Genomic DNA, 72,089 nt, shown 5'->3' with positions numbered 1-72,089 from the left:
CGATTTTCTGTTTTGCTGGACGAAAAAACCCGCAAGTTGGAGGAAAACCATGCTACCCTCGCCTAAGGCCTACTAATTCAGCCACGTTGCGAAAAAGACCCATAAAAATTTCTCCTGTCATTGACAGGATTGGAGCTCAGGTCTTTTCAAAACCCGGTGTGGGGCAGACGACAATCCTACCAACTATGCTATTCACGACGGTACAACCGCTTATGCCATTCAGAAATCTCGGTATGGTTTTATGTTTCCTCACCATAAACAGTTTTAACATTTCATACGTTTCTGTTGCACGTTTTCCCAGTTTAAAGCAAAATTTGATGTTTCGTTCGTCGCACTATTGCAAAATCGTTATACAGAACGTTAACGCTAACGCAGCTAACGAAACTGGTTGTTGCAACCAGTTTAGTTGCTGAATAATCTCTGTACCGTCATCTGTTGGAGGAAGTTTTTACTACAACGTACCTCTTTATGTTTATTTTTAAACTCATCGAACGCTACAGCGATAGCACGTACAGGCATTATCCCCACATGATATCCTACTATCATTCACACACCGAAACATTTTTAGCTCTTTCTGTATTCATGTTTGTAATGAATTCTCAGGTAAGCGTTGATCACTTCTGTCGGCTGATAATAGGCAAAATTCTTAGTAGCACATAATTTTCTGCAGAGGACTGTCCAATGACGTTTGGTAGGGTAGTGTGTATAATGGTGTCAGAACCTTTTGATATACTCGCGTAGTCATTAAAAATATGTTATGAATACGTTGTTTCAGACTGTAATATATTTTGTGCCATATGTAATAATAATTCAAAGATGACATGCCGGGATAAATACGTTTCTTGTTTTTTCTCCCCTTTGTTCTGTGTATTTTTATAATAAGGAAACTTATAAACTTGTAAGATGTAATCTTACAAATTAAAATAGAAATATCTGTTTTGCTAAAATAAAACCAGGAAGGGCAATGGAAAGTGAGAATTAGCATTAATGCCCGTGTAGTAAGTTAAAGATAGAAAGTATTAAGAATTGATATTTAGTTTTGATGTAAATAAGGTTAAAGTTGGAAGAACACTGGATTTAGTAATGGACAGTTTTAGGCGTGTGAATTAAAATAGCGGCTAAAGGTAAACAAATAATTTAAATAATACAAGAGAGCAAATAGGGACAGAAGGACTAGGTAGAGGGTGCCATTTGAGAACAGGCGTGAAAGGGTTGCTGAGGGCAAGAACAATAGGACGGTGAAATGGGATTACGAAGCTTCTCCTTTGATCTAAGCCACTGTTAGGAAGTAAACAGGAAATGAGTGGACGTCCAGTATTCGCATCAAAAAGAAACGGCATCAGGGTGACTGATATTTGGCAAGTTGGCAATATTTTAGCAGAGAAAAGTGTGAACACGAAAATGAGTGTTTTGGAGGTTACCAGCAAACATGAAAGGGCCATACTGCCGTGTGAAAAAAAAAAGAAATTTCTAGAGAAGGGTTGGTTTGTGCGCTAGGAGTAAGCTGGGGTGAGTTGTTTTAGCAGATAGGAAGGAATGAAAATATTAAACAGTATGGGGATTGGTTGGAGTCCTTGGGAGAGGCGTTTCAAACTTGAGGGAAAGAGTAAAGTTCGGGGGAAGTAATTTGAAATAGTGTCCATTCTGTATCTGACTTCTCTGTGGTCAAGAAGAGAAAGTCTGTTGAAGTAGGAGTAGATTTTTTGTGGTCAGGGTTCACATCTCGTGATAGCAAGATGAAAAAGGAAAAAAAAAAGTGAGAGAAAGAAAGCCTGGTCCGGCATCGGAAGGCAGTGATAGGCAGTGAAGGTAGTGTTAAAGTTTAAGGTTAAGGTAAACTTGCAAGAAAGAAAGCCTGGTCCGGCATCGGAAGGCAGAGATAATGGTCAGTTGTGCAGATAAGTGAGCCAAGAAGAGAAAGAAAGTCTGGTCCGGCATCAGAAGGCAATGTGCCCAAGAAATGGAAGAAAGCCCGTCTGCCACGAAGGAAGCCTGAAAGCAAAATAATTGGAAGTAGCGGCCATTCCGGAAAGTAAGTCTGTTCCTGTTTTTTTCTTGAATCCTGAACTCAAGGACTCATACCCTAGCTCTGTAAGGAATTGAGTGATAGTCCTTTTAAAAAAGGAACATCCCTATTGTATTAAGCAAGTTAGTTACTAAGATTGAGATAATTTGTTATGAATGGTAATGATAATGAAATGATGTAAGGATGGTACAGGGGTAATAAAAAGAAAGTGATAGTATAAAGGAATTAGTAAAGAAACTATATTTATAGGGGTAGTACTGTAAGGATATGTTAACCTATATCATTAAATTAGGCCAGGTGCCAACACAAGATAACATATCAGTGAGGTGTAAAGAGAAAGAAATTTTATTTATAGAGAAACCTCAAGAGTAAAGAGGGATGACTAAGATGATAACTAGAGAGTAACTAAGGTAGAATGAGCGATTTTTAGTAAATATTACTGATGTAAGAGGATACCAGTTGTAATAAATTTCATGGGTTAGAAGCTAAGAGATCTAACAAAGTAATAAGAGTTGAAATGAGTTTACTGATGATAGTGATAAAAATTGGTAATGGCAGAGAATGATTGAGTAATCATCGAGGATTCATATTAAGTAAAATACAACTGATTCAAGCTGATGTTATTAATTTGTAAATTAAGAATAGTTGATGAGAGAGAGAGAGAGAGGTAGTGTATTGTACTGTAGTATGGTTCAAATATATGGAAATTGGTATGTTTGTATGTAATTATTTGTTTTTTTATGTAAATGTTGTATATAATGTTCATTGAAGGTTGTAAATTTTTGTAAATAAATGTGTGTCTTTAATGTTCTGCTAACACCCGCTTTACACACCCTTGAATCTAGAATTTTCTGTGAATTGCGTTTGTGGGGTGGGATTGTGACTTCAGTAGGGTGGAAGTGAATTGCAGTTAATATTTATTTTAATTATTCCTCCCCCACAAACTATAATTTATCTATCATAAAAGTGTAATAGTGTGATAGGCAAAAAGTATGCTTTCCAGAAGGTAGAAACAGAATGTCGTTACTTTACTCACCTTGTTTGTGTTATGATTAATATGAAGTCTTCCACCAGAAATGCATGTATTGATTTTGGTCATTTGGCGCAGGCTGTCCAGTTTCAGAGCCAGTTGACCCACGTGATTTTGGAGCACCGAAGTAAGGAGATTTTTGTCATTACGCCACTTGCTAATCAGCGTTTGTGGAAGATAAATAAGTGCATCATTTGATGGAAGAAAAAGGGTAAAATTACCTGGAAGGAAATAAAGATAAAAATACACAAACATCAGAGGAGTTCATTACCAGTTAGTATTTTAATTGAGTATCAAAAGTGAAATTATTAACGCGTATATTTATAGGTGTCTAGGACACCTATAAAGAGCTTGTGCAAATTGAGATTGTAGGAGTATCTCATTATTTCAAAGCTTGTTCTACATATTCTCTTCAGATTCGTGACTTTCCAGGTGAGTAAACTATTTGGATAACGCTGGTGCTTTTTCACACCGTGCAAAAAACCTTGGGTTGGATTTACTTAGAGAACCGAAGTAGAGATATACTTCTCATTGTGCACACTCGTTTGAGATCCCAGTTTCGGCGAATTATTAAAGACTGTTCGAATTCTTTTAAGATCTCTTTCACAGAGGCTACAGCTAGCTGATCGCTCGAAGAGAAAGAATTTTCACTACGTTATTTTGTTTTTTTGCCTAGCACAACATGAAAATCGGTCCGTGAGCACACACACACACCTACACAAATAAAATCAGCATAGGTTATGTGTGTCAAGCCCCAATGCAACTCAGCAAAGCAAGCTACGTGCATATAAAAAAAGGTGGAAAGGAACAAGTCCATGACCATCACTCACTGTGAACTACACAGAGTGATAAACAAGTTTCAGAGAATCAATTTGTTTGTTTCCTACTGCTTTCTAACTTTTAGCAGAAGTTGGAAACCAGTAGGAGGAAACAATTTGGGACATTGTGCCCACTACGGCTGAAGCTGCCTCATTCTTCTGTTAATTGCGAGCCGTAAACCGGAATAGTGTAGAAAACTGTTTTAAAAGTGCTATGCACATTTTTCGGAGAGGTAAAATCATGAAACTCCTGCTGGGACTGACTAATCCAGTCACGTTGTATAAAAAAGTCCATTAAAATTCTCGTTGTCATTGACGGGATTCATACTGAGGTGTTTACCACCCACACCGGGTGATTTTAACTGCTGTGCTATCCGCGAGGACATAATGCTTCCTAAAGCTCATCTCTAGTATCATATGAGCCTTATAAATGACTGAAGTAGTCGATATGCCAAGGAATACCTTTCCCCAATAAAGAAAAAGAAAAACTAATCTAGCCAGCAACCAGTTCTTCAGGATGGGAGGAACTTTTATGGACCTTTTTTTAATACCATTGCCGGACTAGCCAGTATTGGAGAAAAGTTGCTTGATGATGCTTTTTATGGAAACTGCGGTTTTTCTTCCTTAAACCTTAGACTTCCTTAGACCCTTCTTCCTTAGACCCTGACTGTAGAATTTACTCAATATACAAACAGATCCCACTGGTGCTTTCCTTCTGTTTCCAAACAGCCCAGTACAACCCAGAATTTGTTTTATGTCAAAATCGAAAAGGAACAAAATTTTTCAAATTTTTTATTTTTCAAACTTAGTAGCAGTGAGGCAGGATCTGTCAGTTTGTAAAAGTGTGCCATTCAAAAATTACTTTACTCTATTTAAAATAACAAATAAGGCTTTAATTTTATACCTTCCAAACAAAAGAATTACATTTCTTTAAGCATTATTTATTGAATTTATGAGAGCTCCGACACCGTGTTTTCTATTTTATAAATTCTGGTGTGTAAGTTGATACTGTATTTCGAATTCTCTCACTAAAATGTTTGTCTATTAAATTTGATAGATAGATTATGCAGTGAGCAGAGAATGCAGGATCTTCATTACAAAGAGCAATAAACCCGTTATTATGCCCATTCATAGCTGATGCACCATCAATAGTTATGTAAGTCTGTTATTGCTTATCCTCTCTGGATAAAAGTTTTTTGGCGTTTTGCTAATATGTAAGCGATTCTTATTAACACTTTCGTAGTTACGACTGATTTTTTTGTTAGTTTTCTTCAGTTCCCAAGAACACACTTCATTTCTTGTACATTTTTTTATTTCGTATTCAAGAAAAGGCAGATTCTTCAAGGAAATCAATCGAATACTTTCAATATTACCCTTATTTGGAATTGACATTTTAGTTCCCCAAATTAAGCGTAAAAACTTAACTTGTCTTTCACGGTTGTAGACAGGTATTTATATATACTTTTCCCTTCATTAAAATGGTAGAATCACTGACCTAAAAATTAGAAACCTTTATTTAGTATCTAATAGGGCCACCTTTTGTCGAACTACAGCCCTATACGTCGTGGCATAGATTCCTCTATGTATGAGGGAGTCATTTGGCCATTCTTCCATCAAGATATTTTGTCAGTTGCTGTATTGTGGTTGGTAGAGAACTGCGAAGCCGAACCGCTCGTTCCAACATATCTCAGACGTTCTCAGTTGGATTCAGATTTGGAGAATTAGGCGACCAGGATAGATGCCATAAATTTTGGGGGTGTCCCACCAGCAATTCAGATACAGTTTTTTCATGGTGGTTAGTTAGGTTGTCTTCCTGAAACAATCCATCAAAATCCTGTTCAAAGTGAAGCATGGCAGGGTGAAGTTGGTCCGATATGACAGACGATATTCTTTGGAGTTAACACGACCTTCTAACGACATGAGGGACTTAAGTCATTACAACATAACATACTCCATACGGTAATACTACTTCCAGTCGCTTGAATGGTGGGCACTATGCAGCCTGGATGCACTGCTTCCTGAATTTCATGCTACACTTTCACGCTATTATTGGTGCAAAAAAAGTTTAAATCTAAACTCTTCAGACCACTTTTTTTTTTCTATAGTTGCACAACCCGGCTTTGCTATTGGCACCGCCGCTCCAGTCTAATCCTTCAATTTTTTACAGAAGTGTCTTCTGTAAAATTCTAGGCCAGGGGTCGGCAACCTTTTTTGAGTTAAAAAAACTCCCCCACCTCAGCTCAAGCTGGGGGGGGGGAGTTTTTTTAAGAAATAGATTAGAGTGGGGAGGTGTTTTATTAAAAATATACAGTATATATTTTTGAAATATTATTTATTAATACTGAAAAAATGTAACAAACATACAATTAATTACTCGTAGGTATGAATTAATGTGACTTTTGCTGCTGAACTTCTTGAGCTATTCTCTCAACATCAGGCGAGTATGCCGTATCTCAGCATGTTTAAAGATGAAAATATTTAAACATGCTGAGAGATTCGCATTGTTCAGACTGGTACTTGATTTATTTTTAATATAGTTCATGTTCGAAAATTTTTGCCCCCAGAAATACGTCGAACTAAAAAAAAGCCAAACGCAAATATTTTAAATTTATATAGGTGTGTTCGGTAAGTTACTCCACGTATCGAACACAATTTTGTCTTGCTTCTCAACTCATCTATCGCCGTCCATTTGTGTAGAATTGCAAGGGCAGCCTTTTGCTTTTCCAAATCCTCAATTTCAGTTTTAAGGCATTTCATTCTTGCACTCCACATGTTCTTGATTTTTAAGTCCCCTAACTCCATTTTAAATTGTGCTTCATGTGGGCTAAAAGTTAAAGAGCCGCAAGTTGCCAACCCCTGCTGTAGGCATACGACTACCAAATCCCAGGACAGCATAGTTTTAAATTGGGTCTTCCTTTGTCTAAATTGTTTTTTTTTTTAGTCATTTTCTGAACACTGGACCTATTCTGACAAACAGTTTGCTTTAAATTTCTGCGGTCTCGTTCTTGAAGCACCTTAAAAGGTCCATTACTTGAAAGCAATAGCCTTTCTGACGCATTTCTTCTTTTAGGGCTCCATTCTCCTTTCTTCCTCTTCTTCTTCTTCTTCTTCTTCCACTCTTTGTACACCTTTAAGATGGTTTCTTTTGACACGCTAGTGAATTCCTTTGTTTTCTCAGTTGTGGTTCCTTCTAAACGTTTTACAGAAATAACTCCGTTCCGAATATCGGTAGGATCATCCGACTTCCCCACGACCGGGTCGATTAAAAAGCTCAGCCCCAGGAAAGCATACACTATTTATCTGATACTAAAGAACTTTACCATATGAACTGGAGCATTATGACCACGTAGTCCATGCGCCACTAAACCCCAATACAAACCAAACCAAACTAAGGAACACGTGATCACAGCATGTGACAGCTTTTGTTTGCATACAGTACGTTTAATTATCTGTTGATGCCATTTGCAAATGGTATATCATTTTTTGGCCAGTGACGGTATGTATTCGGCTTCGTCTTCTTTTACAATCCCAGTTTATTTGATTTCGTTCAAAAATGAAAAATTTTATCAGTTTAAATTGCGATAAAATTCCAAATTTATGTTGAATTCTTCTTAAAAAACAAAGACATAAAGTTTAATGCATTACTATGTCGTAAGATGTAAATATAAGATGAAAAAAAAAAATAGAAGAACGATTTCAAGTAAAACGCAGTAAATACGAGTTGTTTAACTGAAACAAAGTTCAAGTATCTTCTTTGGCACTTCCAAAGTCGATCTCATAGTGGATAGTGCTTCTTTTTTTTTTCTTTCTTTGGTTTATCTTGTATAAGCTTGCATCTTTGCATCATTTGCCACTACTAATATTAATACTAATTTGAATGGTGTAAATCTGTATAGGATGTAAACGTGAGGATAGATAGCACAAAAGGCAATGTTTCTCGAAGTGTCTGGAGATCGAACTCACTTCAATATTTCTCTATAAAAAGCGATAGGGATGGGTCTACACTATGAGATCGATTTTGGAAGTGGCAAAGATCGACCTGCCAGTTGCGATCGATTGGTTGGAGATCCCTGAACTAAACGAAATCATGTCATTTTATTAATTTATATTTACACTCAGTGATCACTGAATTATGACCACTACATGTAATGGATTTGGCCGCATAGCTCGTAGTATAAAAAGATGCGCAGCTTTGTACGCTAGAGCAGTGGTAATTTGCATCTGGTCATGCAAATCAAAGTGATAAAGTAAAGTTATGAGACGTAGAGAGCTCGTGTGTCCGGTGCTTCCATATCGGAAACAGCATGTCTTGTCGATTTCTCACGGCCCAGTGTGGTTAAAGTGTACAAAGAATGGTGTTGAACGGATCAGACCACCTCCCGTCGACAGAACTGTAAAGGATTACGTAAGGTGGATGCTTTCGTGATAAGCGAAAGGTGCAGGGCGTTGTACGGTCTCAACGATAAGTCACTTTGCGACAGTGGACATCACAATACAATATTCCAAATGACGATGCGCCGCATACGGAGACGTATGGGGGTCCACAGCACACGACTTAAGCAACGCCCTCTTCTCACTGCTGATCATCGTCGACGGCGAATGTCATGGTGTCAACGACACACTGGTTGGACACTAGAGGACTGGAAGCGAGTGTGCTGGTTGGATGAGTCAAATACTTGGTGCAACACTCTGACGGACGCCTTCGCGTGTGGCTCAAGCGACACGAGTCCATGGACCAATTGTGCATGGTGCCCGCTATGCAGCACTATTCAGGCAAGTAGCGGTGGTTGCTCAATATGGAATATGTTTCGTTGGCAAGAACTAGTACCCCTAGTGCGTATGGACCAACGTTTCACTAATGTGATCTAATGGACATAGTGGATATCTGTCAGTGGTCTCCCAGAAAACCACATCAAAGTGTCACAGGGAAGAAGAAAAATTTGACAAAGCCAGTTTTGAGGGTATGACTAGTGTGGGTATCGTGAATAGAGTGTTGGTGTTCTTGTTGTTCATCTGGGCACTTAGTTATTGAAAAGCCCCTTCACCTGAAAGGGACATTCCAGCATCTGGCCACGGCATGAGGAGCCAGGCCAGGTCGGTGGTAGAGGAGCACCTGTTACTACAAGATATCAGTCTATCTCCAGGGTAATTTCAAGAGGATGCACGCAGGACTCTATTCTGGGACCACTTGTTTGGAACATTGTTCTGGATGAATGCTCTCCAGAGATTTTAAAACACGATACTGATCACATATGCTGATGACTTGTTCTATCTTTATTTACGGAAATTCATGTGTTCAGCTAGAACAAATTTCTCATACTCCTTTGGACGATCTTTTGCGCTGGACATCTTCCAATGCTTGTAAATTAAAAATCCTCACCAATAAATCTAAATCTATGGTTTTTAAAGGAAAACTTTCGGACAGCAGGCCACTTGTTATTAAATATAAAAACCTCTGTATCTACTGTTTCCTCTATCAGCCATCGCGGAGTCATTTTTGACAGTACTTTAATTTTCTATCAGCATCTTATTTACATTTTGAAAAAAGTGAAAAAAATTGTTAGTCAGATTCGGCTATCTGAACAGAACTGTGGTCGTAATTTTAACACCTTGAATTTCCTTTGTAAATCTGTCTTTATTCCCTCACTCTTGTGGGGCCGAGCTCTGATACTTCGTTCCTAAGAAGATCTCAGAAGTTAGACTCTGCTCCTCAGTTCAGAGGAGCTACATGTTTATAACGACTAGAGCTTGCCTTACTATCTCGACTATTGCTCTAGAGATTCCTCACTGGTTCCACATCCCATTAAATCTATATGTCATCTTTAAAAGCTTCTGTTACCACCTTCGTGAAAGCCTGCGTAGAAATTTGGTTTTCATCATCAGTAATGAAGTTCTCTGTAAACATGAAAATAAAAGATGACGGGAGACACTACTAGGTTTATGGAAGATTCGCTTGACTAATTCCACTAAGGAAGAGGTCACAAACTATTTATTCCAAATGCTACCTTCAACACAAGTGGTTCTAGTAACTGTGTTACTAGAACCACTTTCTAGTAACACAGTTACTAGAAAGGGGTTCTCTCCCGGGCTCTACCCTTCTTACTTGATTACCAGACATGGTTACTTAAACGCAAAATTATACTATTTTAATCTCTGCATATTTTAAATGTGCCATAGTGACACATCTCTCTATGAGAGACTGATAGAGAGATGTGCCACTATGGCACCCATGGGGATTGGGTCCACGTTATATTTTATTGCCTTTCTTATAGTGATCTACGTCTTTTACTTACCCAAGGATGCGAACCACGAATTATCCAGAATCAGGAAAATTTCACTACACTCCAAGTCTTGCCAAAGATCATTTTTCTAGGAGAGCTATCCTCAGTTATCATGTTAATTGCTCATTGGCGTTAAATGAAGCTCTGTTTTTCAAGATCAATCATTCTACATTACCTTTTAGCCAATAAATTATTTCAGCTTGCTTGATCATACCAATATAACACAGCATAAGAGAAAACTAAACTACAGTTACACTTTTGGATTCTCACCAGCGATATATACACTGTTCAAAAAATACGAATCTATTCAGTATCGAATCGGGTCGCCTTTATTTCGAATAACAGAAAGTGTGTGTGGCACAGCATGGATTCTATAGGCTATTTTAATGTGTTTTTGTCTAATTGTAACCAGAAAAGTTGAAGGAATAGTACTTCGTTGCCGAATATCTCTCTCCAGCATATCTCACACATTCTAAATAGGACTGAGATCACATGAATGTGGGGGCTAGAGAAGATGGTGAGAATCCCCTTGTCATGTTCTCCGAATCATTGTCGCACGATTTTTGACACGATGCACTGTTGTTGCCTTGTCATCCATAAAGTGGTCGTCACCTTCGGGATAAAAGTGTAACATTGCAGGGTGCAGTAGATCTGATACAAAATTGAGGCCCCTCCCTGAATGGCACTCAACGTTCCACCGGTATCAACGGATCCAGTCTGTGCCAACAAAACATTCCTTATACCATGTTACCATCTTCACATGCTTGGGTTGTCTTAACAAGGCAAGCAGGGTCCATCGCTTCGTGAGATTCTTGTCACACTGTCTCCCTACCATCATGCAAAAGAGTATCGTGATTTATCTGACCGCATGACTTTCTTCCATTGTTCCACTGGAAGCTATTTTTCTGTTTTTCTCTGAAACAAGGAGCTTCCCAATGGGCAGGTGACTGCCAATACCTAATTTCTTCGATTCCCTGCACATGTTACTGGTTGAAATAGGGCAGTTCTGGGCTTGGTTGAATTCAGATGTTATTTGCTGCCCTTTGAATGTCCTATATTTGCGTACAGTCCTCCTTAAAGTACGACTGCTTCGCTCTTATTGTTTTTTCTGACACATTTACGCTTTTAAATTGGGGAAGAACTGTTTATTTTCCCGTCACTAAAACCATTGAGATGGATGCTTTTGAGAAACCAGTCGTGCCTTTCCTTTTTTTGAATCGTGGTTCCTGTTAAATGTTCAACCACGATGAGACCTTTATGAAAGTCTAATAGAGCAAGCCTGTGCAGTCTTCATACTCACCGAGCCAACATTATCACCCCGTCAGTTTTTTTTTGGATCATGCATTTACTCGCATTTATTCCTATTTCTTCTATCTGTCATTGTCTTAATAGAGCGGTTCGTATTTTTTTATTTATTTATTTATTTATTTTTTTTTTGGCCAGTGTGTGTATAATGCAGTCAAATAATGTATGTAGAACCCTGAAATTTAAATTTGCAGCTAGTGATACTTTAACTGTTCTTGGACTCGTTCTCGGCCTTATTAATGTTCTGTGATTCAATACTCTCCAGTCCGCTTTGTTTTATTTTTCTTTATTATTGTTTTTATTTTATTTTCTTAGAGATATTCGCTTTATTGCTTCTAGGTTGAGCTCTGTTGGCAAGCAATTTTTTTAAGGGGGAGGAGATCTCAAAAAAATTAAGGAGCTCTCCTTACCCTTAAAATTAAATTTGAAAAATTAAAGTATGGAGTTATTAACAATATTTCTACCTATTAGTTCCTATCGGCATGCAGAATTTTTATTTTATTTATTTATTTTTATTATTATTAGTGACAAATTGACGTGGCCTGCCTCGTCGTGATAATGTCGGGAATCAGGAAGCAGCACTTTTTCTTTTGTTTTAATTATTTTTTTCTCGTTTTAGTTTCAGTTCAATTAAATTATTATTTTTTTATTTTTCCTTTGTTTGACTATTTCGTTGTCTTAGTTCTCAAAAATGATAAGAAAACGAAGATGAGGAAGACAGTTTTAGCAGTTGTGAAAATTGCTTGCTGCACCCTGATTGCAAAGTGGTCAGTCAAGCTACATTTCTACATAGTACACACTTAATTCACAAACTTCACAAACACACTGACTGTTGTTAGTGCAACTACTTTTTCCAGCATGGAGTTACAAGGCAGAAGGACTGGCGTTCGGGAGCAGATTTTCAGACATGACATGACATAACATACCTGCATTGTTAGCACCTGGCATATAGGTCCATGGACCCATGCTGCTTTTGCCGTCTGGTTATCCATCAGCATGAAACAACAGGAACTAAGATTTATCAAATGACGTAATGTTTTTTCCCATTCTCCGCTGCCTAGTGATAGCCCCAATATTACACAACTTTATTGGTTTTTTTGACTGTCCAGATGCAACCCAGCTTTGTATGGATTGTTTATCTGAAATTTACCACAGATATCCGTACTGTATGAAATGCCTCTTTGGTTATCAACGTTGTATTGACTTGTATTTCACTGACCGTAGCCTTTTTTTCACCCTGCAAAAGTCTTGTCACTCCGTTGTCCTGTGGTATCATCAAGCTATTCCGATCACGGAAATGCCGTTGGCTGGATATTATTTGGTTGTTGGACCAATCTGTAGCACCTGTAGCATATAAACCTTACATGAAAACCCCGCCAGGGTTTTCAGGTTTATGAGATACCCATACTTGCACGTTTGGCCGAGTATCATGCCGTTCAAAGTCACTTAAATCTTTCGTCTTGCCCTTGAATCTCGGGTGCCTCCGTAGCCAGGTGGGCAGGAGCAACAGTGCGTAGCACACGATTCTTGATTAGACCCGGGTTCGAGCCCGTGACCACCAAATACGGATGCGGAAGATCAAGAAATAACCACCGCATATCCCCGGAGCAATATGGCCTTAGTTGCTAATGCTTCTAAAAACCAAACAACAACAACCTTGAATCTCACACGTACAGCATCTCTACGAGACTGTTCACCTGCTGTTTATCGCATGGTGCGAACATGTGTTGCTATTTGCTGAAGCGTGTTCCATTTCATGAAAAGGGTAGGTAACGTGGCCACTCAGTTTATATTTGAGACAAATTAGAACCAATATACTCGAAAACAGTTTCAGCAGTAAAAATATAAAAAAAAGCTAAAGTCAGATTTCTTCCTATAAGTTAATCTTATCTTTTGTTCTTGTTTTAAAAAATCTAAAATAAAGTTAATAGATAAATTTCTAATATGGCTATAATAGATTCCTCCCAGAAGAAGACACCCAACGTGATTAGCTTTGCTGTGGCAGCGGACGAATTCATTACATTAATAGGTAGTTAAGTTTGAAGATGTGTTAGTTTCCTATTGACATCTGTTAAATGTTTTCCTTAATTAAAATGAATTTTTATTCATTTTAAGGAAATTTTTTATCTCTTTTCTCTTGATTTCGTTTACATCGACATTAGTTCTTCACTAGCTATTGTAGGGTTGTTTATCTAAATTTTTTACCCTTGGGAAACTAGCACATTTGCAAAACTTAACTACATGTTAGAGTAATAAACCAGCAGGTGCCACAGCAACAGTAATCACGTCGCGTATCTTCTGCTGAGAGGAAGACTATACAGTATACAGTATACTATGTTGTTTGTAGTCTTCCTCTCAGGAGACGATACGCAACGTTCGGGAGAAGATACTGTTCTTCGGTGTATACAGGGTGTCTCAAAAATACACGGCATAACTTCAGGAATGAGTTCCTCATATGTAGACAAAATTATTTTATATCAACATAGTTCCGGAAATACTTGGTTCCCGAGTTATTAACCGGAATGTCTTATCTCCCGCAGGTGATTTCCTTCATCACAAGGTACTGACAGAATCTGATAGTTTTCCATTCAGACCATGTACTCAAATCAGGAGCAAGCGGATATGCAATTTATGCGGTTTGGCGGACGGCAATGCTCTGGAGGCTCGTCGTTTGTACCACGAAAGGTTCCCAGAACGAAGATGTCCAGACAGGAAAACGTTTGAAGGTATCCATCGCCGCCTTTGTGAACATGGGACCTTTACACCTCGTGCTGCCGACAGAGGACGACCAAGATCTACGACTCCTGAAGTAGAGGAGGAGATGTTGGATGTTGTGCATGCCAATCCTCGAATCAGCACACGCAGAATAGCAATGCAACTGGCTGTTCAACGTTCGACTATTTGGAGAGTGTTGCGAGAACACCAACTGTATCTTTACCATATGCAACGGGTACAGGCCTTGTCACCAGCAGATTACCCTGCACGAGTAATGTTCTGCCAGTGGTTCTTGCAGCAGTGTGGTACAACTCCTCGCTTTTCTGCCTTAGTGATATTCACAGGTGAAACACAGTTCACACGAGACGGAATCCAAAACTTTCACAATCAGCATGTATGGGCTGTGGAAAACCCACATGCAATTCTTCCATCACATCACCAACAGCGGTTCGGCCTCATCGTCTGGGTGGGTGTTTTTGGTGATAATTTATTTGGGCTCCATGTACTTCCAAACAAACTCACAGGGCAGGTGTACGGAAACTTTCTGGAAAACAACATGCCTGATTTCTTGGACGACACGCCACTGATCATTCGTCAACAAGCACACTTCATGCACGATGGCGCTCTCGCATATTTCAGCCACCTAGCCCGCAATTACTTGAATCGAAGGTTTCCTGGTCGGTGGATCAACTGCCTGGCCTCCACGCTCACCTAATTTAAACTCACTAGATTTCTTCTTGTGGGGCCATTTAAAGTCATTGGTGTATTTGACTCTGGTAGTTGATGTGGAAACTCTCCGCAATCGAATTGTGGCAGGTTGTGAGACAATAAGAAACATGACAGGAATTTGACATAGTCTTCGCGAGTCCATGAGACGTCGATGTGAGGCCTATATTCAGGCAGAAGGTGGACATTTTGAACAATTACTAAGGTGATGTGAACAGTTAAGTGTCATAGACAGACCTCCAAAACTCGGGAACCAAGCATTTCCGGAACTATGTTGATATAAAATATTTTTATTGTCTACATATGAGGAACTCATTCCTGAAGTTATGCCGTGTATTTTTGAGACACCCTGTATATATACATTCATTTTGTGTACATGTTGTGGTTGCAGGCAATGTTATAGCAATTTAGATAACAGTAGGCGAGATTAGGTTAGGAATTAGGATAGAAATTGACGTTCCTGCCTTCATATAACCTAATACACCAGTGTGGATAAAATTAGTTGGAGCAAAGTGAATAGTATATGAATGAATAATATAATATAGAATGTAAAGTGTGTTATATATATAAGGTATATAACAATTGCCGAAAAACGTACATTCTCCGATTTTTTCAGGCAAACATATAAATGCTTTTCTTACCCTATCGGAACAAACGCGTATCCAACTTGTAAATGCTAAACGATTAGGCCACATAAACTTAAAAATTTTTATTCAGTAAATAACGTGTTCTTGGGTGTTAACGACAGTTGATTAAACGCTTTCATATTAAAGCTTACCGATTATCTTTCATTAACTTTTTGAAATTTTAAAAGTTAATGAAGAAAAAAAAATGTATCGTAATTATAAATTCAAAGTAATGTATGGGTAATATAACGTAGGTGTCACAGCTACCTGTATATAAAACCCATAAAAATTCATTTTCAGTTGGTATTTAGATTTTATTGGCTAAACAACAAAGGGAACCTATTTAAACGTTATAGGCTGCATATATGGACTATCTCAGTATATATTATACTGAAATAGTGAAATGGGGTGGCATCCTCATAGGATACCGTTTTACGTATATCAGCCAGTTACATATAAGCATAACATAGTTATAAGAAATATTTAAAGATAAGATTATTAACCAGTTATGGAAAAGATATATTAGTACATGCAATCTATAATCTATAAGATTCTAAAGGCTTATTAATCCATCAACAAAATATATATTTGTATACATGCAGCCATTTCCTGATCATCCGCTTATCGACAATGTCCAGGGTCGTCACTAGCAGGGACGGGAAATTGCGCTTCTGGATAACCCGAGTACTAGCTTTATACTGTATTCTTCATTCATATGCTTTCACTTTCCTCCAGCTAATATTTTCCAAACTCTGGGCTGTTAGTTTATACGAGGGCAGAAGCGTCTCTTTATATCATAATTCCTTACTTAATCTCGCCTACTGTTAGTCAAACTGCTTTTCTGTGACCATATCAATCAACATGTACACAAAATATACACGTAAATACTACCAATCTCAGTCTTTGCAGCATGTCTCAATCTAGGCCAGCAGATATATCCAACCACAAAAATCACATCTATACAGAAAAATCGCATAAATAATATATATTTTCTTATACAGGAAATATTTCAACGCAGCTTAAGAAGTAATTGTCGAATACGTTTCGTTGAGTTTTAAGCAAGTTAGAACGCTGACAAATAGCGTTCTGAAGTTACATGCACTATAGCACCACATCATTATCACAGTCGATATTTTACATATCTTGTGAGTATCTTAGTTATCTGATATTTCTGATAACACATTGAGTTTTATCGAGCGCACTATTTCAATTCAATTTATAATCTACATTCTGCTTGCGCAGAAGCATAGTAAATTTCCTGTTCATAACTTGGCATGCTTATACAGTATACAGTGAATTATCATCATAATCTAAAGTGTTATGTCCACCCAGAATTGTATCAATGCAACATACTGAGCAAATATACTCATATATTTAGTAAACTGTATTAAAATAACTGCATAAATGGAAACCTACCTTGACTGCATAGTTGGCTTAATATGTCAGCTGATGAAGGGAAGAGGGAAAAGATTAAATCCGCATTAGCAAGTGTAGCTATTTCCTTCAGGTTATTTTGTGCTTGAGGCGTGATGCTGGATATCACAGGCATGCAACAATCTCTGTTACAGTGTTGTTCGTTGATACTGGGAGGTTGTGTGGATGCTACTGGTTTAATGAAGGCAGGGGACAACTCAGAAGGTGGAAGCAGTTTCGTTGATGGTGGAGGTAGATTGGCAGGAGCATTCTTAAATGGAACTGCATTTTCTGGCGTTAAATGCGGTACATTTTCAATGGGTGTTCTAGGAAAGGCTAAATCACTTTCAGGTAAGTTAGTGCCTGGAAGCCGTTGTTGATTTTGATCGGGAAACGGTAAAAATGGCTGTTTTTCTTGATTATATGCCTGGTCTGGTGAGAGTGAATGACTGTCTCGTACAGAAGAATGATCATAACCTTGCTGATTAGGAAAATAACGAATTATACCATACTGCCCATTGTTGACTTCTCCTACAAAAACAGCTTGCTGATGATTCGGTAAAAAGGTTCCGTGGTTGTTTGTCAGTTGCACTCCATAATGAACGTTCGCCGGAACAACTGGTGGTTGACTGAACGGGACGGAATATTGTGATGCATATTCGTTTTGATGTAATGGAGTAGCACTGGTCGATAGTTGCTGGTCCCCGAAAGGCGATGGGTTGCCATAGTTATGATTTTGATCAGAGAAATGCGGATTATCGTATTTACTCGGCGTTCGCAATTGATTAGATGAGAAAAATGTATTCGGACGATGCTGCTGTGGAAAATCTTGGGATGGCCTAAACTCTGACTGTTTGTTATTCGGGATGTTTTCAGGTGAATGAATTTGCCGTCTTGGTTGAATAATTTCGCTGCCATCTGAGTTTCTTTCATCGTGCTTATTCAGATATACGGATCCTATTTGGATATGAACACCATCAATAGTCTCTGAATATGGCACAAACGTCTTTTTGAAAGATGATGATGGGGGAAGCAATTCTAACCTACTAATATTAGTTAACATTCTAGGATCATTCCACCAACGTTCCTTGTTTGTAGATGAGCACGTACGATATAGATTAAGCACAATGAGAGTACATGCCAGCACGTAGACTTTTCCTGCAATCATGCTGCAGTTCCGATGAAATGATGTGCGATTTTTAAAAAACACAATCTCTACGTGAGTTCTTGCTAAACGGAGGAGAGATGCAGCGCATTTGGTGTGCTGTATCTGGTACTTACTTATCAGCTGCCCTTAAACCTCTCATTTTGTTTTATAAGATACGGTCACATGACTAGAATCTCAGAAGACCTTTGCGGGGTCTCAAAGTACATAACTTACGGCCAAACGGTGACCCAAATCTTGCAGTTGCTCAAAGGCTCGAGCGGAGGGAAACTGTGCATAACTGTATGCTATGAAGTTGCTCTTTTACCCAGAGCAAATCTCTCCTTAATTGTGTGTCACACACATTTCATGCGTTTCCTTTTAAGCACAACAGGTTTTTACAAGATGTTTCCCCCTTCCACTTTTCAGAACCTATACGCTTCTAGCAGTAGAATGCAGGAAGGCGCATCCACCGTTGACCTTTTCTGCCTTTATGATGACAGAGAAAGCACCATTAAGGAATACTGCTGGCATAACGATAATTGTAAGGGGAAGATAACTTCATGACATGAATCTGCACTGTCATCCAAGTGTTGTATTTATAGAAAGAAGAAGTGTATTATCGATGTCTAAACACTTGCACTACTGGTACTCGGAAACAAAAACTAAAATACTCACCTGGTGTACTGCTTTAGTACGACTTAGGTGGGTCATTTCAAAGCATAAAGATGTCGCGTGTTTCAATACAACTTCTTGGTTCTTCTGTAAGCTTAACAGGCGTAAAATATAATAGTATGTCATTTAATGTATAGAATTAAGTTCGAAAGAACATTATAGCAATTATGAAGTGCGACAATTCGCAGCGTTTACAAATTACAAAGTTGCAATATTGTATAACGTGTGTGTGTGTGTGTGTGTGTGTGTGTGTGTGTGTGTGATTTAGAGTCTAATCCGGTCAAGAATTATGGTCAAGTCAAGAATCCGGTCTAATTCTTGATTAGACCGGGGTTCGAGCCCGTGATCACCAAATATGGAGGATGCAGAAAAATCAGGGAATGACCACCTCATATCCCAAGCAATATGGCCTTAGTTGCTAATGCTCCCAAATAACAAACTTTCAAGACGTTTGATGTGAGGATTTCTACCGGTTTGCTTTAGTATTTTTTTAAACGAACAAATTAATAATGAAATGTAATAAAAATGAATAATAAAAGATTTCGAGAGGCTTTACCACAAGGCATCCTTGTCATTTATTAAAACTTTTCCTATTACTTTTTTCTCTTTCTATTAATTTTTTATACTTTTTTTTTTTTTTTTTTTTTTTTTTTTTTTGGCTAGTGCAGCAAAAAAGCCTGTGGGTTTACTTGCACTATATGGCTAGTACAAATACTTTTAACTTAAATATTGAGTTTTTTCTTCGTATTATCGATTTTCAACTATGCCAATCATAACACACACACACAATAAACTTTGTAAAATCCGTCCGGGATTGAGAAGTACCGGATTTTAAAAATTTACGTAATTGTTGAGCAGATTTGGAGAAGTACATTTCAATGAATATTAAGGACTAATAACTGAACTTATATCTGGTGAACGTTCATACTGATTAAAATGTGGTACTAGTGGTTAAAACTTAAATAACAGTTCAATTTATTAAATATGAACAAATGACGATAAACAGAGTAACAGAAAATGTTATTATGTAAGGTAATGCCAGTTTTGAATTCAAAGCTGGTACAGTGCCGAACAAAATATCAATGATTATGCTTCAGAGAACAAATAGTTTCGATTTCAGGGAAAAAAAAGAAAAACTAACAGTATTTGATAATCTTCACATTCGTTTTCCGGACAGAAACATTATGACAACCATTAAAATTGATATCATACAGTTATACTAAATTAAGTTAAAAAGGTAAATTATAATTAAATTAATAAAATAGCATGAAATTAAATTATAATTAAATTAATAAAATAGCATGAAATTAAATTATAATTAAATTAATAAAATGACATAAAATTAAATTGATAAAATTTAACCAATCCCTTTCTGTGTAATAAAACAAAACAAAACTGAACAAACAACACATTCTTTAATACAGTACAAATATTTATTAGTATCAGGTTTAGGGCTTTAACCACGGGCCAGTTCTACAATTAACAATATAAAAACTTGTTTAGTCTTTGTACACATATTTGCTATCGGTACATATCGTGTTAGCCTGATTTTCATTTATTAGGACTACATCTCCAAAGTATCTCTGCAATAACGATTGGGGAGAAATTTCAATATTTTATATTAAAGGCATGCGATTTATCTCTCCCGATACGATATTTACACCTCACGATTCATATGCCAAGAATGTACTTTTCGAGTTAAAGAAGATAACATTTTCTTCCTAATTCCATAGTTCACTATGAGTTTATATGTGAGTCTCTTGAAGCAATGTAGAAGTCTTAACAGTTCAACGAACTGTACATTGGAGATGTGGAACTTATTAAAAGGGGGAAAAAAACAAAACGTTTTCTCTATCGAAGAGAACATTAAGATATATATTTCAATAAGGAATTACCTGAAACAAGACATAATTTTTATAATCTTGATAAAAGGCAAGTTGTCTCTTTTTCATCGCTGTTCCAGTGTTTTGAATGGATAGCTCTTTTTCTATTGAAAACCGCTGACACATTTTTTAATACATTTTAATTCGAGAACTAAATGGACTTAACTGAGACTTTTGGCATCTGATTCTTCTTCTTTTGGTGGAGTGTGAAGTACAGATATTTCGAAAGAAAGGTGGGCACTGTTCATTACCGGGATTGCTGTCAGGTGGCCAGCGGAGACAGTTCAATAGTTTTCTATTCATTCTGAAAATTTCAACCTTTTGGTCCTCCGATCGAGGTACTTAAGAAGGAATAGGAGATTTATCTTCAACTGTTGGCAGTTTGGAAAGCACTGGATATGTCTTTTCCTGAAAAGAAGGTAACGGAAGTTTAGTAACTCCATTTCCGATTGTCGAAAATGTTTGACTTTCTGTATATTGGGGCACTTTGGATGAAATACTTTCCTGGCTATATGTCATCGGGTATGAAACATGAACAGGATCAGTGGATGCACTTGAACGTTCCACGATACTGGTCGAACCTTTATTTTGGTCTTGGTTATCGCGAAATTCCTTATATTTGTGCTCGGTTTGTTTGCTTTTATTGTTATTTAGATTCATGGATTCTGTTCTTTCTCCTTGCTTTGGATTTAATAAATGTGGGGGAGTAGATGATATACTTCTGCCTGAAAGACCTTCTCGATGCGAGAAAGAAGTTGTCTGTGATATATGCGCCGGAAAACTAGGAGATAGAGAATGTATTTGGCCGTTGTTTTGTTCAAGTGGTGAATGCTGAGATGCAGACCGCATGCCATTCTGCATTCTTCCTTTCAGCTGTTTCAGAAATAAAGCAAGATTTCTTTCTGGAGAATCTTGTTGCTGGTCTACTGGATTTAGAGTGCTTGATGGCCGTAGTGAGAATGGTGGCTGTGGTGACTGCGGTGGCTGTAGCGGCAGCGGCGGTGGTTGCGGCGGTGGCGGCGGCGGCGGTGGCAATTGAGCTGTAGTAAAGGGAGGCTGATTATGATTTGGTTGTGGTGGTAGGAACGTAGGTTGACGGCCTTCAACAGAAATACCACGCCCATGATTTTTAGATTCTGGAAATTGATTTAAAAATGGATTTTCGGGTCGCTGAAATTTAGTTCCTAGAACTTCCGGTTTTCTGAAGTCATTGAATTGATAGAACGGCGCATTCCCTTGGCTTTGTTCTCCGTATGTTTGCTGTGAAGCGTCGCGGTAATATTGATCTTGTGGCCTTCTTGCAGAGGGAAATCTGGAATCATAATATTTAGATTGTTGTTCATTTCCTTGATGTTCTTGGTAATTAGAATTCCTAGGCTTTTCTTCATAAGCGGGCATGGTCCGATATCTGTAAACTCCTTCGGTATATGTTTTGACATCGTCTTTCTGGCTGGTGTCATGACTAATGATCACAAATAGTGGAATAAAGTGAAACATCCGTTTCAGTCGTTCTCCAAGCCTTCTGAGACTGGGAAAGTTCTTTTTATACACAGTTATTTCTGTTTGTAAACTATTGGGCGAACCCTCACCGTAATGAGAATACGAACGCTCGTCATTCCGTTGCCCTAGCCAGGTACGCGTATGAAAACTCAGCTGAAACACAGCTAGTTGCTTCTCTGCAAGGTCGTTGCTGTCCTGCTCAAATCCTGATCGAGATTCGGCGTAATTAATATCCTGATCACCGGAATTTATGGAATGAGCTTGTGATCTTGGCTTTCCCATAAAGTAATCACTTGAATTAGTATTAAAATTAAATGTCAGTCCATCTTGAAGCTTATGCATGATACTGTTCAGTCCTGAAATTTTGTTGTCAGTTATGCCTTTCCAACAGCATACATTCTGCGCACGCAACACACATAAAGCCACTATACACCAACGAAACGTTGAAGAAAACATCATCGTTCACTGCGCTGTGTAGTGAGACTGCTTCTATGTGCTCTTCTACAATAGTCTTATACAATAGTGTCACGTGAGCAACCTCTTTCACCTGTATGCATTGATGCACCTTTTTCTCATATGATGCTTAATGCATTCGTTGTTAACATTCGACCTGAATCTCTTTGTTTTATTATTTAGCTGCAGTGGAAGCGGAAATAAAGAGCCCTGATATTATCACGCAGAAATCTGTGTATCGATCTCTTTCACACAGAGTTGTCCTGTTTATTGTTGTGGAAAGTAAGCTGTCGTGCAAATATAGCTTGTTTTGTTGTTTACTGTCCCTCCTGAACAATCATCAGCTTACTGTCGATGGCACGCCTTTTTATTATTTGTTGCCATTATCCATTTCGGTAACAGGGTAATTGAATATGCCTACTCCCAAGTCTTCTCTTCCATTGTTATTTTCGGATTTCCTCGTTGCTCCAAGATAACCGCAGTACTGCAAATATGAATCCATAGAATTTGCAGCGGAGGAGGGCGAAGTTGTTGCTATTAACATTAAAAGAACAAACACTGAGTTGTATATAAAGAAAAAGACAAAAATAATAAAAAAACCCGAAAAGTTAATTACTTAAAAACTAAAGTCGCTGTTACCAACACGACGTCATTGTAATTTAAATATTTAATTTTTACAGTCAATTCCTGATAATCCATAAAGGGCGAATGGGTAAATTCGGAATTCCTTCTTTCTTCGTGAAATTATTGACGTGTTCAGATTAAGAAGAAAAAAAGTCTCATAGATCAGATGGAATTTTATACCGAGTCAAAGGTATAAACCTTTTCATATTTCAGTACACACCACGATCTCTGAAGCTTATACTTCTACAATGAAAATTCAGTCCCCCTATCTGGTAGCACAATGATTATAATTACTGTTCTCCCACACTGGGTGCAAAATGCCCGAGTTCTGATCTCGTCAATGTGGGTGAGTTAGTCCTCCTCAGGACAGTGTCTCATAGGTTTTTTTCCTCCTGGAAACTTCAGCTTTTCTTCCGGCAAATCAACCCAAGAACATTTAAATTTATGAAATCTGAAATTGTACTCTACGAAATTATAGGAAGTGTACCCGATTATAATTGGGTACAGTACCATGATTCACCCTGATTATATGGTAATACACGCTTCTCTTTAAGAACACAATTTCTTAACGGCCTTGAAATATTAGTATTTTGTTCTGTTCCTCGTTAAAAGTTATTTCTTCTTCACTCTTCTTTGACTGTATGGTTGATAACTATTTATTTTGAATTTAAAAATGCGAAAAAGTATTAGTCGTAAAAAATAGTACCGGAACTCTCCCTTAATCCAAAAAAAAAAAAAACAAAACTGGGAAGGGCAGGAGATTAAAAATTTAATTCAGTGTACAAGATTACTGATTAGGCAAATTATTAAAAATTTACAACTTATACGCAATGAAATACAGGACCATGTGTGAAAAATATCACTATCATAATGAAAAGTAAATTAAAACAACTGTAAAATAAAATTTAATAATTACTATTATGTAATTAATATGATTAATTATAATAATGATTATTGCTTAACTGTTTTTATATGTAGTATCAGTAGTTGACTTATTTATTTATTAGTGGAAAATGATGCTGAGAAGCAAGCTTATTCAGCATCAGCCAAAAAGACCTATCCGCATCAGATATCCATTTCTAATAATTTGTCTAATCCTTCCTTAAATTTATTCTCACTACCGATTTCTACAACTCCAGATGGAAATTTGTTCCAAAAATCAATTACTCTCTGTCTGAAAGGAAAATTTTGCACATCCAATCACCAACCATCCTTAAATTTAAATTTACGTCCCCTTATGCGCCTCGTACCAGAAAGAGTAAAGATGCCATCGGCAATTAGTTTATTCAATCCATTCAAAGCTTCAAACACTTCAAACAGGTCTGTACGCAGGTACCTAGTTTCCAAATGTTGTAGTTTATAGAACTCAAGTTTTTCTTGGTAAGAATATCCTTTTGTCCTCCTAATTAATCTTGTAACTCTTCTTTGCACCTGTTCAAACAGGTCCATATCCTTTCTAAAATGAGAATTCCTGTATGCAGTACTCAAGGTGCGGCCTAAGCTTTGCATTATAACAACGGGATAATTGCCTCCTTGTCTCTTCTGGAAAAAAATCCTGTATATCATTGATAGAGTCACATGAGCTATCATAACAGCCTGTTTTCTCTGCTCAGAGACCTTCACGTCGGAACGTACAATCATCCCTAGGTTGCTTTCGTTCTCCGTCACCTTGCGTATCCTACCACCCAATTGTTATGTTATTCTGCGATTACTGTTACTGAAGTGCAGTACCTTGAATTTGTCAATATCAAAAACTTCAATTGCCATTTCTCAGCTCATCTACCTAATTTCTCTAAGTCTTGGGTATGCTCTTCAAACCCTGATTCCTGTCATTAACCGTCCTGCTAATCAGCCAAATTGACATTTTGTGTGCTGAATACAACGTTATCATTAGTTTTTATCTTGTCAGTATTGTGTCATGAACTGATGGTGTGTGTTTTTTACATTTATACATAAGTGCTTACTGATACTGATACAATATATGAGTCTGCAATATTTGTTATAAGGTTTTTAAGCAGTTTGCTATGCCCCCTCTCTACTCGTTCTGCTATACTTGTGGATATTATAATACATCCGAAGCAGATGAAACATACGTCGTTAGGCCTCACAGTTGATATAATCACCGTCCTCCCCACACCGAGTGGAAAAGGTCTGAGTTCGAATCCGTGAATGACGCGAGGAATTTTTATGGGCCACGTTGGGAAAAAACACAATAAGTCTGAGTTAGTCGTTCTCAGGCAAGGATGTTTCTTTCCACAGACATAACACAGAACACACCAGTTTACAGACATAATACACATGGTGCAATATGGTCTAAATTGCCGATGCGCCTAAAACTTTATAAAACAATATAGTTGGTGGTACCAATTTTTGCAGTACTAATGAAGCCTAATTTGGAATGCCTGTAGGAGATCAGGACAAGTTGTGGGCACCTCATTTCTGTGGTGGTATTTGTAGGCCAACATTGGAACGATGGTTTCGTGGTAGTCGAGTGTATTCCTTTGGTTCGAGTCGAGTGTATTCCTCGAATAGAGAGAGAGACCTCACAAAGCATTTCGCTGCTTTCTACTTTTGTATGGTGGATATTGTTAAAGTTTAAAAAGTTTGCGGTTCAAAAAGCTGTAGTGTTTTCCAGTATATCATCTGTTGTGCCAGTTCCACTCCACTCTCCAGAGAAGCGTCTTCAGAATTGGATGATGAATCTGGTGAAGAATAATTGGGATTACACCTCAGAAGCGTGTTCAAGTAAAGGGCCATATTTCCCTAAGCATCAAGGAATCTGCGCGAGTAGCACATAGTGTGCAGTGTTAGGGTCAGGCGCCACCTGTGATTCCCCACATCTGCGCCATATATACACTGTGAAGAAATACAGAACACTGTAAATGCCAGAAAAATGTAGTGTGTTGAATGTGCAGTATTATTGTATTGGGTTCTGTTGTGTGTCCTGGAATTTGACCGCAGGGCCCCTAGTGGCACTCCACGTTGCCCGCACACATCACTAGGAGGTAGCCAGGTTGCCCATAATTCTCTGGCTAGTCTCTGTCAGGGTCGCCTCGGCTTCCTGAGCGGAGACCAAGTTAAAAAAATAATAATAATAATAATAAACCAAAAAAACCCAAATAATAATAATAATAATAATAATAAAAAAGGCGTTTAGATAGAGTGAGGTCTACAGAGTGTACTGAAGAAGATGGGGAATGAAAGTAAGAGTAAGGGGAAATAGGCGTTGGCATCCCCATGACATCTTCAGGGGAAGGCGAAGAAAGGGAAAGGAATGTGGTCGAAAGTGACTGTGCAAGGGAGCACAGATAGGATCGTCATTTGGCGCCTCTGTCAAGTCCGGGTGATGTCCAATTCAGGGGTTTAAGTCAATCCAATGGTAGCTATCAAACTCCAGTCGTCGGATAATTGTCCGTTTAATGGTGTGACGGTCAAGTTCATGACTTTCTAGTTTGGATGGTAGTCCATCATAGTCTCAAACCGTCTGTTGTCTTCCTTGGGACCGTTGTGGTGCCGATACAGGAACTGTAGATAAGGATTTCCTTCGGCTGAAGAGCTCATGTGCGAAACGCGTAAAAGCTGTATATTCCTCCCTACTTCCTACTAGTAGCACAGTGGTATCGTCACCGCCCTCCCCACACCGGGTGGAAAAGGCCACCCTGTGTGGGGAGGCCATGTTTTCGAATCCCGTTAATCACGCGAGGAACTTAAATGGGCTTTTTTTTCACTCCGTGGCTGAGTTAGTCGGTCTCAGGCGTAGATAGCAAGGTTTCCCCCCCCAGAAATTGGGGTTTTTTTCGACCAGAGACCTCACGCAATTTACAAACACAAATACGGGTTTATGTAATCAATTACGGGTAACCTTAATATAATAATAATAATAATCGAGAATTAAACGAAACGAAACATAATGCTGAGCTCCAGCCGTCTCGTTTTAAAAACTGGTCCCTTTAAAACTGGATTGCAAAACTTCGACTGGATTGAAAAACATGAACTTCTCCACGTTTTTACACTGTTTAAAAATCCATACGCTATTGTTTTGATGTGATCTGTCTTTATGAAGAAATTGATTGGTCACAGTCCAAAAGATTTCATAGACAGTTGTAAAAGTTAGAAAGCGATTTCATAGAGAGTTGTTGTAAAAGTTAGAAAGCGATTTCATAGAGAGTTGTTGTAAAAGTTAGAAAGCTTTACTATATCGTATCGATTAATTGTTGCGTACTCTTATAACTCTCATATTAAAGAAGACTACGGAAATGTGAAGTGTGTGTTAGAAAAGATCGGGTATGATCATTATAATAAATAGTATGTTTTTGGGGCCTTCAAGATGTCGGGGGCTGCTTTTGCAAGGTGATTTCATTAAGTTTCTTTGTTTTCTCTTCCTTTGGGATAGCTGGATCAGAAGAGGGGGAAAAATTATCTGGAAGACTTGATTTGTAGGCTGGCGCACACGACGTAGTAAATATTCCTTTGTTCCAAGAAACAAGTCTTGTTTCTCCCACTCCGATCAATGCCGAGACTGGTCACACAATTTGTTAAAACATGACATCTTCAAGCATATGAAATCCATTTCCGAAATTGTGTGATGAAAGGTGGCATATTTATTGGTTCACATATTATGCAGATATTAGCTCCACAAGAACTGGAAGACTAAATGACTGATGCTAAGCGAAATGTCTTGAAGTCGATTCTCCTTGTAGTGAATGGATTTTTTGGTAACATTTAGAGTGAAAATTAGAAAGAACTAGTTGATAAGTTGATTTAAAATTACGGAAAAATGGGATACAAAATGTCAATCAAGCTCCATTACTTGCACTCTCAGCTAGATTTCCTCAGAACAAATCTGAGCGATGTTAGTGAAAATTCATTTCGCATTCCATGAACCTAGAGTATGTCCTGGTGGAGAGATTCCACCAGGACATACTGTAGGTCTGTGGAAGTTTAAGTGAAGTCATGACAGGTGAATGTATCTGGTTCTTGAGTCGGAATGATCACACTGACCACGAAATACAAAAACATTCAAATGTATATTTTAGGAATTTTCTGACAGGGAATATTAGAGCGGAGATATGCACACGTACCACCTTTGAAGGGAAAGAAATCATACGGTGAATAATTAGGACAACTGAGATGAGCAGTGATTGAATCAACCGATGGCAGACTAAGTGGAAATGGAGATTATTGAGATTGGAAATGAGACATGTTTGTGAAATGAAGGAGGAATTGTTGGGAGGTTTAGATCTTTTTGTAAATAAGTTTGTTATATTAGTTTGACTATTTCGTGATGTATTCACTAGTAAAGGGGGGGGGACATGTATGAAGTAAGGAAATTTTTGGATATGGCATACATACAGCAAGGATAACCTAGCTGCCTGACATAACGTGGCCTCGGTAACATCTGCCTCCCGCATACGTACACTACTCGGATACCCTCCAGTCACTATCTGGCAGAGATAGTGACTTGAGGGAGCGAGATTATACACTAGAGGATCTATAGAAGCAGAGAGATTATACAATAGCTGATCCGGATGTCTCCTAGAGAGTTACCAATAGGTTCGGTCCGGTGGACTATCCAGCAGCCTGCCTGTTTTGGAGCTGTGCCTTCGAAATGTAAGGAAGATTGGGTCGTCATGGTGCCCATCATAACTTCAAATGACATCAGTCATACTGCATGATGGAAGAGATGGGGGTTGCCGAAGATTTGCTCTGGAAACTAAACGTGGGTTTCACCACTTCAAGCCTCCATTTTACCAGAGTGGTGGTATTGCACCTGTTGAAGGATCATCTGCTACCTAGCCTAGTGACACAGGGGGCTTCCTCTGTGTTGTATGGACGCCACACCTCGACCCCTGCTTACGTGAATCATTGTGAATCAAGTGCAGAAAGAGTTGAGTAAAAAAAAAATTCTAAATAAGATTCAACACTCTAACTTTGTATGTTAAAGTGGTTGAAACTGGAGTTTCGATAAAATTTTTAGCTTTGCGAATTCGATAATTTCCAGCTCAAAATTTTATCCACCTTCCAGCTTGAATTTCTTTTAACTTTCACTTTTAAAGCAGTTCAAACGTTAGCGTTAGCCTGCTGGATCTTACATATATAGCCTTCTTTTACTAAACTCAAGTTTCTGAGAAGGATGTGCATTCTTCGTGTTCGCAGTGATTTGGCATGTTAGGTAAAATAAAAATTGATATTTTTATTCCACGCATGATACAATCATCCGTGGAATAAAAGTTTACTGTGCGCCGTACATCGCTATGTGCCGTTCGTTTGGAAAGGTCTGTGTTCTGTTCTCGTGGACGCTTGGAGAATTTTCAAAGGACTTCTACAGTCAAGGCTGTAGTTATCGGATGCGGAGGGAGTAGGGTTTTAGCCCACACAACATGCAGATTCATATTTTTATATATTTTTTGTATGTTTTATGTGTCCGATTGTAAATATACGTTCAAATATTCGTGCAATACCAAACTTCCAGACCAACAAAAAAAGAAATAAGAAATACAACCGACTTTCGCATGCTATGAAAGTCTACGTGCTCTAAGTGTACCGGTAGACCCGCTGCGTATTCCAGTTAGTGCCCTGTTAACGTGACGTAGAAAATAAGCTCAAACCTGTACCAGTGATAAATTTATGCCGGACTTGCCACCCAACTAAATTATAGCAATTTTCTGTCTTTATACTGTTTTGTATACATTCTATACTGAAGTTCATTACCTCATCTCACAGGATTCCTAAAATTGGCTAAAAATATTTTCGAGAGGTATTGAAAATGGGCGAAAAAAATCAGTGTAGATTAGTATTATATTGATCATCAAGTAACACAGGTTACAAGCTATCAGTACCGATGATTACTTCTTGGGATGCGTACATTTTATAACAATAGGATAAGCATTTAGAATATATGCCAATCTTTTAAATCACGTATACTTCACCATAACTGGTGCAGAGGAAACAACGAACAATGTCTGCAGCTGTTTAAATAAGAAGACTTACTTATCTGACATTTTAGCTCAGATAAGTAACAAATATCGTTGGCTATGGATTAACTCTAGCCCCATGTCTTGGCTTTAAATTAGCTTCTAAAGCGACAGTTAAAATTTACATCTGCGTGTTTTTAAAGTTAAATTAAATTTTTTTCAATTTTTTCCGTTAATCACCTGATTATTATTTTTTTATTTATTAGTTTAACACAAGATATTCACTCCAAGCCACCAATTTTGCTAGAAATATATTAATTTCTTACAATTTTTATCAGTATGCAATATATCTTTAAATAATATCCATACACAAGTTACATAAAGATTGTTAGATAAGCGCTTCTGTAAATATAATAGTTCAAAAAATCTGGAGACGCTGTGATAGAGAGGTTAGTCTATCAAACAAGTTCTTGTTACGCCTAGCAGAATTGCTAGAATCAACTAGTAGTAATTTCATTACTTCATACAGAATGCCCCCCCCCCCCCACATTTTCTTACTACTAAATATATCATGAATTGTAAAATTAATAGAACAAACTTATCTGCGAAAAGATTTAAAACCTCCCAAACACTTCCTGATTCATTTCACAAATATACGTGGTCTCAGTTCTAATCTCAGTGGTGTCCATTTCTACTTACAGTTTGCCAAGCTCCATTTACTTTTTCTGACAGAATCCCAGTTATCGGTTGATTTAACCACTGCTCCTCTCAGTTGTCCAAATTATTCACTGTATTATTCCTTTCGCTTCAAAGGTGGTACTTGTGCATATCCGTTCTGATATGCCCTGTAAGAGACCTAGTAATTTGGAATCGCCTCTTTTGGACCTTCTCTGGCTTAAAATCTCTCTAACAAATTCTCTCTGTCAAATTCATCTGTTGATTCTATCATTCTCCCAACTCCACTAATCACTTATAATTCTTTGACTTTATCTCTTTGAACTTGAGTTTCTCCAGTCCAACTTTTCTAACAGTGAGGTAATTTCCTTGGTAATTTTAATGTTCACAACTCCAACTGGCTTCTATTTTCTAATCACACGGACCCAGCTGATCGAGATGCTGAGGCTTTTGCAGTTACTGGTGACCTCGCACAGATTATTCATTTACGTACCAGAATACCATACAGTCCTAACCATGCAGCCGTCGCTTGATCTTTTTCTGACAAACAACGCTTCTTTACATAGTTGAGGTGAGTGGTCCTCTAGGCATCTCAGATCACAACTTGGTGATGGTGTCTTCTTCAATGGAGCCTTTCTATTGTAGCTATTCTCAGCCTCGTGTTGTTTAGCATTAAAAGAATGCGAAATGGCATGATTTTCGAGATTTATTTTCTTCTTTTCCTTGGTCGGATTATTGTTTCAAGTCTTTTGATTGTCATTGTCTGCTCAGATCGTGTCAGTGAAGTTATTCTTTTAGAGATTCCTTTATTCCACACCTTAAAATCTCATCCTTTATCTAAACCTTGGTTTTTCCAATAAATGCGCTAAGGCTGTTCAACATAAGAATGTTGCATATCGCAATTGGCTTGTATCCAAATCTCCAGCTTCATTTTTCTGCCTATACCAAAGCTCGCAATTATTGTAAAGCAGTTATTAATCAGTATAAACTAGATTTAGAACAGGTTAAGAGTAGAAAACTTGCTTCTTGTCCAAATGATAGTCGAGCATTCTGGTCTCTTGCCGCAACTTTTGCCGATCTCTCCACCTCTGTAAAAACTACACAGTTCTGTTGACACTTCATTTTTGAGAAATATTAACTAACCAATGGTTAGTTAATTCAATATTCTAAAAACACAAGGTAAAAAGAGGGGGATAAAATAAGAAAATGATAAAAATTATTTTAGAATCCGAGTCCGACTTTAAATTACAAGTTATTGTCTTCCTTTAAATTGTTTCTTACATATCTATCATCTTCTGCATTATAATCGCAGGAAGCTGCTTTGCAGCTATATTATTACGCGTGCCCTATCTTCCTGTCCTATATGACAGGTCACTGACCTTGCTCTGAACCGTGGTCATCGGAAAGTTGTGAACTAGAAATCAAGAACCATCTCTCTCTCTCTCTCTTAAACACACAAGGCGCATGACGTGAATTACTTACCAGAGGCCGTGTGTTTCATTCAAGTCAAAGAACTAAATAACTATTTTCTTCCATGACCTCTTTTCATTCAGCAGTAGATTTCCATTATTGATGCTCACCTGCAGCGACAGAAAGCACCTTTCTCTTCACCCTCTCAAGGTATGTGATTACAGAATTCTTATCGTACTGTTATAGTAACAGCAACACTTAAAGGGTGATTGAACTCGGAAGCTTCGTGTTACGAGCAGCTTAAGAAATTAAGACCGCCTGTGTTACGTTACATAGAGGAAACAGACTTTTCGCTTCAAATGGATTGTTGTGCTTAAAAATCTGGTAGCGGTTAATGGAAACGATATATTTAGATGAGAAAAGGCATTTCCTAATAGGGTGCGACCGGGCTATTTCGATGGTGTTGCTTTTCTGATCACATCAAGTAATCCCCTGGCATTGTCTGCCGTGAAGGGAATTTGTCGCTTACCAATGTACTCATATATTTTAAATTTGGTAGGACAAATAAAGATTTATTTACCAAATTTTCAACTATGGATTATTTGCATATGATGTTAACCAATTTATTTCTGTTGTGCTGATTGTAGTTCTGAGATAACGTGAGATCGAACCGTCCACTGCTACAAAAATAAATAAATAAATAAAAATGCACAATAGTTTTCCACTGTTGGAGGTACGAAAAGATGTGAACCCTTTGCAGGATTTGTTTTTTTTTTTTTTTTTTTTTTTTTTTTGAAGGCGAGAAGCTCTTTGTTGATATATAAATTGCTCTTTTCTAATCTTAAGAGGGAACTCACATTTACTGTCCTACTTAAAATGCTGTACACATAGTACTGCATTTTTAAGTAGGACAGTAAATGTGAGTTAAACAAATGGAGTTGTGAGAATTGATCCCTGGCTGGCTCTTCGATTGCGGAAAATTGTCCTTCTCTACATAGCCACCGTGCAGATTTGCACATATTTCCCATCGATGGATGAGGCTACGGTTACCGTTTCTGTAGAAGTGGTGAGGTTGGTCTTTGAGCCATGACTCTGTTGCAGAAATGAGTGTCTCGTCGTCAGGGAAGTGAGTCCCCCGAAGAAATGATTTGAGGGAAGGAAACAAGAAGTCCCATGGGGCAAGATCGGGTGAGTAGGCTGGATGGGGCAGTATTTCATATCTACAAGTGGCCGCTTGTGTTGTTGCAATTTCAGAAGTGTGAACAAGTTGGCATAATAGGCACCTGTAATTGTTCTACCTTTCGGCAAGTAATCAGTCATTATTACGCCTTTCTCATCCCAAAACACTATCAGCAAGACCTTTCCTGCTGACGCTTGAACCCTTGGCTTCTTGGGGGGGTGGGGGGGAAACCATGATGTCGCCGTTCCATGGACTGCTTTTTACTTTCAGGGTCGAAATGATGTATCCAACTTTCATCCTGAGTGATTAGACGAGAGAAAAAGTCTTCCTCATTTTTTTTTGGCACAGGGCTAACAAATTCTTGTGATTTCTGTTGTCGATCAGCCTTATGGAAACCAGTCAGTAATCGTGGAATCCATCTTGCACTCAATTTCCGTAAAGGGTGTTGGTTATGAAGGACTGTTTAAATAGAGCCCACACTAATCTTCACCTCCTGGTACAATTCAAGCACAGATATCCGGCGATCTTCCATGCTTAACGACTCCACTTTTGTGATCGTGCTGCCATCAATGGCTGAATGGGGACGACCTGGAATGGGCTCAGATTCTACCGATGTCCAGTCTGCGTGGGGTAGCACAGGGGTATCGTCACCGTCTTCCCCACACCGGGTGGAAAAGGCCCGGGTTCGAATGCCGTCGATGACGAGAGGAACTTTAATGGACTTTTTTCACTCCGTGGTTGAGTTAGTCGGTCTCAGGCGTAGATAGCAAGGGTTTTTCGTCCAGAAAATCAGACAAATCGACCCTAGAACACACGCAATTAACAGACATGAGACACAGCACGGCACATGAATTTCATTATTCGGGTGGCCTAAATATAATAGCTTTTTTTTTTTTTTTACCGATGTCCGACCACACCTAAACTGTCTATGCCAGTGTTTCACAATGCCATAGGATGGGACTTCATCCTTATATACAGCAGTCATCTCCTCGTGGATTTCTTTAGAAGATTTCCCCTTCAAGAACAGATACCGGATTACAGCTCTGGCTTCAACTTTGTCCATGATGCTACTTCGTCACACGTTCAGCTGTGTAAGAGAAAAACAAATTAAGACACAGGGCTGAAATTTTATACATTTAGTACAGTGATATGTATGATGCTGTTGCTCACAAAATATCATGACTCTGCGGTATGTGGAAGTAGGTGAGGGCAATTCTTTATTGAACCACCCTCATATATAATTACATTATACGCCCTCTCTCTCTTGATACACACGAACATCAAATTGGGCATATAACCTTTTCTGACCCTCAGATCTCTGTGGGTTATGAACAAACTGGTTGCTCCACTCAGAGCACTGACTATTTGTTAATGGCAATAACATCTAATACATTACTCCACATATGTTTTTGCATCGGCTAGATGTCTTTCTCTCTCTCTCTCTCTCTCTCTCTCTCTCTCTCTCTCTCTCTCTCTCTCTCTCTCTCTCTCTTTCTCTCTCTCTCTCTCTCTCTCTCTCTCTCTCTCTCTCTCTCAATCACTCACTTACTTTCTCTGCCTTTCTCTTTACTTTTCTTCCCACTGCCTTCATAGGGTTCCTGGCTTGCGGTCATCTTCCTTGGTCTGGCTTACTGGTTCACAAAGCGTACATCCCTGGAGTCGCTCTTGGACTGCATTCTTTGCTGGTTCTCTCCATAATACAAGAATTTTGGTTCTGAAACACTGCTCTGGCCATTAATTTAGACTGTCTAGCAACTATCTTCGTTTCTCCATATTTTACACCTAAGCACTTGCACTTCTAATAACATTTTCTTTCTTAATCTTTCCCATCACTTTACTTTTATCAATTACCCACTGAACTAGGCCGGCCCTGTTCTCGCTCCCATTTCCAAAATCTCCGTTCCCCCAAAAAATCTCTCACACGCCTCCAAAAATCCGTCTCACTCTCCATCTCTCTCTCCGTGTTTCTCCTTTTTGTTCATCCCTCCTTTCCTTGACCAACCACCATTAATTTCTCTTTCTTCATCTTTATTCTTATTCGCTAAGGTTTCTCCTCTTTGTCTTGGAACTTTCTGTATAGACAAGTCATCCTTCCACAGAAATACCCGTTTGCCTTCATCAGTTACTTTACTTAATGGCCACACTCTTTTAATCCCTTAATCCTTTTTTTCTATCCTCTTCGCCCGACCTACGCCCTTCAGTTTTCAATGGCGTCGCAAAGTCAGTTTACAACCGAATCACTTTGTATCTACCGAAACTTAAGGTGTCTTCCATTACCAGAGTTACAACTGATTTTTTCCCCTGAAGTTTCTGGCAGGGCGTTTTCCCTCCGCGGTCAATTCTTAACTCTTATTTTCCCATCTTCTTTACCATACTACGCATTTGCTTAATTCATGCACTTACAGTTTTAAGGAGCCATTTGCTGATACGTCTATTGTTCTGTTCTATTCTGAACCCCCCCCCCCCCATTGACAGATAATCCGCGTTCTACCTCAACCAAACAACTGTGGAAACATCAGCAATTTGCCTAACCCTTTCTGTTTTGTAATAAATTTCAAAATACAAAAATTTATTTTTTTTTAGACTTGTAAGATAGCGATCTTACAGAGTTCTATAAGTTTCTAAACGAAGGCTTATGTGGAGTTAGGCTCTCACCTAGAGGTTATTGAAATGGACCATAGTCCAGGCATTGAATTATGGGAGCAATATAGCTGAATTCTAGAATATATGAAGTCACTTAAGGGAGGACACTCTACAAATAGGGTTCTAAAATTCCTCGATCTGACAGATCTGAGGGCAATAATATTCAAGAACTTTTTTTTCTTGAAGAAAGACCAAATCATCAAAAACAAGTTAGAAGACGTGTTTCATCAGCAGGGCCGCCGTAAGTGGGTAGGCGAGGTAAGCGTCGCTTACGGGCGGCAGTTCAAGAGGGCACCGCAATTTTTTTCGATATTGTTTTCTGATTGGTTAACGCTTATCAGTATTTAACGTTTAGGGGGGCAGATTTTATTTTGCTTACTGGCGGCACATAAGAGCGCAGTGCTACTGTTCATCAGTTCGCATCTAAATAAACCTTGACGTCTGATCTGGGGCCTCAACCTTTAGCTTTCGGAGCCTCTAGATGTCTCTAGAGCTACTCCACCTGGTTCTGATTATTTTTTGCAGATGCCTTGTAAATTGTCTTCATTTAAAAGAGAATAGCATAAAAGGAAAAGATAATATATTATCCTTTCTTTTTCTTTTTTTTTTCATGCACTTTCAATACATCTGGAGCTTTATATTCTGGAAAAAAAAAAAAAAAAAAAAAAAACAACCACTATCCGGCAATCCTCAGATCCCGAGCATGCTCGCAAAATCTCCCCATATAATATATGCACTTTCATTATTTAAGCAGTAAATATTTTTTCATTAAAATTACAGACTTTTATATTAAATCGGGCCGTAGTGTTGCAGTCCAAAAGCATTCGGGAGGAAATTTCCACACAGTAATGTTCCTTGCTGAAACATCGTTCTATTCTTTGTCAGTAAATTTATTGAAGATGGTACAGTAGAAATTATTCATCTAATCAGGTAAGACGACGTATCAGTGAGTAAAGCAAAGACAAATGCTGACGTATGGAAATTTCTAGAGAAGGCGATCTTTCACATTTCAGCAGAACATTCAAGCCCAATAAATCATGGAGGAAATGTTTAAAGGAACTCGGATCACTAGATCTAGCTCACCGGAATTTTTGATTATGGGGATATTTGAAGAGCAAGGTAGAAATCCGTATTTTCTGAGGTTTGTGAAAGCTTCGTACAGTATTAACGAGCACGGCAAGCAGATTTCACGGCTTTACAGTGCATCACTTGTAATTAAGAACATTTCAGCAAAGTACATATTAATACTATTCTCTCGTGTATATTATATACTTAATGATTTTTGTGACAGCGCCATCCATAATGGACTATGCCGCATTGCTCAGAGTATAAAAAAAGCCGAACAGCTTCGTACTCTAGAGCAGTGGTAATTTGCACCTGGTCGTGCAAGTGAAAGTGATGAAGGCAGCATGGGACATAGTAAAGGTATTACGGAGTGTGTTGTTGTCATACGGCACCAGGGGTTTCCCCCATCTCCGCGTTGCTTTCATTGTGGTGAACCAGTTCACTGGGAAATGCCAGAGATTTAAAAGTGTGTGGGAATTGTTCATGTGTTGTGTTCTGTACCGTTGTTCATCTGGTCATATAGCCGTTGGACCCCTATTGAGGCCCAACGTTGTCCCGCTTACGCCCCGTGGAGGCAGACCAGAAACCCAGTAGCTGTAGATTCACTCTGGCAGGTCCTGCCGCTTAATTTCCTGGGATTTCGGCGGCTAGGACCTTAAAAAAAATAATAATAAATAAATAAAAAAATAAAAAGCGTAAATAAATAAAAAAATAAAAATCTTCTTCTTTATCTTCGCCTTCTTCCCACGTTTATATGGGGTCAGCATTTCCGTCCTTAATTCTTTTCCTCCATTCCTCCCTATCCTGGGCTTCCTCTCTGCCCCATCCTCTCTCTTTTAAATCCTCTGCCACCTTGTCTTGGGTCTCCCCCTCTTCCTCTTCCCTATCACCTCCAACTTTTCGCACCTCTTCCCCACATACTCCTCACTTCTTCGTTCCACATGTCCAAGCCACCTCAACCTAGATTCCTGCATTTTTTTACTCAGAGGCCCCACCTTAACCGTACCTTTGATGTAGTCGTTTCTTATCCTGTCCTTCCTCGTCACACCACACATCCATCTTAGCATCCTCATCTCCGCCACTTCCATCTTTTTCTCCTGGGCCCTTGTAATCGCCCATGTCTCAGCACCGTACATCAATGCGAGTCTAACCACAGTTTTATACACTCTTCCCTTCATTTTACAATTTACTTTCTTATCACACAGCATCCCACTCATCTTCTCCAGTTCAACCATTCCACATTGCACTCTATGCTGTATTTCTGCACTCAGTCCTCCATCCCTCTCAACGTTCGATCCCAGATACTTAAATTTCGAAACTGATGGTAGCTTTTCCTCCTGCAGTTTTATAGAGCTCTCATCTTCTCCATTTAATGCCATATATTCTGTCTTTGTTCTACTTATCCTCATGCCTCTCTCTTCCAACGCTTTCCTCCATTCCTCCAATTTCTTCTCTACCTTTCCTTGAGATGGTTCGCACAGTACGATATCATCCGCGAACAGCATACTCTATGGTGCTCTACTCTTCACTTCTCTCACCAACACATCCATTACCAGATCAAACAGATATGGGCTGAGAGCTGATCCCTGGTGCAGTCCAACTTCTACAGAGAACCCCTCAGTCATACCTACACTACTCTTAACCTGAGTCACCGCTCCCTCGTACATTTCCTTCACAAGCCTTATGTACTTTTCTGATGCACCCTTCTCCCTCATGCATCTCCATACCTCTTGTCCGGGCACTCTATCATATGCTTTCTCCAGGTCTATGAACACCATGTGCAACTCTACTTGCATCTCCCTGTATCTTTCCATCATCTGCCTTAAAGCAAAGACCGCATCTGTTGTTCCTCTTCCTGGCATGAAACCAAACTGTTCCTCTCCTATTTCCGTCTCCTGCCTTATCCTTCCTTACACAATTCTTTCCCAGATCTTCATCGAGTGAGACATTAACTTTATTCCCCTGTGGTTCCCACATTCCTGCACATCCCCCTTTCCTTTATAGATTGGCACAACTATACTTTCCCTCCACTCATCGGGTATCCTCTCCTGCTGCCACAGTTTTTCCATAAAGTCCCATAGGATATCGATCCCTTCTTCTCCCAGACTTCTCCATACCTCTACTGGTATCTAATCAGCACCTACTCCTTTTCTGAGTGCTCTTTCCACTTCTTTCCTGCTTATGCCTTCCACTACTCTTTCATTCGTCACTCCATCCTCGCATAGTGCTCTTGGGTTTTCCTCATTTAGTAACTTCTTAAAATAGTCTCTCCACCTTTCCTTAACCTTCTCCTTGTCCTGTATAACCACTCCCCTCTCACCTTTAATCTGTTTTATTGATGAGAAGTCCTTTGATGCCTTGTCGCCCGCTTTGGCTATTCTCATCAATTGCCTATCTCCATCTTTCCTTTCCAGTTCTCCATAGGCCTCGTCCACTGCCCTTGCTTTTGCTATTGCCACAGCCCTTTTTGCCTCCTTATTTGCTAATTTATATGCTTCTTTATCTTCCTGGCTACCTGTTAAATCCCATCTTTTCTTCTTCTCCTTCTTTTGTTTTATCACCGCTTGCACTTCCTCATTCCACCACCAGGCCTCCTTTCCCTCCGGCACTCCCTTTCCTGATGTTTTTCCCAACAACTCTTCTCCAACTTTCCTTATGATACAACTATTTAACTTCCAGCACTCTTGCACGTCTTCCGGTAACTTTATTCCTTTTAGCACCTTTTCCCTAAACTCCTTTTTCAAACCCTCCTCTTTCAATCTCCATCATTTTATCCATTTCTTTCCCTGTCTTGAATATTTCCTACTTTTGTCCACTGAAACCTCCCAATCGACCACGAGCAATCTATGTTGTGCAGACACACTTTCTCCGTTTATCACCTTGCTGTTCCTCATTTCGTTTAGATGCCTTCTACGGCACATGATATAGTCAATCTGGCTTGTCCTTTCCCCACTCTTGTATGTTATCAGCTGGCTTTCTTTCTTTTCAAAGTAGGTGTTAACTATCGCCAGGTCGAATGCCACTGCGTGTACTACTATCCTCTCCCCTTCTCTATTTCTTTCCCCAAATCTCCACCTTCCATACGTTCTTCCTTCTTCTGTCTGGCTTCTTCCTAAATGTCCATTTAAATCACCCCCAACAATCAACCCCTCCTTCTCAGGTATTGCCATGACCACTTGATCCATTTCCATCCAAAAACTGTCCTTTTCTTCTTCCCCGCATCCTACTTGCGGGGCATACGCACATACTATTGTCGTCAATTGTCCACCCACTTCCAGTTTGATGCTCATAATCCTATCACTCCTTCTGTTAACCTCACACACTCCATCTTTTAACTCCTTATCAACTACAATACCTACTCCATTTCTTCCTCTCTCGTCCGCTCCCCTAAAGAACAACTTGTACCCTTCACCGAGCTCTTTTGCTTTATTTCCCTTCCACATAGGATCTTCACTCTTCTTCTTTGCATCAAATCCACAATCTCTCTACTCTTTCCATTCATCGTCCCAATGTTCAATGTTCCTATTCTAATACTTTTCATCCTCTTCTTCTTCTCTTGCTGGACTAACTTCTTTAACTGAACCCGTCCTTTATTCGGTAGCCCTGACCCTTTTCTCACAGTTTCCGGGCAACGTGACTGTGCGTCGCTTATGGGGTACGCCCTAGCCATTCCACATCTATTTTCCGTCATTCTATCATTTTCTTTTGTTTTGGCATAGTTTTTTTACGGCCGGATTCCCTTCCTGACTCCAACCCTCACCATTTTATCCGGGCTTGGGACCGGCACCTATTGAGGCTGGCTTAAAAAAATAATAATAATTAATAATTAAAAAATAAAAATATATAAAAATTAAAAAAAATAAATAAAGAAAAAAAATAAATAAAAAATCTGGGCTATCGTAGGGGTAATATCGCTTTGCCTTGCTAGGCCGAGTTTTGGGCGTAAGGTAATTTTATCATATTAAGTTTTTGACGTGTGGGGCTTTCGCTATGATGAAGGTAGAGAGGGGAGGAAGACCGGAGATTGGGGGGAAAAGACAGAAATATGGGGCCAATAGAGTAGATAGCCCCAGTTTTCAGTGGGGCATGCCCATGCCCCACCAGAGAAGAAATTTGGGGGTGGAGGAGAGGGAACATAAAACTTCCCCCCCAAGGAAGTGAGAATAATAGGTGAAGAGGGCTAGGGTGCCCTCTTCACCTATTATAGCATTATAGCCAAAGCAGCTTACAGCCATCAAGGCGCGTAAGCTGCTTTGGCTATAATGCCATAGTGCCCTCTTTCCAGGCAGGTGGCGGGGGTTGCTTAATATGAGGAATGTTTTGCTGTCGAGAACTAGGACCCCTAGTGTTTATGGACCAAAGTTTCACTGATGAGGTCTACTGGTGGCTCTTAGGAGACCATCTGCACTCTGCCATGTTGCATTTTTTCCCGGATAGAAACGGGATCTTCTAATAAACAGATAAATAAATAAATAAATTTTCTGTTTATACTGCGGGGCTATCAAACGGTCAGAGGAGTTCACAAGGTAGACAGAATACAAGAAACAGCACCGTATTTAGCAGCCACGGGCTTGAACCCCGGTCACTCAAGGCACGTGTACTTATGCACCCTGGCGCCTGACCACTCGGCTACGGATGCGCCGTGTTATCGGGCCTGTACTGTGTACGAGTGGTTCGAGGAACACATTGAGGATATTACCCATCTTGATTGGTCTCAATCCAATTGAATAAACAGTTGTGGGGTGTTTTGGAACGGAAAGTAAGGCGTATGGACACGCAACCGTCGCCTTTTCCAACACTGCGAAATGCCTTGCAGGCAGTATGGCTGCATATCCATACAGGATGTCTTCAGACATCTAGTAGAGTCATTGCCTAGGTGAATAGCGGCTGTTATCCTTGAAAATGGTGGCCCAACACGATATTAGGTCACACAATTCAATAATCACTGAGTGTATACAGTAAATAATGTTATAAAAATAAGAGAATTAATAACGCCAGTCTATAACATAAAAAAGTGATATTTATTTTTAGTTAAATATTATACAAGGCAAATCTTTAATAAAATATATCAGTTAAGTCTTCAGAAGTTATCTTCCATATTTACAAAAAATGATATCCTTCGTGAACTAATGTGAACAAATGCCACCCCTTTTAAATTTCATGTCCATGGTATCATTTTGTTAAGGCACACGGCTATGGAATAGTTGCTGTTTTAAAAACATATTGCTTAGCTTTCACAAATTTAGCATGTCATGTGAATGCTGGCGAAAAGTATTTGCGCAATTAGCTCTAAACGGAGATAGTCCTCCTCTTCATATTTATTTGTTGTTCTGATACGATCATTTCTTTTAGTTTCATCCAGAAGGTGAACTCATCTTCCGTGTTTTCTATCCATTCAACACACGGTCGTGTTCTCATAAGATACTTCAACTTATTATTAATAGCATCTGTTGGAAAATCACCTAGTTTCACTAGAACGAGGGCATCCCTTTTCTCATGGAAGAGTCGGTGTTGCGCAAGATGCATCTCTAGCAAACACCATTGACTGTTTAAGAAGTATTTCGACAAAACAAGAAGCACCTTGCGACTTGTCCCGATGCACTCAATGATGTTATCGGTTATAGTATTTCCTACTGTGAAATCCCTATCGTGTAAACATAGACGAAGGCCGAAGTCACGCCCTTCGAGACGGGACTGTAACTTATTTTTCACCCATAAAAGATCTTCTGCATTGTACGACACAAAAGCGTCATATTTATATTCATTATATGGTTCTAATCCGTCGTAGTTGCCAACTCTCAATTTGCAGACGAAAATGAAATAACGAATGTACCATCTAAAACGATATATGAGATATGCAAACAAGATAATAGCAGAAGTAGTGCTAATTATTGCAGCAGTTAGAAGAATTACCCATTTAGTAGTAAACAAGTCATCGCTATCCATATAACAGATTGTTAGCATAGGCATGCCTCTAAGTTCTTTTGGGAATTCACAAGTATAATTTAAGCTGTCATCTTGTTTTTTCAACCATTCACCAAACTCTGGTGAGCTGCAAGAAGAACACGTGAAAGGATTATGTTTCAAGTTCACTGACTGCACATTATCAAAGTCTCTCACCATAGAGCTGGATACTGAGCTAATGTTGTTGAAAACTAGACTTAACGACTGCAAGTTGTTTAATTTCGTAAACATCATTCCATCCCAGGTATTAAGGTCATTATCGTCCAAAAGTAAATCTGTGATAGGCAAACCATCAAAAAATTCATTTGTGATAAAATGAATGCCATTAGAACTCAAATCGAGTGTGTGTAGTTTTACGAGAGGAGCGAAAGGTCTGCTCTGTTCAGATATCAGGATTCTGTTTCCTTGAAGGTATAATATTTCTAATTCTTTTAATCCTAAAAAAGTTTCATTGGATAAAACCGTTAAATTATTCACGGACAAATCAAGCAGATTAAGACTTTTCAGACGACTAAATGCAGCTTTAGAGATATTAGTCAAAGAACAATTCTTTAAAAACAAGAATTTTAATGATTGAAAAGCTGGAAGTGATTCTTCTGGAAGAGAAATAAGAGGTGTGTTGCTAATTGTCATGTTTATCGTTGTTGTGCTAAGATCAACAAAAGAGCCTTTACCGCTGGGTATCTGAAATCTTTTTTCTGGAGTGTTTCCTGATAGGTCCAATTCTTTTAATTCTCGAACATTGTAGATAGCTCCTGGTATTTCCTTTAATCTATTGCCACTCAAATTCACTATTTGTAGGTTTGCCTTGTTGAGGGCCCACAGTTCAATTTTTTCTAAAACTCCGTCTGGAAGTTCTAATACTTCGGTGGCATCTGACAGGGGCAGAAAATCTTTTCTAAGAGTCTGAAAATGTAGATTCTTAAAACGCATTTTTAATATTTTTAAATCTTTGAAGAGGGCGAGAATGCCTTCCATATCGGATTCTGTGGTATTTTGAATAGTAATTAGCAATTGCGATATAACTGCTTGCTTCAAATAGTGGTTCCATTGATTCCTTATATTTTGAAGATCGGTGATGAAATTTCCTTTTTCATTTTCCGTTAATAATGAACTGATGCTGTTTATTTCATTTTTAACTGAATCCTTGTAACCGAAATCATCAACTTCTACGTCATAGGGACAGTCCTGGTGAAGCTTATGTGAGCCGCTTCCATTTTTTGCTGGTTTCAGAACACCAGCAAATGGACGTAAATCTTTACCGAACTTCATTGCAAGTTCAAATTCTTCTAATATACGAAATATGGATTCCGATGACTGGGCCGAGTGCAGCGTGATGTAGTAAGATGGATTGTATTTTGTAAACGGTTTAATTTTCTCAATGTGAACTGTCCTGACCTTTAAACAATAGTCTGACGATGTGCTCACATCCTTTTCTTCCGTCGTATATTGCACAGAAATCTTAAACCCATCTAGTTTGTTGTAGGTGGTGCTGTATGGTGATATATAAAATATATCACACAGTATTCTCATATAGCCTTTGACATCGTTCTGGCACGCACACGACTTCAGCTTTAATTTTTCTCCATAGGTAATGTTCTTACAGCGTTTGACAGAATCTGAAAGTTGACCAGGAAACGTTGATTTAGCTGGTGTGAAAAGTAACGATCCACTCAGAAACAAGAATACGATCTGGAAAAAATATGTAAAAAAAAATAGCATTAAAGATTTGTTAATGAATTTAAATTTTTAACACGAAAAGTGTTAAAATATTATTATTATTATTTAACAATTTTTTGTTAAATTTATTTATTATAATACAGTAGACTCTCGATTAACCGGGGACAGATTAATAATATTTTAATATTCTTTTCCAACTTTTTTTTTTTTTATTAGCGTCCGTGTGCGTCCATTATGCTTAAACAGCAAAGTGATGTTCTTTCTATTGAACAAAAACACCACACTTCATCAATAAAAATGAAAAAGTGTCAATTTTAATGAGCGAGGGATAAAAGTGAACTTCATTTTTACTCTTTTTTTTAAAAACCAGTACCGGTATGTAGATATGTCAGATTTTTCCATTGTGCAGTATACTTTTATAAATATGAATATTTATTCATATTTATAAAAGTATTTTGCTGATTATCCAGGGTTTTGATTATCTGGGTAAATTTATTTTCCATTATTCCGGATAATCGGGAGTCCATTCAAAACTCTAATTCAAAAATGGATTTAAATCCATTCAAAAGCAACATTTGTTAAATATGGGTGTATGTTGTCTACGAAATTTTACTGCATTTTTCGTATTCTGCTGTATGCTGGGTTTTGCCGCTTACTGAGTTTTAGTTATTTGACTGTTTTATGAAAAATGTCTCTTCTCATTGCTTTCAGACAGCAATATCCCGAAGGGCAGCTAAGGCCTTGTTTTAATAATGCACGATTTTTAAGTTCAGCAGTTACAAACTTAGTTTGCCTCTATGATGGCATCGCCATCATAGAGGCAAATCCGGTTCACACTAACAGCACGATACTAAGTTACTTTGCAACTTTTGATAAACGGGGTGGACTTATCCCATCCAACTGATTCATTAACTTCGTAACAATAGCATTCCAGCCTCCTCTTCCCCAGGCATAATCACCAGGATTACCATGGAGATTTAAAAAGATTGGTAATCCAGAATTGGTTACAAAACCTGTATTTTTTGTTGAAGAAGCAACGAACATTCTTTTTTGGTATTAACAGCATTTCTCCAAGTGAAGTTTATAACGCTACCTACTGTATACAGTGTTACCCGTAGTAAGTTCTAATCTTCTATTCGTGAAAAATGCTCTGTAAGTTTAGCTTTATTTTTTATGATTTCTGAGTGTTCCGTGTAAATGAACTTTCCTCGTAATTCATTTTAAAGTTCACATTAAAGTACACATTTTAACTACATAATATGTTTTTATCGGTATAATTATACTGGTACAATATGATATGGATGACATTTATTTCCATTAATATATCCATAGAGTTCGTATGGGTCTTTGGCCCAAATGGCACATATTCAGAGTAAAGTTATTTTTTAACATAGAACTTTAAGTACAGTAATGAGTAAAGGATTGCAAACAATGGATAATAACCTCTTAACTCCTGGCTACGAGTTTTACAGTTGGGATGGGAAATACTGTTAAGATTTTCTTCTGCATAGTTTTATGTAACTAAGAAACATGTATAAAGGATTCCCTTGCAGTCAACTTTTATGCTTAGATTTCAAAAATAATTCTCAAAATTTTTAAATCACGCCCTCGGAGACAGCGCATTTGATATAATCATCTCCCCTCCACACACCGGATGGAAAAAACCCTGAGTTTTGAGTTCCATCAATGACTCTAGGGAATTTTATCTGCCTTTTATACAACGTGGCTGAGTTAGTCCGTCTTAGGCAGGGGTAACATCCTCGTGGGTAGTACAGTTGGTAGAATCGCCTTCCTCCCACACCGGGTAGTAAAGACCTGAGTTCGAATCCCGTCAATATGTCTCAGACGAGAGTAGCATAGCTTTTTTTTTATCCCAGAAGAAAACAGCAATTTGACCACAGAACACATAATTTACAGACATATTATACTATATATGCCGCAATAGGGCATAAAAACACTACGACAACAACAACAACAACAACAACAACAACAGCGAGGGCAGCAGCATGGTGTTTTCTTCCAGAAACTGTTTTTCCCTCCCAAGCAAGCAGGCAGATCAACCATAGAACGCATATAATTTGCACACATAATATACACGGCGCAATATGATATGTTGCTGATGCTCCTAAAATCCAACAACATCACGTCACATTTCTACATATACAGGTACAACGTGACACTGCTCTATTACCTGCAAATAATAATATTTACACGTGCTTATAGATAGAAATAATGTTAGGGGAGAGGTTAACATGTTCAACTTTGTCTGTGTGTCTCCCACCTCTTTCAGTAAGGGAGAGACAGTTGTAGTGTGAATACTCGTACTTGTACAGTTATCTGTGTATCTATTACATATCATTTATTTCTTCTCTGTTTTGCTTAGTGTTGTTTTCTCTGTATTGTTGAAATACATATTTAATTAAACTAATGCAAAGGAAGTCTGAAACACCCTGATTTCTGCTACGTGTGGACGGTTTATAACAAAAACTCAGAGGAAGAAATGTACAGTGTTACTAAATTTGCATATTCTTTGTACTACTTTGGTGGGAAAGGTTGGTGATCAGGAAATGACGTAGGTTCCATGTCACAGATGTGGAGCCTACGACCACAAATCTGAGGATGTGGTTAACTGGGAAAAATTAAAAGTGTGCCTTTTGTTGTTCTTATGGTATGGCAAGAACTGTGCACCCACATTGACGATTCCTATTTCTGCATGATAAAATTATCAGTGATGTCCAGATATTTGGTATTGGCATCCAGGGATGCCGATACCAGATTCCACAAAATCATGGTGTTAAGGAAGCAGGGATGAATATAGCGAGGATTCTTGTGTAGACTTTACTGGACTGCCTACCTCAACAGATTTAGACTACCAACCAGAAAATTACAAAGTGCTGCGTTTAATTATGCAAGAAGAGTTGAATGACTTAGTTTGTGATTTAAACTTATCTAAAGAGCAAGCAGAACTCCCTGGTCGGGAGACGTTCCTGGTCCTAGATTTACAGTGGAAGTTACTTTAAGCAGGAACTAAAATTAGAGTATATCGAAAACGTAACAGTGTTTTCAATATATTACGTTATGGAAGACGGAATGTGTTTATGTAAAGGTATTAGTTGTCTTCTGAACGAAATTGGCATTGAACACAAACCCAATCAATGGGTATATTTATTAATGCCTCAAAATTAATTTTAAAGCCGTTTTGTTGCACAATGAAAATGCATTGTCATTAGTTCCTCTATTCCAGGTTTTCTTATGTTTAAAGAAACATGAAAGTATGTCTCCAAGATCTTGAGTGCATTAAGGTACCATAACTTTGCTTGGAATGTCTGTCATGATCTTAAAGTAATTGGTTCACTCACTGGTCTGCACGGAGGTTTCAAAAATACTATTGTTTTCTATGTTTGTGTGACAGTTGCGCAACAGAAAAAACGCTATATCGTTCAGTAGTGGGAAAAGGGTGAGGAATTTTTACCAGAAAGAAGTAATATAAAATATGTTCCACTGGTTGAACAAAAACGGCTCTTCTTTCATCTTTGCATATAAAGCTTGGAATAATGAACCATATAAAACATATATTAATGAAGCATAGACCTTGGAAAAAAATGAATAATTTTTTGAATGCTCTGGATAAAGAATAGCGTGGATTCTGCTACCTAAGGGAAGTGTTTTCCATTTTAACAAATGCAAAACTGAAAGAAGGAATTTTCATTGAACCTCAAATAAAAAACACCTTAAAGATGATGTATTTGAAAGAAAGCTACATGATACTGAATTAGCAGCTTGGTAATCATTTAAAGCAGTTGTGCATGGATTTTTTGGAAGAAGGAAAGAAATTCGGTAATTTACGAATTTCTGGTGCCAGCTTTACTTCAACGTTGTGAAGATATAGGATGCTGGATGTCTTTGAAAATTTATTTTCTTCACTCCCATTTGAGTTTTTTCCATAAAAAGTTGGGAGATATAAGCGATGATCAAGGGGAAACGCTTTCATCAGGATATATCCACGATGGTAAAGTGATACCAAGGTCACTGGGATACTGCTAAGATGGGAAATTACTGCTGGTTTCTTAAGAGAGAAAGTAAAATGGACTATAAGAAAACTATCAGAGTGACAAGCATTGCTAAGGAAATAGAACAGAATATATGTAGTACCTTCCATGCTTAATTTAAATATTTTAAAATGAATCCGACTCATTTTTAAGATAGTATGTATGATTGTATGATATTTTAAGTCGGTAGTTAAGTTACTAACATTTCAGTATATCTTTTAATAGAGACATAATTTTAGTATTTTTGGAAACCTGCAAACTTTTTCTCCGGATGTACAATTTTTTTTTGTCCAGTGTAATGAATTTAAGCTCATTTTTTTTAGGTATTGAGCCCTTACAGGTTCTGTGTGAATTCTGTTGGATGTACGTACAATTTGGTCAGAGTGCCTATTATCAAAATCTGCAATAACCTTCATCAGTGAGAACTTCTTCGGAGGCTCAAAATTCAATTTTGGAGCGAGAAAAAAAAAAAAAAAAAAGAAAAAGATATTTCTATCCTCATGAGATGTTTTTCCAACTTAAAAAGTTTGATTTATTTGCTTTCTTCAAAAAATTCTAAGTGGGTTTCACTCTACTTCATTTTATACAGTAAACCCTCATAAATCTGGCAACCTCGAGGAATAGCTCGTTTAAAATGATTGAGAATTCCAATTTTTTGAAGGTATTGCATAGGGTAATCGTTATTTTTATTACTAGTTGTAATCCCTATAATATAACAGTTATCAACATGTTAAACCAAAATATTATCAGGAAAATATGTTGTGCAAAACGAATAGGTGGAATAGGACCAGGGTACGTTCCCAGGGGGACAAAAAAGTAGATGATATTGTAGAGTAGAGCAGACATCATCTTTTAAGGGTACGAAAGGTGACGTTGTGGTACACGTGGGCATTAATGATATTAAGAGTAGGAGATGTGAGGATTTAATTACAAGTACAGGGCAGTGTTGGGAAAAAGTAGGGAGTTAAGATTAAATTTGAAAGCGTCTCCAATCCTGCCCAGACACGATTGGAGGGAGTACACGTTGAGAGCCTTTCAATCAATTCGGTTCTGGAGACACTGTGCAAAGCTCATGGAGTAGAATTTTTCTCAGTGTGGTCTGTGTTTGTTAACAGGAGAAATTGTTTCTGCAGGGATGGGATACACTTAAATAGAAAGGATTCAAGAATATTCGCTGATGCTATCGATGCAGTGCTAGCTGGATGAGAAAACTGATAGCTAACAAGTGCATGTATACTTGCAGGTACACTAATTCTAAGAGCATAGTAATTAAAGGAGGGAGTATATGATGAGAGCCTTGTCGATCAATTCGGCCCTGGAAAGATTGTGCAAGGCTCAAGGGGTAGAATTTTTTTCAGTCTGGACTGTACTTGTTAACAGGAGAGATTGCTTCTACAGGGATGGGATACACTTAAATAGAAAGGGTGCAAGAATATTTGCTGATGCTATCGAGGCAGTGTTAGGTGGGTCGGAAAACTGATAGCTTGGGGGGAGACAAAGACTAATAGATTGACAGTAGCCACTGGCAGAGGTGAAAGAGATTCTTGCACTGCTTCTATTAGAATGAGCAGAAGCCTGAAAAACAAGATGCATGGTATTTCAGAGACTGCTGGGAGCCATTGCGGTACAAGTAAACACATGGGTTGTGTTAGGGTAGCTAAGAACAAAAACAGGTGCAGGTATACTTGCGTGTACACCAATGCTAGGAGTTTAGTAAATAAATTTGATGAATTTGAGGTATTGCTCAAAACATCGAAGGTAGATATTGTTGGGATATCAGAGACGTGGTGTCACACAGATATAAGGGATGCAGAACTGCAATTTGGGGAGTACAACGTCTACAGAAAGGATAGACAGGATAGGAAGGGGGGAGGGGTTATGCTATTAGTGAAGAAACACATAAAAACCAAGGAAGTGAAGCCAGTCGACATCGCTGGACAGTGCAGTGTGGAGTCAGTTTGGTGTGACATAAACATTGGGAGATCAAAATTGAGAGTAGGAGTGTGCTATAGGCCTAATGACTCTGATGAGTATAATAAGGAACTGTACAGGGAAATAGAGTGGGACAGTAAATCAGAGTGTCTTATAATGGGAGATTTTAATTTCCCAGATATTGACTGGAATTTGGGGGCTGGTTACTCAAACACTAGCAGGGCTTTTGTGGATTTATTGGATGATTGTTTTCTACATCAGCATGTTCGGGAGGCAACTAGAGGGAGTAATACTCTTGATTTGATTATCAGCAGTGATTCTTCATGCATTAAGAATCTGCAGATAAATGAACCACTAGGTGGCAGTGATCACAGTGTGCTGAAGTGGGATTTACTCAAAGAGGTAACTACCATCAGGAGTAAAGGGAAGGGTTATTGCTTCCATAAAGGCGACTACGATGGACTGAGACAGTATTTAAATTCTCTACAGTGGGACCAACTGATGATGTTACCAACAGCAAATTCAAAATGGGAAGCATTCAAAGAACTTATCTTGGAAGCTACTAGGCTTTACATACCAACTAAGAAATATTGTTCAAGGTTTAGGCCAAAATGGATGTCCGATGAACTAATGAGGCATATGGCAGAGAAGAAAAATGCATGGGATACATACAAATTAACACATGACACAGAAGCCTATGATAGATACAAGTTGATATGCAACCAAGTTACAAAGGAGGTTAGGCAGGCGAAGGCAGATTACGAGAAATCCTTGGCAAGGGATGCAAAGAAAAACAGCAAAGAGTTCTTTACTAATGTAAACTCTAGAAGGAAGGGGATGAATCAGATTGGTCCACTTGATATTGATGGGTCAAGTGTTGATGATCCTGCTCAGGTAGCTAACAAACTAAATGAATATTTTGCATCGACATTCACACACGAGGAGTTATTCAGCGAGGGGAATGCCAGAGGTGTATTCAACTCCAGCAGTAAGCTACAGAATCTTGAAATAACTGGGAGTAAAGTGGAGGAGAAACTGTTGAAGATAAACACAAGAAAGGCACCCGGGGTGGATGGGATCTATCCAGTTATATTAAAGGAGGCAGCAAAGGAAGTAAGCAAACCCTTAGCCATAATTATGAGAGCTTCCTTGGACTCAGGGGAGGTACCCATAGACTGGAAATGTGCAAATGTGACCCCAATTCACAAAGGAGGATCAAAGGCTGACACAAGTAATTATAGACCTGTGAGCTTAACTTCTGTTCCAGGAAAATTAATGGAGGCACTGGTTAAAGAAGCACTGCAGGATCATTTAGACAAGACTTCAGTTATAGCTCAGACACAGAATGGTTTTGTTAAGGGGAAGTCTTGCCTGACCAACTTGATTGGATACTATGATGCATTCACAAAAGAACTGGATGCAGGGAATAACTTTCATATTATATACTTGGATCTTAGAAAGGCATTTGATACTGTTGCACATGGAAGACTGCTACACAAATTGGAGCAGTGTGACATTGGAGGCAAATTGCTGCTATGGATAAAGGGGTGGTTGAGGGGGAGAAGACAGAGAGTGGTAATCAATGGACACTGCTCATCGTGGACTGATGTTATTAGTGGAGTCCCTCAGGGCTCAGTGTTGGGTCCATTATTGTTTTCTGTATTTATAAATGATATTGATGATGGTATATCGGGCTTAATGTCCAAGTTTGCAGACGATACAAAGGTTGGCAGGGTTGTCAAGGACACTACTGACACTATGCTGCTGCAACAGGATCTGGAAAGGTTGAGCAGATGGGCTGAGAGGTGGCAAATGAAGTTTAACATTGACAAATGTAAAGTACTACACATGGGAAACAGCAACCCCAGAGCAACGTATCAACTCTGTGGTACTACACTGACAGTGGTAGAGAATGAAAGGGACTTGGGGGTGGTTGTGCAGGCAGATATGAAGTTCTCTGAGCAGTGCAGACGGGCTGCAAGAGTAGCTCATGGAGTATTGTCAATGATATACAGGAATTTTTCCAGCAGGGATAAGGAGGTGATTATTCCATTGTATAAGGCGATGGTCAGGCCACACCTAGAGTACTGTATACAGGTCTGGAGGCCTCATTTCAAGAAGGATGTAGAGCTGCTGGAACGAGTACAGAGAAGAGCAACAAGATTAGTGAATGGAACAAAGGGGTGCTCTTACGAAGAAAGGCTTAAGTTTTGCAAATTACAGTGTCTGGAGACTAGGCACCAGCGAGGTGATCTGATAGAGGTGTATAAAGTCTTGAATGGTTTAAGCATGCTCAATGCTGATGGGATTCTTCCTCTAGCTCAGAAAAATCACCTGAGAGGGCATAAATTCAAATTGAGGAAAGACAGATGTAGGATAGACGTGCGGAAATTTGCCTTTAGCCAGCGGGTGGTTGGTTGGTGGAACAGACTTCCGTCCCTTGTGGTGGAGGTTGATAGCCTAAATAAGTTTAAGGCTCAGCTGGACAGGTATTTTGAACGAACAGAGGGGTGAAGTGGAAGTGGGTTTTTTTTTTTTTTTTTTTTTGGTTGATGCTGCATAAGCTTGCTTTCTTGCATCAAATGCCTCTACTAATGCTAATGCTAATGCTAATGTTAAATGTGATGAATTTGAAGTAATAATTAAGTCATCAAATGCAGACATTATTGGGATATCAGAAACGTGACGTCACTCAGACCGAAAGGATGCAGGATTTGAATATGGGGAGTCGAATTTGGGCAGAAGGGAAAGCAGGACAGAAGGGGGTGGTGGGTGGAGTCATGCTCTTAGTTAAGAAACATATTAAGTATAAGGTAGTACATTCAGTGGACATGTGTGGCCAGTGCAATGTTGAGCCAGTTTGGTGAGATATAAGCACTGGAAAAACAAAAATGAGAGCAGGAGTGTGCTTTAGTTAAGTTTATGGAGCATCAGCGACTAAGGTCATAATAAAAATTTATATTACTACACTGCCATATTATTTATATTTTACTCAATCGATTCTTATGCAGTGTCAAACAAACAAATAGTAACTCGAACGTTTCAACCTAATTTTTGTTATTTGAAATTTTTATGAATGAAAAGCTCAGGGCACTACGAAATTCATATTCTGGTTGAGGGTTGAGGGGAGCTTACTGACCGAAGAAAATTTCGATTTCCGCAGAAAAAACAAAACAAAACAAAAAATATATATAGTAACTAATAATACTATAATAGAGACTAATGGCAGATTTAAAAAAAAAAAGGTTTTATTACTTACTCCAAACCATAATTAATATTTTATAGGATATTGAAGAGAACGCGTAATAGTTTTACAACATCTGGGCAATGGAGCACACGAAGTTCTTTTAATTTTTACCATACTATAATTATTATCGCTTCTATCAACTCACGTTTTGTATGATTTTTTTCCCCATAATTACGAAGCCAAGATGATATTTTAACATTTTTGGACGACAAAAAACTTCATAACCCAAAAAATACGACAAAAAAATTCATAGCTTGGTGACACGAGATAGAGTAAACTAGAAAAATAAATTCTTCCTTGTTGAACAACTATCGTTGAGAGGATCATATGAGAAGGGACAAGGTATTCATGTATTGATTGCGGCCTCCAGGGTTACCCCTATATACCGCTGTAGTATCTGTAGGTTATTTATAGCCAGCAAGTGTGTGTATGTAAGTATATATGTGTGTTGTGATGGTTGTTGTTTGCTGGCCCTGGAGTCTTAGCAGCTGGGAGGCAGGGAGCAAGCTACCTGCGTCACGACTCCCGTCCCTAGCCACGTGGAGGCGCTCCAGGAACTATCTAAATTACACTAAGTGGGATTCCAACAGGTGGAATCCCGGTTATAATCAATAAGGAATAGGGAGGAGAAAGTAGGAGAAAAGAAAGTAGAAGAAGAAAAGAGAGCAAAACACTCTCTCAGGAAAAAGAAGAAACAGGAAAGAGGAAAACACTAGTTGGAAAATCTAACAAGCGAGAGAGCTTGAAGAGGTAAAATTTTGAAGCCCGGAGGCTTGTAATATTGAAAGAAAGATTCTCCTAGCCGGGAAGGAAGCCCAACCTGCACCGACAAGGGGAAAAAGAAAAGTCTCAAGGAAAGAACATAGGTAATGTACAAGTGGCTATTAGATAGCCACTTAAAAGAATAAATTAAGATAAATAATAAATACTTATGTCACCGATATGAAACATAGCAGTAAACATATTAACAAATTACACTGCATAAGCAGAGAGTAAAATATACAATATTTACAAAATAAGTAATTAAAATCTTAGCTGAAAAACCAGTCAACCAAGAAATTAACAGACATAGTCAACCAGAAGAAATGCAGAAACATATATGCAAAACACAAAGAGACAAACAGAACTCACCCAAGGCAAAGATATGCCAAAGGCAAAATCAATAAATTCTGTACAAATAAATTAGTTAACCAAATCAAAAGCAATTCTAAATTTAAATCTAAGTGTAACAAATCAAAATCAAAATAATAAGTTAAATATTAAACAATAATTAATGAATATGCAGAGAAAATGTCTCTGCACAAGTAATCTAATCTATATACATATGTACATAACCAGCAAGTGCAAAGCTGCTACCACAAGCTGCGAAAAACAAAACTTGTTTCTAATAACAAGACAGGTAGTATTAACAATAATGCATAGATAAGCATTAAAAAAAAAAAAAACCTCAACTTGCAGGGCTGAACAAAAGCTAAAACTATACATTTCCACTGCAACTGGCAGTAGAAAAGAAAATACTGTAATAGCAAGACTGGAGGAGGAGAACAACGCCTCCAACCAGTCAGCCAACAAAGCAATTGGATCTGAGAGGGCTGGGAGAGGTCCATCCCATCCCTCAGAACCAAAACCCATTTACAACTAAAAATGCTAGACCAAGAACTATACGGTACTAGCAAAAACCCCAACTAATTGCAGCTGCAATCAGGCAGGAAAGAAAAATACAACAAATAATCAGTCCCGCAAGAAAACAAAATTAAATCAAAACACAAGCAGCAAGAGAAGCAGCCAGCAGTAAAACAGTCTAGAGAGGAAAACCATATCACTCAACCAGAACAGCCAACTGAAGGTTGGATCTGAGGGAGCAGGGAGAGGTCCATCCCACTCCTCAGAGCCAAACAGACAACGCAAGAAGAGAAAAACTGTCTCTTCAACATAATAATGAGCTAACTACACAAGTAATGTACAATATAAACATTTAAGATTAACAACTGCTGATTCAAAAACACAATAAAATCAGTTACTCTAAATTCTGAGAGCAAACAGCAAATCAAACAAAAGCACCATGATATTAACGAGATTAATTACAGTATTTACAAAATACATACAATTCACAGAAAATCATTTCAGGCAGCCCGGACAGAGTTCGAAGTGGGAGAGGGGAGGTCCATCTCTCTCACTCGACCAGGCGAAACCTGAAACAAGTCTCCAGGAAAAGACGCAAAAACTCTGCGTCCAAAACACAAGGCAATTTAGGCAAGAAAAAAACTCCTCTCAAAAAAAAAAAAAAAAAAAAAAATGAATACAGTAATACATATAAATATTAAGAACAAATAGGTATAGGTATGTTGAGGGTCTGACGGCTCCGGGGATTTCTCCCATCTCCGCGTATGTTCTATGTATCGAGTGACAGTACCCTGTCGATGCCAGAGGTTTAAAAATAATGTATGGGTCATGTGGTATGTAGTTTGTTGTGCCCCTTGTTCATTCGGCCTGTTGGCCGCCGGGCCCCCAGTGGGACCCGGCGTTACCATACCTAGCGACGGGGACGCCGGCCGGGTGTACCAAGAGACTAATTATACTCTGGCAGGTCCTGCCACTTTCTTTCCTGGGATTTCGGTGACTAGGACCTAAAATAAAGGTTGGAGTTATCGCTGTTGATTTAAGTAAAATTGCATTTAGAAAGCGCTGCGTGGGGTTTTACGCTGAAAGAACTATTTCTAGAGAGCCTAAAAGGTCGGGCAAAATTTGATGTGATTTAAATTTGGACATGTGGGGCAGTCGCTGTACAAGAGAAAGTAATGGAAGGGAGGGTGTAGACGGGGGGATGAAATAGGAAGAAGAGGGGGTCGGATAGGAAGGTGATCCCCCATTTTAAGTGGGGCATGCCCATGCCCCACGACATGGGGAGACGAGGAGAGAAAAAAATAAAAAAATAAAAAAAACTAATAATAATAAAAAAATAAAAAAATAAGAACAAATAACGAAATCAAGGGTTATTCCTTGATAAAGCCGCTCTTCTCCGGAAGACACTATTAGCAAAAGAAGAGAAGGCAGAAAGAGAGTCCGCCGACCCAACCAGGCGCCAAAAATCATCTAAATTATATACATTTGTACAGATAGACAATTGTTGTCTTAAATCCATATATAAATTACAGTGTAGGACAATATGTTCAACCGTCTCCTCAGAGCCACAAGAGCAGAGAGGAGAGGGGACAAGTCCAAATCTATACAAACGAGAATTAATTCAATGTCACGTGATTAAGAAAGTGGGAAATAACCCAAGTTGAAGCCAGTTAAAATTTTTTTCTTTAATAAAAACACGAGGAAAGAAAGAGTATGTGACTCTGCCGAGAGAGGAATCATCCTAAGAGTGTTGCCACTCGTCCAAAGCAAGATTGGAAAGCCTGGCCACATCAGCATTTGTAGAGTTCTCATAATTATTAGCAAAATCTCCCACCGAGGCAGGAGAGAGAGATTTCCTATGGTAAGACAAGAAATGCAATATAATTTCCAGGTAGATAGGGAGACGACCTTTAATAACAAGCAGGGTATCAGTAGAAACAGTTCTACCTGCCCTGCAAGTATACAGAAGGAAGGACCGCTGCGCCTTCAGAAGGTATTTTTGGACCAGTGAATTTAGAATTCTGAAGCCCCAAGCGCCGGCACCATAGCAGACGATGGGGATGAAGAAACACTTGTAGTAAAGACCAAGAGAAGATGACTTAAGATTCTGAGGGAACGGGCAAGACGCAACAGCCAGCCGGTCAGAGAACGGACTTTCTGCCGAAGGTACTTACAATGGGGAATGAAAGATAAACGATCATCAATCACCACCCCAAGGTATTTATATTCACTTTCCAATTTAACAGCCTGGTCAAGAATTTTAACCACAGGGGGACGATTACGATTCAGTAGGCCTTTCAGAAGAACCTGTTTAGTTTTAGGGACTGAAATGGAGAGTTTATGGAGGGAGCACCACATGTGAAGATCATCCAAGATGCGGTTTGCTTTAATTTCCAATTCAAGACGAGAATTCCCAGGGACAAGCAAGGCAAGATCGTCGGCGTAGGCAATGTTGACAATATCATCATGAGGGGAAGTTAGCCATCCATCAAGGACCACGTTCCAGCAACCGGGCCAAGAACGGATCCATGAGGATCATATGAGAAGAAAGAATGCCTTTGTATATTATGCCATTAACAGTGTTGTCAGAGAAATTCAATCAGTCTTCCCACACCATTACACCCATGGGAAGCTTCACAGTCTTGCACATGCATGACTGTGAAGTGAAACATGCAGAAGTTCACTATAACTGTTAAAAAATGTACAGTAAAAAATGCAACTCAAATTATTTTTTGTTTCATCACTAAATAAAACTTTCTGCCTCTCTTCTGATCACTGCTGATGCTGTTTAGCACACGTAATGCATGCTTGCCGGTGTTGTTTAGTGAACATTGATTTTATTTAAACGACATGATTTCAGAGACCCTTTCTTTCAGCCTTCTCCTTAAAGTTCTACCAATTGTTTGCTTCGAGTTATTTCTTTCACACTGTTTGGCAAGCGAATTTAGAACGAGCAAATCTTTCTTAAGTGCAAATACGGCAAAAAAAGTGATTATTTGCTCTTGCAGTTAACATACGTTTTCTTCCTTATTTGCCTACTCTTCCAGTCGAGCTTCTCCCAGTTCCGCCAATTTCATTAATTGCTGTCCAACTGTTGTTTTGTGTACACCAATAATTTAAGCGAATTCAGTGTGTCTGTTTTTCTGTATTCCTTCAGAGCCTTAATTTTAGCAGCCTTCCTAGGAGTAATATAAATTTCTCTTCATCATTTCTCTTCACCACGTTCGAATTCTTAAATCACCTAGAACAGCAAAATTACAGGATCGCTGCTGCAAACGGAACCTCTCCCTTCGATGGCTCCCCATACACTTCGAATGCGTGCAATTCACCTTGGACTACCACGTGAGTAGAAAATTTAATTGTGGAATGTGAACTGTCCCACCTTGTCTCCTATGAGTGTCCTAAATACTTAAAACAAATTCCAGGCAGTTAACAGCAAGAGTTGTTAACAAAAAAAATTCTAGTATATATTACGAATACACAATAATATATCTATTTATTTAAAAAACAAAGAGGCTAAAACGAGCGAATTTCTATTAATTTGTCTGGGGTATTACATTTGTATAAGCTTCGTCTTTTGTTTCCAAATCTTCACTGAATGTTTAAAACTACATAAATTGTTAAGTTGCATGACAAATGAAACAATTCTACAGTTAATGTTCTCTTAATACACTGTGCACATTCACAACTCTCTGCTCTCATTGTCGGACTTCGTACATTCTTTCAAACTGAATACCACCGATATTTATTCAGCTCAGATAAGCAACTTTTGAAATCTATAATAGCATTAGGAAAGCCGTTGAAAGAGCAAATATTTTTAGGTTGTATTCATTTAGAACGACAGCAATTTAGTTTATGACGTGTCCATGTTTGGATGTGCGTGCGTCTTATCTGTAAATTTCATATGTTCTAAGGTTGCTTTATCAGCTCAGAAACGTTATCAGCTTTGTGGAGAAAACGCTTCAAATCATGTTCGCTAAAATTTGTACTTGTTCAAATCATGAACAAGTACAAATCATGCTCGCTATACCAGTTTTTGACAATTACTTTCATAGTTAAAAAACTATGCTAAATTCATTATCACTAGATGTTCATTGATGGGGTGCTATGCCTCCCACTATTGTGGTGACAATAATCACCAAACAGCAGTTAGAGGGTGGTGTTAAGCAATGAGGTGTCAGTATATTGTGTCTGTAATTGCATGTATTCTCTGTTTGCTGGTTGAAAAACCCGAGTTTCCGGTAAAACCATGCAACCTTCGCCTGAAGCCAAAAGAAAAAAAGAGAAAGAGAAAAAAAAAAAAGCAAAAAGAAAAAAAGAGAAAGAGAAAAAAAAATCCATAAAAAATCTTTGCGTTATTGACGACAATTCAGTTCAATCCTTCCCACCTGGTGTAGGAGGATGGTGGTTATTGCGGGCTAATTAAATGGATGGTAATTTATATTCATTGTGTTACCGCAAGGGCGAGAGGGGCAATGGCGACGTATTATACAGAGGGTACACTTTATTATATAACTTTTTGTGAGCATTACTGTTTATTTGTAGTACAAGATTTAGGTAAGGTGGATATTATCATTCTTCTCTTTCTTGGTGATTTCTTTCTATTTCTGATTCTCTCTCTCTCTCTCTCTCTCTCTCTCTCTCTCTCTCTCTCTCTCTCTCTCTCTCTCTCTCTCTCTCTCTCTTTCTCTAGATAACTCAGAAATTTTTCTTGGCTGGTGCAGCATAAGCCCCAGGCTTCCTTGCACTATATGGCTAATAATAATAAGTAGGGAGAGAGAGAGGGACAGTTGTCCCTGGGAGTAGCTTAATGGGGTCACAAAATTACCTTGTGGCATCATTTTTTCCTGGAAAACAATGGAAGGATCATAGAAATTAACCCTTGTCCCCCGGATGCTCTGACTCCTGGCAATATTACCGGACATAATGTATGTAATCGGATTGGTTCGGGGAACTCAGTCTCTGGGTATCTATAACCTCTTCTACACTTCTACTTCACTCTGTCTCTACTCGAGACTCTTTATGTACCTCCTTGCATCATTGTTCCCCGAACCAATCCCGCCAGGTTCTCCTCACCTCCCCTTACTTCTGTCTCCCCCTTCTCTCTCTCTCTCTCTCTCTCTCTCTCTCTCTCTCTCTCGTGAAAGAAGTGCTCAGGACTCTGTGAGATGGGCCGCCTGGACCAGACCCATGCCACTCTGTGCACTCTGACCCCGGCTTGACACGCCCTGATTCATACGCCTGTCTCTCTTTACCTCGCCTAATGTATGGACCTAATGTATGTAATCGGATAGTACTATATAATTCCAACAAATTCAATAATTTTACATTAAAATTATAAGAAGTTAAATTAAATTGAACAAGTTAAATACATATTTCGATATATATATATATTTTAAGTTATAACTTTGTTTTGTAGAACAAGCTGTTGGTTGGGTTGTTGCTTATTTGCACTTGTTTTCAGTATAAAGCAAACTTGCTTTTAAGCACAGAATGAACTGAACTAGAAGGAACGGGTTTTCCGGAAAGGGAGAGGGGGGGGGGGTGCGATGCTTGCTACCTTCGCCTAAATAATAAAATTTGCAGACGATATTAAGACTAGGAAAGTCGTTAATGATCGATGCCAAACAGCGCTCCTTCAGGATGATTTGAACGGGCTTCAAGAATGGTCAGAAAAGTGGCAGTTATGTTTTAATGAAGAAAAAGTGCAAGGTTTCACATTTGGGGAATAGCAACCACAAAATAACTTATACGTTTGGTGGGGCTGAATTAGAAACATATCAGAGATTATGATAGGAAGTATCGTAACTCCCAGATCCGTTGGAAACCGATGGCCCTAATCTGAAAAAACACCTTAATATGTTTTTTCAGATGAGGTCTCTACCGGTGACCTCATCTGAAAAAAAGACATTGAACTTCTTGAAAGGGTCCAAAGACGGGTAACTCGCATGGTGAGATCGGCAAAAGGGTGACCGTACGAGGAAAAACTTCGTTGTGGGCTACAGAGCTTTATAACCGGGCACCTTGGAGCGGACGTGATTGAAGTTTATAAGGGTCTGAGAGGGATTGAGAGTGTCTGAGGTTTATAAGGGTCTGAGAGGGATTAGTAAACTGAATGAATATCAGTGAAATTTTCTGTTATGAATAATTCTAGAACTAAGAATCATAAATTTAAATTACAAAGGAAGAAGTTTAGACTAGATTGTAGGAAGTTTTCTTTTAGCCAGCGAGTTGTTGATTACTCAGACAAGTTGCTTGCGCAGGTAGTTGAGGCTAGCAGTTTGAAGAAATTGAGTGGTCAACTGGATAGTTACCTACATGAGGCGGGAAGCGCATAATTTGTAATTTTCTCATCTACTTTTTACTGTTTTTGCAGGTGCAGCAAAAGCCTGTGGCTTCTTTACACCATATAACCAATACACTACTAATACTAAAGACTGCAATGCTTATTAATACTGTAATTGAAAATTATTCAAATATATTGTGTTTTCGCCATAAAAACAAAACCCATTAGGTTTTTGTCACTATATCTTTTGGGTAAATAACAGTCCCACACATTATTAATTTTTCTGAATAAACATTAATCTTCTTGAAAACTGCTGATACTGAAATACTTTTTGAGAGTGTATAGTGCAGTGGTCCGTCAACTTCGATTGCTGGTAAATATGTGGTGTCTGCCAAAATTTGATTAATTCGAAAATTAGAATAAAAGTAAATACCCGAATTTAGACGTTGAAAGAAATTTCATTTATTAATTACATCGCATTGCAATATTTTGCAATGATGAACTGATATTTGCAGTGATGTCTGATATCATATTGCTGAGTTTGATTGGTGGTTAATACTTCGCTGACTTTCAGTCGAACATGTCGCAGTTTTCTGATGACTTGTTTCGGAAAAGACCGATACAAACTTCATATACGAAAACATTTATTCCCACGAATATCTTGAACCAAATAAATTTTGGTAGATATTTAGATTCATCTATCTATACATTCATATACCGAACTTGATTATTCCATTTTTGGACTTTCCCTTGCAAGAAACTGAAAATTCAGTTGAACTTTTTCTTTTGTTCTAATCGGTAGCCCTCTCGTCAGCTACTGTATGTCTTTGTGTTCGTAAAGATGGATGCAGTCATAACTCCCTCTCATCAGCTGATAGGGAGTTTGAGTAATCACGTTTTCCGTATAGAGAAGCTCATTGTGAGAACTTTAAAAATTTTCTCCTGTATACTGTTTTCGATATTTTTTCGTATCGTATTATTTTTTAAGAAAATTTATTCCAAGTTACTTATTTTGTTTAATTAGCAGTTCTGCCAAATCGGTCATCCGCTAATCATGGAGTGCCGACTACTGGTGTAATGTATTAATCTGTATAATCAATGTAAAAAAAATATAAAATTTCTTACTATGAATGCAGTCATTTCCTCTCAGTCCAGAAATGTAGTTCCAATTTCCACTTGTTCAGAACTGATGATATCAGGAGCATATCTCATGAAACTCTAGAGAAAGAAAATTTAAATTTTTCGTTGATTAAAGTTTTGTTTATAATTAGCTTCATTTTTATTTAAATGAATTGAATGAGAATGTAATCGGAGGAAATGTGGAGAAGTTGTCACAGATTTGCGTTAAATTCCTTTAAAATAAAAAGAAAACATCATTATATTTAGAATTAACTTTTCCAATAAAATTATATAGAATAAAATTACCAAATAAAGCACTAAATTAGAAAAATTTAAAATTCACGTTATCAGCGCATCCTGTTTCTGCTACATATGTTTGTGTTTCCTGCACCACACAGGAAGGAAACGAGACAAGTAGCATGAAAAAACTTAAAACTTCATTATTCATTATAAGTTTACTATTTTGTATTGTATTATAAGTATGTTATAAAATTAGTCTCAATACTATGTATGTAAGATAAGCTTCATAGATAATTCAAACACTAGAAGAATGATAAGTTAAGAAAAGTCATGCAATTAAATGTAGACTTTAGAACTATTACTTTGGTTTCACATTCGGCAAGAGATAATTTTAAAATTGTTAAACAGAAGAATGATAGAAAGGATAGAGGGAAAACTCTACCCTTCCTGCCATTGTAAGAATTGCAGAACTTCCTGTCATTGTAAGAATTGCAGAAATTGACTAAAAATTAATTGCAGAAATTTAGACTAAAGGAAGGTTGTGATAGGTTTGTAGTGAGAAACACTCAGAAGACAAAGGCGATGAGAATTGAAAGAAAAAGGCGTGAGTTAAATATTGGAATGGGAGGAGAGAAAGAGACTAGAACAGGTGAGCTACTATAGGAATGTAGGTAGTCTAGTTGTCGAAGAAGCGAAGAGCAGCAGAGAAATAAAGATAAGAATAACATTGGGTAAAAAAAGCTTTTGAGAAGTGAAAATGGTCAAGTGCAAGGGTAGGGTGACCTTAGTTCAAGCACACCTGATTACTAAATCCAACGATGTTCTTGTATTCTGTATATTTTGTGAACTCCTCTGACCTCCTCTCGTTCCGCAGTATGTTCTTGTATTCTTTTTATCTTGTGAACTCTTCTCATTTTGCAGTATAAACTGAAAATTTATTTATTTATTAAGAATATTCTGTGGGGGGGGGTTAGGAATTGGTTTAAAGTAAAGATTGGCACGATATTCGCTATGAAGTGTGCCACTTTATGAAGCGGAGGCATCGACATTGAGAAAGATGGAAGGTATTAGAAGACTGGAAAGTTCTGAGATGTGGGTACAGAGGAGGAGGAGGAGGAAAGCATAGGATGATGTTGTTGTAGTAGAATTTTTATGAGCACAGCGACTAAGGCCATATTGCTCTGTAAATTGCATGTGTTCCGAGGTCGATTTTCTGTTTGGAGGACGAAAAACTAGAGTTTCCGGAAGAAAAAACCATGCTATCCTCTCCTGAGATCGACTAACTCAGCCATATTGCTTAAAACGTTATTGCTATTAAAAATGGCATAATTAAATGCGGACGTTTGTAGATATTTATAGTGATCTATGTGCTTTCCGCTAATTATATGATACTATCCACATCTGGAACATATTCTTCATGTAGCTAAGAAATAGTTTTAGAATCGAAATTTTTTTAAAAAATGCAGAAACATTTTTGTACTATCAGACGGTGTAAATTTTTCAAAATACCACATTGACTCTTATTTTTTCTTTTGCGTAAGAATAAATAATCAATAATTTATATTTTATCTCTTACGTAAAAATCAGTAAATGTAACACATGGCGTGTGTAATAATCTAAAAACAAAAATAGTTTCAGGTCTAATTGTGCCGCGTTGTGTAGATGGCACTTCGCTTCGAGAAGTTAACCGTGAAGATTGAAAGCCACGCCTCCTCGCCTTGACTTAAAGTGTAGATAAGAGTTTTGCTTATTGATGAACCCATCTGCACACTTCTGCTTTTAAAAATATATATAATCTAGTTTTTGAGTATCAACAAAATACATATTGTACTTACTTAGTAGTCCTTTAAGATCGTGATCAGTTGACAATCATAGCGCACTCTCGAATTCCAAAATTTCGAACGGCATAAAAGTTAAACTCCAGTTGTACTGTTAACTTACCAGGAACGTTTTTATTTTTGTTACACGAACTTCAATACGGCTATGATATAATTAACCTCTCACTGTAAGGTTATAATATAATTGGTTTTATTCTATAAACTGAATCACTTGACAGTTTTTGATAATAGTTAGCACTGCCAGCAAATATACGCGATCAGCCGTTGACACAGACGCCATGAATACATCCTGTGACTGACGTAAGAGAGAACAACAAGCCAATCGCTCAATGTGAAACACGGAACTGAAGTTTCGAAATTTTTATCACGGGATTTAATACGACGAATATGCAGGCCGATGAAACTTTGTCCATTGTATTTTGTCACGAAAGTGCGTGCACAGAAGGTTCCTTAGATTTTCAAGAAAAATTACAGTTATTCCGCTGTGAGGATACAGAATTGTAAAATCCGATTGGCTTTACGTCAATTGTGATTTTTTTAAAATTATTTTTTTATACCTTTTTATACTTTCACATTTTCAAAGAAATTCCGTTACACTGATTATATCCTGACTGAAAAAATTTTTAAAAAATCTTAAAATTATTAAAAATCTTTCGGAAAAATTTTAAATGTTATATAATCTTTCAAAATGAAATGACACACTTTTATATAAAAATAAATCAACTTTCTTTTAAAAAAAATATTACAAAATAATTAAAGCTTGTAGAAACACCAGTGTATTGCTTCAAGAATTTTGTAGCTTGCTACGTATCTGAAGGTTGAGTTGAAACCCCTTATTCCACCATTACGCTGATGTTTATATCGCAAAGTGACACACACGCACACCAGTCCAGTCAAGGCGAATTGAATTAGATGAGCCAAAAAAGAAAAAAATAATAAAAACTGACGATTTAAAAATGTTTAAACATTAAATGTTCCACATTAACGATTCATTCATCTTGTCAATTTTTAAACAAGGACACGTATGGTAGATGTATATCTCTCTACACTAAAAGCTGTACTGCTCGGTTTATTCTTCCCAGCTTGTTTTATATATATATATATATATTATTTGTTTCGGTTATTAGGGGGTGTTGTCAATTTGCAACAAATGAAGAACCTTTGCGGCCTTTTCTTTTTGCATTTCTCTCTTTCTGTAGGATCGATTGCAGCAGTAGAAATGACTCGTTCACCCCCAGTTTATTCCTTCTTGAACTTTCTTATCACTCGGTTCTGGTAATTGTTAAGGATGAACCAAATTAGCATTTACAAACCTGTTCAAATACAGGTATATTTGCTTTCTTTCTTTCTTTTTTTTTTCTTTCACTGTTGTCATCATTTAACTTGTTTTTGTTTTAGGGTTACATATGTATGGCCGTATTGCCCTTGCGCCGATTTTCAACCAGTTCTGAAGTATCTCCAGAATTGGTTGGAAAGTTTGAAGAAAAGTGCCATCTATCAACACACACACACGCCAGAATCATACAGGTAACAAGCTAACCAAACCCAAAACTGTATTGCACAACATTTTCTTGTTCGCGATCCAATTCCTTACTGCCCATCTCATTGTCTATGCAAGGTATATTTATTTTTGAACGAGCAAAAATATTATAACTTTCTTAACAACCCAATGTTACCTCACGATAGTATTTTATGAGCCTCGTGATGTCACGATTTTACACGACTGTTTTTGTCAAAGCTTTTGAAATATGTACAGTAGCAGTTTGAGTTTCTCCACACTTTTTTGCATTAAATTTTCTACATATGACTAATGAAAGACAGGAAGTCTCTAATGAGGTGAGAATAGAGATTTCCTGGCTTTCATTATATGAAATTCGACTGCAAAGCTCGGCTGCCAGTAGCCGAGTGATCAGGCACGAATGTATAAGTACACGTTCTTTGAACCACAGTCACTCAAAGAACGTGTACATAAGTACACGTTCTTTGAGTGACTGTGGTTCAAGCTCGCTTAACTACCAAATACGGTGCTGTTTCTTGTATTCTCTCTATTTTGTGAACGCCTCTGACTGGATGGTCATTCAGCAATATAGACAGAATATTTATTTATTTAAGATAATGTAAAATTTGGTGGGTGAGGTATTTCACCATTACTTTAGGAATGCTTGGGATGAGGGCAAAAAGACAATTTTTAATATAAACCCGTGGCGTAGCCACATTTCGGCCTGAGGTGGTACATCGTACCACCTCAGGCCGAAATCTGGTATTGTGGTGTTTTTATAGAAAGCAGTTGGCGCCTATTTTGTGACTTGCAATTTGTGCCTTTGTTTTGTGAACGCTGACAAAAAAATCCTGGCTACGCCACTGTATAAACCCCAGGTACGAAAGGCATTAAAACCTATAGTACCTAGTACCGTACATGGGTTGAAGGCTGAGAAGACAAGATACTTATTGCTATATGAGTAAAAAGGTTGTTCCAGAGAACAGAAGTAGAAGGGATAAATGACGAAGAAGAAAAGTTGGTTGTTTGGAGTTGGACTGGTTGTAACTGTTTGACACACGTGTTCGATTGGAAGAGAATGGGACAATTGCAAATGTCAATTCAGAAGAACAGTGTCTTGATGCGAAATAAGTAAATTGCTTCTTTTTTTTTTTTTTCTTTTTCGAGATCCCTTATATGTATACGTAGAATAGAACAAATGCAACTTACATAAAAATTTTAGAATATTGGTCAAATATGTTAAAACCCAATGTAAGTTGAATTTGCTCTATTCTGTGTATATAGTCTGTCTCGAAAAAGAGAAGCGGTTTGCTCGTTTTGCATCGGGGATTTCAGTTTTCGACAGGATGTATCTGTTTATTTTTGAAGAACAGCATCCATGGAAGTAGGGACGGTTCCAGGGTTTTATTAAGGGGGTGGTGATTAAAGCGGATAAAGGCGGGGAGGCTAAACCAGTATTCCGGGGATTCGTTAAGTTTTAATCATTATATAGCAGTAAAAACTTCATATTATTTTACTCATAAAGGGGGAGAGGATTATAGCCCTTTAGCCCCTAGGACTACCTGCATGGAATTAGCTGCAGAAAAGTATCAATTAACCTGACTGCTCTCTTTTGAATGGAGTAAAGAAGCTTGAGAGCATTTTTCGGGGTGGAGCCACATCTGATGGTACCATCCCATAAGTGGGAGCAAGATTCCATGTTAAATGGGTTTGAGATTTGTACAGAGTGAGTAGTTGTGTAGAAGAAAGGTAACACATTGCTGTCAGGGTAATCCCTAATGGAGATGTGATATTATCTAGAAATATGAAAGATGAGGGAGTGAATTGGGTGACACACACCTGGTCACGCAGCAAATTGAGCGAACAAGATTGGTTTCCTGTAATATGAGTATATTGAATATGAACAAATTTCCATTCACTTTAAAAGACAGGTCGGCTGTGGCGAGCTGGAACTGGATTCAGTACGTCACACGTGTTTGAATTAAAGCATTGTAAAAAACTCCTCTAGTCGTGTGTGGATGTCACAGAATAAAAATAGATTGTGTTTGTTTTTCCCCCCTTAGAAAAAGAATTTAACAAAGCCATAGAGCATTAGCATTAGTATCAGAAGAGGCATATGATGCAAGAAAGCAAGCTTATGCAGCATCAGCCAAAAAAAAAAAAAAAAAACTCCCATTTCACCCCTCTGTTCGTTCCAAATACCTGTCCAGCTCAGCCTTAAATTTATTTAGGCTACCAACTTCCACAACAAGGGATGGAAGTCTGTTCCATCAACAAACTACCCGCTGGCTAAAAGGCAAATTTCTGCACATCTATCCTAAATCTGTCTTTCCTCAATCTCAATTTATGCCCTCTCAGGTGATTATTCTGAGCAAGAGGAAAAATCCCATCAGCATTGAACATGCTCAAACCATTTAAGGCTTTATACACCTCAATCAGATCACATCGCAGGTGTCTAGTCTCCAGACACTGTAATTTGCAAAACTTAAGCCTTTCTTCGTAAGAGCAACCCTTTGTTCCATTCACTAATCTTTGTTGCCCTTCTCTGTACTCGTTCCAACAGCTCTACATCCTTCTTAAAATGAGGCCTCCAGACCTGTATACAGTACTCAAGGTGTGGTCTGGCCATTGCCTTATACAAGGGAATAATCACCTCCTTATCCATGCTAGAAAAATTCCTGTATAACATTGACAAGACACCATGAGCTACTCTTGCAGACCGTCTGTAATTCTCAGAAAACTTCATATCTGCCTGCACAATTATCCCCAGGTCCTTTTCGTTCTCTACCACTGTAAGTGTAGTACCGCAGAGTTGATACGGTACTCTGGGGTTACTGCTTCCCATATGTAGTACTTTACATTTATCAATGTTAAACTTCATTTGCCACCACTCAGCCCATCTGCTCAACATTTATAGATCCTGTTGCAGCAGCGTGCTTTCATTAGTGTCCTTAACAACCCTTCCAACCTTCGTATCGTCTGCAAACTTGGACATTAAGCTTGATATGCCATTATCAGTATCATTTATAAATATAGAAAACAACAACGGACCCAACACTGAACCCTGAGGAACTACACTAATAACATTGGTCCACGATGAGCAGTGACCATTGATTACCACTCTCTGTCTTCTCCCACTCAACCATCCCTTTATCCATAGCACCAGTTTGCCTCCAATGCCACAGTGCTCCAATTTGTTCAGCAGTTGTGCAACAGTATCAGAAGCCTTTCTAAGATCCAAATATATGATATCAAAGTTATTCCCTGCATCCAGTTCCTTTGTGATCACATCATAGTATCCAATCAGATTGGTCAGACAAGACTTTCCCTTAACAAACCATGCTGTGTCCGAGCTATTACTGAATTCTTGTCTAGATGATCCTGCAGTGCTTCTTTAACCAGTGCCTCCATTAATTTTCCTGGAACAGATGTTAAACTAACAGGTCTGTAATTACTTGTGTCGCCCTTTGACCCTGCTTTGCGAATTGGGGTCACATTTGCACATCTCCAGTCCATGGTTATCTCTCATAATTATCACTCACTCCAGTTCTCACTCCATCTCTCACTCCAGCTCTCATAATTATGGCTAAGGGTTTGCTTACTTCCTTTGCTGCCTCCTTTAATATAACTGGATAGATCCCATCCACCCCGGGTGCCTTTTTATGTTTATCTTCAACGATTTCTCCTCCACTTTCCTCTCAGTTATTACAAAATCATCTAGCGCACTGCCAGAGTTTAACTGTCCTCTGGCATTCCCCTTCTCGAATAACTCCTCATGTGTGAATGTAGATGCAAAATACTCATTTAGTTTGTTAGCCACCTGGACAGGATCATCAACAATTGAACCATCAATATCCAGTGGACCAATCTGATTCATCCCTTTCCTTCTAGAGTTTACATAGGTAAAGAACTCTTTTCTGTTTTGCTTTGCATCCTTTGCCAAGGATTTCTCATAATCTGCCTTTGTGACTTGGTTACAGACCAGCTTATATCTATCATAGGCTTCCACGTCACCCATTTATTTATATGTATCCCATGCATTTTTCTTCTCTGGCACATGTCTCATTAGTTCATCTGACATTCATTTAGGCCTAAACCTTGAACAATATTTCTTGGTTGGTATGTAAAGCCTAGTAGGTCCCAAGATAAATTCTTTGAATGCTTCCCATTTTGAATTTGCTGTTGGTAACATCAATAGTTGGTCCCACCGTATGGAATTTAAATACTGTCTCAGACCACCGTAGTCGCCTTTACGAAAGCAAAAACCCTTCCCTTTACTCCTGATGGTAGTTACCTCTTTGAGTAAATCCCACTTCAGTACACTGTGATCATTGCCATCTAGTGGTTCCTTTACCTGCAGATTCTTAATGCATGAAGAATCACTACTGATAATCAGATTAAGAGTATTACTCTCTCTAGTTGCCTCCCGAACATGCTGCTGTAGAAAACAATCATCCAATAAATCCACAAAAGCCTGGCTAGTGTGTGAGTGACCAACCCACAAATTCCAGTCAATATCTGGGAAATTGAAATCCCCCATTATAAGACTCTCTGGTTTACTGGCCCACTCTATTTCCCTGTACTGTTTCTTATTATAATTATCAGAGTCATTAGGCCTATAGCACACTCCTACTCTCAATTTTGATCTTCCAATGCTTTTTGTCACACCAAACTGACTGGACACTGCACTGTCCAGCGATGTCGACTGGCTTCACTTTCTTGGATTTTATGTGTTACTTAACTAATAGCATAATCCCTTCTCCATTCCTGTCCTCCAAATTCCAGGTTTGCATTCCTTATATCTGTGTGACACCACGTCACTGATGTCTCAACAATATCTGCCTATGATGTTTTGAGCAGTACCTCAAATTCATCAAATTATTTACCAAACTCCTAGCATTGGTGTATACGCAAGTATATATGCACCTGCTCCTATTCTTAGCTACCCTAACCATGTGTTCACTTGTACCGCAACGACTTCCAGCAGTCTCTGAAATACCCTGCATCTTGTTTTCCAGGCTGCTGCTCACTCCAATAGAAGCAGTGCAAGAATCACTTTCACCTCTGCCAGTGGCTACTGTTAATCTATTATTCCTTGTAACCCCCAAGCTTGCAGTTTTCCGACCCACCTAACACTACCTTGGTAGCATCAGCAAATATTCTTGCACCCTTCCTATTTAAGTGTATCCCATCCCTGTAGAAGCAGTCTCTGCTGTTAACAAGTACAGTCCAAGCTGAAAAAAATTCTACCCTTTGAGCCTTGCAAAATCTTTCCAGAGCCGAATTGATCGACAAGGCTCTCATAATATACTCCTTCGTATCGTGTCTGGGCAAAATTGCAGACACTTTCAAATTAAACTCTAATTTTAATTTTAATTTTTTTTTTTCCAACATTGACCTGTACTTGTTAAGTAAATCTGCAGATCTCCTACTCTTAATATCATTAGTGCCAACGTGTACAACAATATCACCTTTTGTGCCCTTAAAAGATAATATCCGCTCTACAA

General features: G+C 38.3%; 1 protein-coding gene across 1 annotated transcript; it reads right to left on the bottom strand.

Annotated features, from left to right (window-relative positions):
• Positions 1 to 42,233: 42,233 nt before the first annotated feature.
• Positions 42,234 to 65,369, bottom strand: LOC150078437 (uncharacterized). Its single transcript, XM_090384683.1, has 3 exons — positions 65,082 to 65,369; positions 63,013 to 63,105; positions 42,234 to 44,762 (listed from the first exon to the last, which is right to left on the bottom strand). Exons 2-3 carry the CDS (start codon positions 63,025 to 63,027, stop codon positions 42,396 to 42,398), a joined length of 2,382 nt encoding a protein of 793 aa, XP_090240809.1. The 5' UTR covers positions 63,028 to 63,105; positions 65,082 to 65,369; the 3' UTR covers positions 42,234 to 42,395.
• Positions 65,370 to 72,089: the final 6,720 nt, after the last annotated feature.

This window comes from Mastigoproctus giganteus, chromosome 11, assembly GCF_048544385.1.
Source record: "Mastigoproctus giganteus isolate SK-2022 chromosome 11, ASM4854438v1, whole genome shotgun sequence".
NCBI lineage: Eukaryota > Metazoa > Arthropoda > Arachnida > Uropygi > Thelyphonidae > Mastigoproctus > Mastigoproctus giganteus.
The sequence above is the reverse complement of the archived record's forward strand: the minus strand, read 5'-3'. Positions and strand labels throughout refer to the sequence as shown.